The sequence below is a fragment of the Megalops cyprinoides genome, chromosome 15 (assembly GCF_013368585.1).
Source record: "Megalops cyprinoides isolate fMegCyp1 chromosome 15, fMegCyp1.pri, whole genome shotgun sequence".
NCBI lineage: Eukaryota > Metazoa > Chordata > Actinopteri > Elopiformes > Megalopidae > Megalops > Megalops cyprinoides.
The window spans coordinates 33,639,555-33,711,643 of record NC_050597.1 but is presented as its reverse complement, the minus strand read 5'-3'; the positions used below and the strand labels follow the sequence as shown (position 1 = coordinate 33,711,643).

Genomic DNA, 72,089 nt, shown 5'->3' with positions numbered 1-72,089 from the left:
CGCACTCGCTGCGACACGGAGGAGACGAGCTGCCGAACACACCAGCCCGATTGGGTTTAACCAATAAGCACAACAAAACACAAAACGACCCCACAGGCACATATACGAAAAGGGAAAAAAAATCATACGAACAACCACAAACAAAACAATACACCGATCAACCCACAAAGGCAGTTTGTTTAAAGGACACAGTCTAATAGCAACGAACACTAACAGCAAGGGCACTATTCAGGGCAGAAAAACTAACGCAAGGCAAAGCAGCAGTGGCAGTCTTCCTGTTAAGACAACAACATCGCTTACACAGGAGGTAAAACGGGAGGCGCCAAACAACTCATGGTACTACTGCACTAACGGCTACCTGTTGAACCACTCATAAAATTTAAGTTTTACCTGCCCGATGGGCTTAGCTGCTCCTATGGAGAGAGGAAATGAACCGGGGTAGGAAAAGGAGAACAGCCACCGCAAAACTCTTCAACCTCAGGATACCAGCAACGACCTGTTGAGTGCAGTATATTGTTACTGTGAAAGTAATGGAAGCCTGCCCACAACACCCGATCGACAAACACACGTCAAGTCAGGAACCTACCTCAGATCAGGAATATGATGGCGCAGACACCAAAGGGATGCAGAGGAGCAGTTCAGCTCCGTGCCTCTTACCTGGCCTATATATACCTGCCTTGTGTGGCAAGTTAATTGTTTGCCGGCTAACTTCCGCAGCAGCATAGCAGGGGGCGTGATCGCAAACAAGCACAACGGTGGCTGCGATGGTCATTCCATTCCACCGGTTACAACCTACCCCCCGGTTTTGTGTCGGCGACCCGCCGATAGATTACAAAAAAAAAAAAATTAATATATATATATATCTACCAAGGCCTAAAGATTGCGGTGGTCATGCTACTGGAACCAGGCATCTGGGGATCTGTAGGCCCCTCTGCTCTACTCCACACTGACCCTGGGAGGTGATAAATATTTGAATGCTTCCCCGCCGTCATACGGCTTGTTCTTCTAGGGGCTGCAGTGCAGGTGCCAGAGGGATCGTCCTGGGCGGTGAAAACAGTTGGTATTGTGGGCTGGACACCAGATGGGTGGGCAGGTAGAGGTAAATCTGTCACAGCACTTGAAGCAGGCGGTACGGTAGATGGTGGAATATCCGCAGGTGGTTGCATAGCTACCCAGAAGCCTTGATCAGCATCCTCCTCTGCTTCAGCTTGCACCGGACGGCCCCATTCTGCAGCAACAGAGGGGAGCTCTGGGCAGAGGGTCAATGGAACGGGCTTTAACATGGTCTGATGCACTTGTCGCACCTGATCCAGGTCATGCAGGGGGGCTATGGAGTACACCGCACCACCTGGTTTGGGGACCCGTCGTATCCGATAGATGGTGGAGCTCCAGGCATCCTGGATCTTATTCCGTCCCCGGACAGAGTGGTCTCGTACATAAACCAATTGGTCCACCTGCAGAGGATCACTCAACGACTTGTCGTGCCTCTCTTTCCTCTGGGCTGCAGCCACCCTCATCTTCTCCCTGGCCCCTTCAAAGGCCACTTGGAGCCGCCTCCGATGCTCTCGAATCCAGTCACACACTTCCCCAGGTACAGGCTCCTCCGTCCGGCCCAGGAGGAAATCGACTGGAAGTTGAGGCTCTCTGCCGAACATAAGAAAATAAGGCGATTCTCCCGTAGATTGGTGGCTTGTGGTGTTATAACTGAACACCAACTGGGGAAGGTGATCTGGCCAGTGATTCTTCTGATCTGGGGGAAGCGTACACAATAAATTATGCAGAGTTCTATTGAATCTCTCACATTGTCCATTACCTTGGGGATGGTACGGAGTGGTGCGCGTCTTCTGTACTCCATATAGGGTACAGAGCTGATGGACCAGAGCACTCTCAAAACTTCGCCCCTGGTCTGAATGGAGACGTCCAGGCACCCCATAGCGAAAAAACCATTCCTTCACCAGTATGCTGGCCACAGTGGAAGCTCGTTGGTCCCGAGCGGGAACGGCTTGCGTGAACTTAGAAAACACGTCTGTCATGATCAAGACCTGTTCCCTCCCGTCTCTAGAGGGTTCCAGAAAGGAAAAATCAATTGCCAAAATTTGATTTGGCTCTGATGCAAACAGGTGACCCATCGGAGCACGAATCTGGGGCTGCGTAGCTTTAGCTACTGTACACCGCTCACATTGTTGACACCACTCCTTAATATCATGACTCATGCCAGGCCAAAAACACCTCTGCCTTACAAGCTCTGCAGTACGTTCAATGCCTTGGTGTCCATGATTCTGATGAAGCTGCTGCAATACCTCAGTTTTCAAACACTCTGGCAGAATAAGCTGATGAACCTCCTCACCCCCATCAGACCGGAAACACTGGCGATACAGGAGGCCGTTCCGCTCACGGACTCGATCCCACTGCCGCAGCAACCCCCGTGTGGATGTGGATAAGGTCTCCCTCTCTGCGCGACTGGGCATCCTCTGCTGGCGCCAAAAAGGAAGGAAGGCCTGGAGTGTGGGGTCCGCATCCTGGAGAGCCTTCAAATCTGCTGGAGTGCGTGAAGGCAGAACAGAGATGGCAGCCTGTATTACCTGCTGAGGCGGGTCATCACGGGCAACTTGGCGCAATGGTCCAGGCAACGCTGTCCCTGGCAGGGCCCGTTCCATTGCATCAGGGGTCTCCGCCTGGCACTGTCGGGATAACGCATCTGCGTTCCTGTTTATACGCCCAGGACGATACCGCACAGTATAATTAAAAGCAGACAATTGGGCGACCCAACGCTGTTCCGTGGCACCCAAGCTGGCAGTGGCTAAATGGCTCAAAGGGTTGTTATCAGTCCAGACAATACACTGTTGCCCCCACAGATACTCACGAAACTTCTCTGTCATGGCCCACTTCATGGCCAGGAATTCAAGTTTCATTGAGCTGTAGTTTTTCTCTGCTGGGCTAAGACTTCGGCTGGCATATGCTATGGGTCTCACCTTACCATCTTGTTCCTGGGACAATACAGCTCCTAGGCCACTGTGGCTGGCATCTACTTCTAGGACAAAGGGCAGAGAAAAATTAGCAAAGGCCAGGGTAGGTGAGTTGACTAACCTCTCCTTCAGCCCTTGAAAACTGTCTTCACACTGCTCAGACCAAACGTCCTTCAACAGTGTACCTTTCCTTCTAGGCACCTTCGATCCCAGCAACTCAGCAACCAAACGATGTAGTGGAGCTGCCAACTTGGAAAATCCACCCACAAACCGCCGATAGTAACTGGCGAAACCTAGAAAGGATCTCAATTCCGATACGCTAGTAGGACGGGGCCAATTTGCAACTGCCGATACCTTACTAGGATCTGTGGAGACCCCTTCCCGGGAAACAACATGGCCCAAGTACGGTACTTCTGTCCGAAAGAAACAGCACTTCTCTAACTTTACCTTGAGACCTTCTTGTTGCAGCCGGCTCAGCACCAATTCTAGACGTTTAAGATGTTCGTCAACATCTGAAGAAAACACAATGATGTCATCAAGATACAACAGAAGCGACTGGCAGTGGTGAGCACCAAACATCCTTTCCATCAACCGCTGGAAGGTGCTAGGGGCATTGCACAACCCAAAGGGCATGCGATTAAATTCAAACAGCCCAAAGGGCGTGCAGAAAGCGGTTTTTGGCTTATCCTGCTCAGCCACTGGCACCTGATTGTACCCACTTGCCAAGTCCATGGTTGAGAACCACTGGGCACCGAACAATGCATCCAAGGACTCATCAATGCGTGGGAGGGGGAAGGCATCTTTCCGGGTCTTTCCGTTCAGCTGTCGATAGTCAACACACATACGCAGACTGCCATCCTTTTTCCTCACCAGGACAATGGGAGAGGCATAGGGGCTACTACTCTCCCGAATCACCTGACTGTCCAGCAGCTGACGTATATGGGCCCTCACTTCATCATAGTCAGAGGGCGGAATACGCCTGTACCTCTGCCTGATGGGCACGTCGTCCAATAAGGGGATAGTGTGCGATATTAGGTTAGTACAACCCAGGTCCCCTTCAAATGCTGAAAACACTGGTGCATACTTCAACAACATGGACCTCACTTTGGCTTGCTCTACATCAGGGAGAATGGATAGATCAAGGGCCTCAATTTGGTTGTGTACTGAACTGACCTGCCCAATCTGAGAGCTAGCAGTGGCTTCAATGGTGTCTAGCCCCTGAGCAACCTCCGTCACGCCCGCGGGCAAACTCACAATTTGGGCTGGGGTCAACAGCCCTAAAGCACAACGAGGATAGAGGGTAGCACTAGTGACCCCTGGATTAAAAACTGGGACATAGGCCGTGCTATGTGCCACACGAACTAAGGCAGAAGGGACAAACAACCCATCTGGTAACGTGTGGACACTATTCAAGGGCTCGACTACAGCTACTCCCAGGGGCCCAGCAAGGTGAGGGGAGCACGTAGTGGCTACCATCTTACATGTGCCCCCAGGTATATGAATAGGTCTCTTACCCCTCACTTTGGCAAAACCCACCCTGGGCCTTGGCTGGCGAAGCTGAGCTTGGTGGCAGTACTGTAAAGCTTGTTGCCATGACAAGGAGGCATTTTTAACTGGCGGAAGGTCAAAAAGGGCAGGGCCATGCAGACCGAATAGCTCGCCATAACACTCACGGATTATGTTCATTCCTAGCACCCCAGGGACATTCGATGAAGATAACTGGCCTGGGGGATCCTTGACTACCAGCCAGCCACGTTTAGGAATTACCCTGCCAAGCACCTCAACATCTAACTCCACATAGCCTACGTAGGGGATATCCAGTCCATTAGCAGCCCGCAGCTGCAACCAACGACATGACTGGAGCTTCTCCTGAAAATGAGTCTTGAAGAAACTCTCCACCATAGTAGACACCATAGACCCTGTATCCAACAGGCAGCTAACCACCACCCCCCCCAGCCTGACAGCTACCTTAGGGCATGGTCCCAATAAGCAAGACTGCAAAGCTGGACTCACCGGATTATGTTCCCTGGAACCAACGTTGTCCCCTCCCAATATGTGGCTCCTCACATCGGGGGGAACTAGTTTTCCGCCGGCTGGGGGTTAGGGGCAGCCTGACCCTGCAGGGACCTAACCACAGGGCTGCGGGTTTGAACAACACGTTCGTTATCGCACTCTCTTGCATAATGGCCTGGTTTCTGACATCGCCTGCAAATGGGACGGCTGGTCCTAGCAGGGCCTGGGGGTACCTGCATGGCTAAGAGACGTTGGGTTAGCTGATTAATTTGATCTTGTTGTGCTAGTAGCATGGCCTTCAGCTCGGCCAGCTCAGAAGGAGCAGGGTTTGTTGATGGCAAATCAGCCCTTTCCACCCTGGAACACTGCAAGGCACAAATTGAAGGAACCGAATTACTCCTACCCCTAGGGTCATGTGGCCTACCCTCTCGCTCCCATCGGATGGCCTCAGCACGTACATCAAGCAGGGAAAGCTGGGGATGCTGGCGAACTACTCGCTTCAATTCTCTACGAAGGGCAGGGTCATTTACATACTCCACAAACTGGTCACGTAAAAGAACCTCAGCATTAGCAACACTATTCGGGGCACTCTGTTTGACCTTATCCAGGAGGGAGCAAAGGGCATGAGAAAACTCCTGTAAGGATTCCCCTTCTAGCTGTTTTCTAGAAAAAAAATTCTCCTGTAATGCAACATAGGATTTTGAACACCCATACAGCTCCTGAAGGATCATTAAAACCCTTTCTGGGTCTTCCCTCTCAGCCCTCGATCGATATCTTATTTCATCTTTAGCTTCCCCTTCCAGATGATCAAATATGAAATAGGCCTGGTCAAGAGGCCCCAAGTGCCTAGCCCTAATGCTGGCTCTGACTTCCTCCACCCACTCATCAATACCAATCCCCACAGTACCTCTAAAAACTGGACATTTCCTCTCCCTAGGAATATAGAATAAACGTTCAGCAGGAACAGGGTTAGAGGTCAAAGGTTCTGTCGGATTAGAGGTAGAGCTAAAAACAGGGTTTGATGGACCAGCTTGATTTTCTGCACGTTCTTGCAACAAACGTTCCTTCTCCGCCTGGAGCTGTTGCACCAGTTCCCGCAGCTCCTGCAATTCACTGGCCATGACTGCTAAGAAAGGGAGACGAGGTCGTTAGTCTTCTTGAAGCGGGGGGGGGGGGGGGGGGGGGGCACGTCGTAACCACCAACCACTGAGTCCTCAGGTCCAGCGTTGTGCCAACTGCTGCTTTGCCTTTATTGCCCTACATACAGTACACTCTTGACACAAAATTGAATTTGGTAACACGTCTCTGTTTGCAGTGATCCTGCCGACTGCGCCAAAATAGATGTGGCGAGTACAAAAGGGGGGGGATTTAATAGTATGACCAGGGAGGTACCAACTACGCCACCCTGGGACTACTACCCAGGGAAATATACACCGGGGTCGACACCAGTTCAACCAATCCTAGAAGGACATGCCAGACACACAAGTTCGCTCACTGAGAGAGGACAGAGACGTGTTTCCAAAATACAACACTTTTATTTGTTCGTGCTATGGTACAAGGTTAAAATTTTAACTTTATTAAAAGAGTACATTAAAATGCCAATGCGGAGAGGGCCTCGGTCAGCCACGGGGAGGCAGACTACAGTAGTGTGTATCCAGAAGTGAAATACTCACGCCAGTGCTTCAAAGAGAAAAAAAAAACAGGTGTACCTTCTGTGAACTCCAGTGCAACCTATAAGCAAACCATGCAGTGCCAGGACCTCACCACCGAGTGCCTAGCCTCCCCACAGGAGAACCTCAGCACCTACTCAAAAGAAAGAAACAAAAAAAACCAAATCAAGAACAAACCCAACATAAGACAACTCAAACAGAAACTCCAAAAAAAAAGACCAATCAGCTCACAGCTCCGTGTTTGCGGGAGTTACCATTTCATAAGGTCAAGAATGTTGTTAGGAGGGGGGGGGTACACACAAAGTCCGACCCAGCTAACCAAGGTAATTATCGTTACCCCTTTTTTTCTTTAGGTGCCGACAGTTGCGATCACCAATACCGAAATACTAGCTGCGCCGATGAAGGAGTTCTCCCCCCCACGCACTCGCTGCGACACGGAGGAGACGAGCTGCCGAACACACCAGCCCGATTGGGTTTAACCAATAAGCACAACAAAACACAAAACGACCCCACAGGCACATATACGAAAAGGGAAAAAAAATCATACGAACAACCACAAACAAAACAATACACCGATCAACCCACAAAGGCAGTTTGTTTAAAGGACACAGTCTAATAGCAACGAACACTAACAGCAAGGGCACTATTCAGGGCAGAAAAACTAACGCAAGGCAAAGCAGCAGTGGCAGTCTTCCTGTTAAGACAACAACATCGCTTACACAGGAGGTAAAACGGGAGGCGCCAAACAACTCATGGTACTACTGCACTAACGGCTACCTGTTGAACCACTCATAAAATTTAAGTTTTACCTGCCCGATGGGCTTAGCTGCTCCTATGGAGAGAGGAAATGAACCGGGGTAGGAAAAGGAGAACAGCCACCGCAAAACTCTTCAACCTCAGGATACCAGCAACGACCTGTTGAGTGCAGTATATTGTTACTGTGAAAGTAATGGAAGCCTGCCCACAACACCCGATCGACAAACACACGTCAAGTCAGGAACCTACCTCAGATCAGGAATATGATGGCGCAGACACCAAAGGGATGCAGAGGAGCAGTTCAGCTCCGTGCCTCTTACCTGGCCTATATATACCTGCCTTGTGTGGCAAGTTAATTGTTTGCCGGCTAACTTCCGCAGCAGCATAGCAGGGGGCGTGATCGCAAACAAGCACTACGGTGGCTGCGATGGTCATTCCATTCCACCGGTTACACTTATAATGATTTTATTATGGAACTGAAACGGTGAAATAATTTTAAAAATCTATTCAGTTTAAACAATTTCCTGTTCATGTAATGCTATGGCTTTAGCGCAAAAAACTTTCTACAGAAATTGCTGCAAAAGTCGAATAGACTTCATCCCCCACACCACAACATAATATTCAAACGTAAACGACCGTATTAGCTACTTAATGTATCTGATGTTCATACGATTTGCAATAAAATATGAATTTATTTTGATTTTCGTTTATAAATTTTCCGATCTATGTCGAGTATGAAGGCTGGTGACCAGGGGCGGAGCCGATGGCTCATTGCAGAAGGAGCGAGGACCTGTAGTGGGCCCTTATACAGCCAATAGAGGTTATGCACGTGACGTCACAGTAGGCGGAGTCACTGCGGGTTACACTCACTGAGTGGCAGCGTTAGCGTTCAGCTTGAATGCCGCGAAAACACACACACACACAAAAACCCATCTAAAATGGGAAAGAGCTGTTGTGCGATTGACTGTACAAATAGATTCAACAAGAAATCGGATCTTTTTACAGATTGTCGAAAGCTAAAGAAAAGAAACAAATTGATCGCTGCAATTCGCAGAAACAACTGGAATCCAGGCACCGAAACGTGTCTTACAGCCTTCCAAATAAAAGTTGTAATGAAATAAAAATATTTGTGCAAACCTGTTCATATACAAGAATAATATCCATTGGTGTCCTCGTCAACAAATCCCGTCTTGAAGTACGACCAAGCATCAAGGCTTTTGCGGACATTCTAAAACGCTTAACGTGAATGGCTTAACGTGGCTTAATGTTCCAAAACAGCGATCAATGATCACCAAATTTCTCTCCGGCATCTCTTGTTATAAACACTCCCACCTGTCAAAAAAAAATCAAACCGAAATCCTATGAGGATGGACGTCATCGTACATTAAGCGTTTTCCTCTCCATTGACACCCATTGTAAGGAAAAGGCTTGAGGTGGCTTAATGTTCCAAAATAGTGTCCAATGATCACCAAATTTGTATGACATCTCACATGTCATAAACACCATCTCCTATCAAAAAGCAAAACTAAAATCCACGGAATATGGTAGTTAGGCCGACGTTACGTTAAGCGCTGTCCTATGGGGCGCCGTTTGTAAAAATGTATACACTGATTTATCCTGCACAGTATTTGCACATTTAACGTTGTCAAATGTAAAAAAAAAAATGCAGTACAATTTTAAACTGTCACTTTTTCATACATTTACAGACAAATTGATGCAAATCTGTCAGTCTTTTTCAATGGTAATATTTTTCATTCATGAAAAATATGAAATAACTTGTAAATGTTAGTGTTAAATGTAAATGTTCAATGTAAATGTTAAACATCGCTAGCAAACAAGCGTTACATTCCAGCTGATGTTCGTAGCCTAAGTATGGTGACCTTGCTAACTTTTCAGCAATACTTTGTTAACCATAACGTAGCTAAATGTCTAATTTAAAAATCAGAACTTACCGATGGCATTGTACGTCCACTCGACGTTGGCGTGGTCTGACCTCGCATAGCTGCTTTAACACCAGCAGCTACTGCTTTTTCAGTTATTTCCGCCAAATCACCACCACCTGTTGCTAGACTCGCCATGTTTCTACATTGCTACAGTGCTTGATGTGAATGCCCAAGCTTTTCCATGGGAAAGAACATGCGGCACACAATGGATGTGTGGGTAATTACCATATTCAATAGGTTCATTCTACATTTGCATATTATATTTAACATTTACATTTAACACTTAAATTTGACATATTTGCATCAATTTGTAAATGTATGAAAAAGTGACAGTTTAAAATTGTACTGTTTTTTTTTTTTACATTTGACAATGTTAAATGTGCAAAAACTGTGCAGGATAAATCAGTATATACACTTTTACAAACGGCGCCCCATACTGTCCTCTCAGTTTTGCTTTTTTGTTAGTTGATCGCTGTTTGGAAAATTAAGCTACGAAGCGTTTTCCTTATAATGGGCGTCAATGGAGAGTTTAGCTTTTTTGATAGGAGATAGTGTCTATGACATGTGAGATGTCAGACAAATTTGGTGATCATTGATCGCTGTTTTGGGACATTAAGCCACGTTAAGCCTTTTCCTTATAATGGGCGTCAATGGAGAGGAAAGTGCTTAACGTGAGATAACGACCATACTCCTAGGGTTTCGGTTTTGATTTTTTGACAGGAGGAAGTGTTTCTGACGAGATATCCGAGAAAAATTTGGTGATCATTGATCGCAGTTTCGGAACATTACGTTACGTTACGTTAAGCGTTTTAGACTGTCCCGGCTTTTGTATGCCTTCAAGCTTTGCTTTGTGTATTTCCCCAGCGTCGAAATCAGGTACATATAAATGTCAGGAAACCTGTCAGTGCATAACCTCCATTACAGGCTGTATGGAGATGCAAGACAGATCCAAGGGGAAATTTACGGAGACGGAAGGGCGGAACGAAGAGAAATGCGGATTACCATGAGGTGTGCTCTTTCTCATGGACCATTTTTAATTAGCCTACCGCGGCTCCGTCAGCAGTGACGGCTATGGGAATAAAACAAGACAGCCGGCGATCGCCTAGTTCCTACTTTGGGACTCGAATAGAGGGCGCATTTTTTCTGTTTGTACACTCACATAAGGATACTGGACAGCGAATAAAGTTTTCTGTAATTTTATTGTGTCTCTGCTCATTCAAAATAAATATCGCGGCGAGAAGTGGGTTTAGTGAAAACTCAGAGTTAGTTGACTTAGAGATGAAGGAAACTCCGGTTTTTCGGTTTCACAAAGCCAGTTCAGCCAAACTCGGAGTCAGTTACTCTGGCAACATACTCCGAGAAGCTAACCTGTTCGCTAGCAGGTTTTCTTCAACTAACCCTGAGTTTCCCCTCCTCCCCAGCTGAAGCCGGCAGACTGAAGGCGGTGTGAGACATGGCGTGTCCCTTCCTCTTAGAGCCAATTGATATTGAAGCAAAAATAGGCTACTTCGTAGATATCTCCGTCGGGAGAGGGTGATCAGACCCCGCCTGGATGTTACATCGTTCCCTGATGATTATCTGTGTGAGCGTTACCGTTTTTCAGCACAGTCGATCATTTATCTTAATCTTCTCAGCCCCCACATCGCCCATATGGCACACCGTGGACATGCTCTGAGTTCTAAGCAAAATTCTTTGTGTTGCACTACTTTTTTTTTTTTTTTTTTTTTTTGCCAACGGGAGTTTTCTATACAACATCGGTGACGCTGAGCATATTTCTAAAGCAAGTCACAGACCCACAAGACTCAAAGAATTCCACAGAATTGCAGGTACCAGTCTAAGCAATTAGTAATTCATTCAGTATGAAGCTTTGAGACTTGAAGCACTAATCAGTTAATATGATATATTGTAGGGTTTCCAGGTGTGCTTGGCTGCATAGATGGCACTCATATTACTATCACAGCTCCTTCAGTGAATGAAGGAGATTATGTGAATAGGAAGTCTTTCCACAGCATCAATGAGCAGGTAGGCCTAAATAGTAGCATTTTGCATTCAAAATGAAAAATAAATCACAATACAGCCACTGTAGCTAATTACTGTTTTGCTCTGTGAAGATCATATGTGATGCAGCCCACATCATCAGCAACGTGGAAGCAAAGTGGCATGGGTCTGTGCATGATGCACAAATTTTCCATGAGTGTACATTGAGCGCTAGATTTGTCCGTGGTGAGTATATACATATAGCCATATTCCATTATAATCAATATTTTGTTCCCACCTATTGCAAGTGATAATACAGGGATACAGTTTAAATTATCATAGGAGAGTTTGATGGTCACCTGCTCGGTGACAGAGGGTACCCCTACCAGCCCTGTTTGCTGACCCCTTACCCTGATCCTGAGCCCGGCTCGCAGCAACGTTAACTTGGCTCACTGCAGGACATGAGCCAGGGTGGAGATGACCATTGGGATTCTCAAGGCCCGGTTTCAGTGCCTTCATCGGCTCAGGGTCACCCCAGAAAGGACATGTGACATTATTGTGGCAAGTGTGATTCTCCACAACATTGCCACAATCAGAGGAGAATAATGTCCCACTCAAACAGTGAACGATCCTGATATCAATCCTGACCACCCTGCTGATGCACAAGATGGAAGAGCAGTGAGAGACACAATCTGCTACCATCATTTCTGATTGACCCATCACCTCCCCAGTGTCAAATAAATACAATATGCCTCTCTTTATGAAGTCTTCTTTATTTCCTGCAAGTACAAATGCAGTACAGTAGTTATCTTTTATGTTGTTCAAACCAGTAAAACCATCCACCTGTGGGCACCTCACTCACCTTCAACTGATGTTCCAGCAGTTGCATTTCCATTTTTGTCTTCTGCATCTGCAGCCTTATGTGGTCCATTTCCAAGTCAGATTTTTTTATTTGTTTCTCCAAGTAAACCTTGTATAGCTGTTTCACAAGGAGCTATAGGAGCACAAAAAAATGACATTGAATATCACAGTGCCAGGTCTACGTCATGGGCCAATTCTGAACATCTTACAGTGGTACATTGTGCTGAGGAGGTGGTTGGACCCTCTTCCTCATTGTAATATCCAACATTTCCCTGTTAGAGGGAAAGAGGGTCATGCAATATTATAGCACAATGCTATCATCAACTGTTAGATGTTATTCTTAAGGTGTAACCCTCAATAGGGCTCTCTGTATCTTCCCTGACCGGACAGTTAAATTATAACTTTACCCAGAAAAGTACCCCACCTAATTTGACTTTTGTTTCTACAACAGTGTGCAGGCCACATCATGGCTTTCCAAATATAGATCTCTTGAGTCACCATGTAATAGATTATGATGACTGAAGGACAACTGAGAATCTGGAAGAATTAAAGCAGTCAATTACAAAGAATTGTACCCCTACAAGATAATCTGTGTGCCAAGTTGTGTCTAGTATGAATGGGTGGGCATCACTGAGCCTGCACTGGCAAACGGATGACTGTACATATATCCTTAATTTGAATGACTAACCCCTTATGTAGGCCCTTGTGTCCAGGGGGGGTGGCTGGGTCGGATAAGCTTCCTCCAGGGATGCCTTCAGCTATAGGTCGCCCAGTGTTTTGACTGAAGGCCATCTCTTCTGCCTCTGAGTGGTGGTGGTGGTGGTGGACCCCCACCTGTTTTTCGTCCTCAGCTTTTTTTCTGTTGGCTATAATGGAGGTCAAACTTGAACATATCCAGTTACCACAAATTTGGAGACTTGTATGTATAAAGGCATTTAGGTGTTGCTTTCAAATAGACAATATGACATACTGGCAGTGTTGGCATGGCTGAACAATTTACTTTTTTTTGCTTAAGACATTTCACTAGCTACTCACACATATGACATAACCACTGGATGCTGTTTAATTAGGTAGGGTAGGCTAAATGACATCACTATTGCTTGTAATGATATTATACCTTACCTGTTTGAACTATATTTTTGTGTTTCATCTTCAGTTGCTGCCAAGTCCGTTTTGTGCCTGTTGGGTTGCACCTGCATATATATTTAACATGCGCGCACACGCACACACACACACATGAAATAAAATTGTCGAATACGTGAAACACTCGGAATAAAACTTTTTTTTTTTACTCACGCATTGACTCGGTCAGCAATTTTCGGCCACGCCAGCTCACGTTCTTTTGCTGCTGCTACTGTATTGCTTTTTCCCGAAATATATGCTCATATTCAGCATACGCATTCATTAGTATTTCTAACTCTTCACTGGGATGAAGTAGGAGGATCGAGCCTTTTTTTTCTCCCGTTGCCATGCTGATTCATGTGATCTGCGTTCCATTGATGAGGGCTTTTCATCTCCTCGTGCACGTGCTTTACTCCAGGTCAACTTAACTCAGAGGTGATTGAACTAAGTGTTATCACCTGTTCTGAAACCGAAAACTCTTGAGTTTGACAGCTCAGGATTAGTCAACCCAGAGTTCAGGTTTGAACTCAGAGTTTATTAAACCCGCTTTCTGAAATACCCCCCTGTGACTATTCAAACACAACACTAATAGACATGAAAATGCAGGCTCGTCAACTTTACAAGTGATTCTGCACCATTCTGTTCTAAAAATGCGGTGTTAATTAGTGTCTTGGGAACTGCGTCAGGGAAGATTATTGGTAATTGGCTTCACTAGACTGAGCCCGTAGACTCGTCTGCAGTAAACACTATACAGGTGTTTCTCTAATAAGAGTATGGACTACTTTTCCATTACGTTAATCACAGGTTTTGCTTTTCTTCAAACAATCACCGTTACCAGCTCTCTTCATTGTTTACCCGGGTGCAGTTGTACAAATGACTGATATGAGAGGTACGTGTGGTTTTATAAAATTAGTTTTGATGTGTGGATGTGATTACAATCCAAAGCTGTCTACATAGTATTTGAGTGCTGTCGCATTTTATTATTAGGACTAAACTATTCAAACTCAAAAGTAATCGATTTTAAAGAAATGGTAAGTCAAACAACACTACACAATGTTAACATAGGAAGCATTCAAAAGTGTTATATAGACATTTTTGTGCGTATAAACAAACGCGTGTTATTCATGAAATGTACAAAGTATTACAGTACTACATTTGCCTATTGTCATGACGCAAACGGGGAGTAGACTAAAACTGCTATTCTCATCGTATTTCTAGGTCATTACTTTGCATGGAAACAGCCTTAAGAGGAATCCCTGAAAACATCCCTCAAGATTTGATCAAAATCTGAAATGAGAATTCACACCTTACAGAAATATCTCGTGGAACATTTTCTAAAGTGCGTGCCTTGGAGTACTTCTGGTTGAATTTCATTTTAGCGTATACAGCCTGGAAGGGTTGAATAATTTGAACTTCGACTGCAGGGGAACAAACTGCACTGGGTACCATGGACAACGTTTCAGCACACGCCTGGTTTAAAGATTCTGGATGTGAAACACAACCACCTGGACGTTATCCCAGAGTACGCCGTAAAATATTTGCCAAGTCTGACCTTCTTAAACTTGTCCTTCAATCAGCTTACGGTAATATCTACAGAGGTCTTCCTAAGCTGGCCTCTTTACTTCAAGGCAGAAGAATACGGAAAGAGAGAAGAAGTCACGTCTAATGTGCTGGTGCTACATGACAACCCATGGGTCTGTGTCTGTCGGCTGAAAGGCTTTGTCCAATTAATCGACTCACTCAGCCCCTCCATAATTATAACAAACTCGTATTTTATATGCTCGAGTCCCGAGCATAGGGCGGGTAGGTTTTTTCACGAGGTTGAATTGAAGACGTGCATGAAGCCCGTGGCCACCGCACCCATTGAAAACACCACCGTGCTGCTAGGAGCGAACATCACTCTGGCGTGTGTAGCAAAGGCCAGGCCCAGTCCAGCCGTCTGGTGGACATATGGCCTGAAGAAAATAAGAGGATTAAATGGTAATGATTCATCTTATTTTGATTTTCACTCTAATATATTTCCCTGCTTACTAGATTCTTTGCTCATGTTTTTTCTGTTTGTGACCAGATAACTCCCTTTTATTTTCTTTTACACCGAGTTCCATTAAAGGATTCTGGAAATAAATTCAAACATAGTTGTTATACCTCATGTTTTACTTGAACATATGAAATGATTGACTATTTTAGTGATATTCAAGGAGGTCAGTGTGATCCTAGGGACACTCTTCCTGTTACTATATTCTGTGTCCTGCCTTTTGATGTTATTTTTACTTTTGGAAATGAGTTTTTATGAAACACATCTCCATAATTCACATTATGTTGGTCTTACAATGTGAATATGGTTTCCTCATTTGAAAAAAAAGAAAAAAAAAGTGTTGCTTACCGCAATGACCAGTTGATAATAACCTGATTGACTGATGGTGGAGCTGTTGATAATGGCTAATTTTTTTCTATGTGTTGCTGCCAGAGTCACAGACACAGGTGGATGTGGACACGGTCAGGTGTGATCTGGTCATTCCCTCCCTGCACCCAGCTGACGGCCTTCAACTTTATTGGGAACGCCTCGGTCAGCATGCAGGTGAATGCAGAATCCTCTGGTTCGTCCTTCCCACTGTCCTCTGCCTTCCACCTGCCCCCGGCTGAGGAGAGTGCCTGTGTCTATGTGCGCGTTGTGGTGGCAGATGGTGCGCGGTATCACCCTTGAGTGGCAGGCTGACACTGCCCGTCCCACTGAGGCCTGGTGCGCTCTGCACTTTGGCAGGGTTGGCACTGCCAAGAAAGTTGCCGTCTACATTGCCTCAGGAGTCGACAGGTAATCCCTCACTGACCTCTTGCCCACCACCAAGTATGAGGTGTGCATGGCGCTTAGGAGCCAGGGCCCCAGGGCCGACCAGTGCATCATGTTCCTGACAGGCAGCGAGGCCAGTGAGCTGGAGGAGAGGGGGAGGCCTGTTCATATCCTGGTTATCTTCTGCTCCCTGGTGCTGGTGGTGCCCATGGGCATGCATCTCTGCACCTTGAAGACCAGCTCCAATTGCTTGGACTGCCACACGCGGTTGCCCAGGCAGCAGAGGTACAGAGAGAAGAGCCCAGGGCTGGGAGGGAGGCAGGGAGCTTTTGACAGCCTGTAGGTCACCACAGACCAGGACCCGTGCCATGACACAGAAGAGGACACAGCAATGAGCCTAAAGCCAGAGGGCATTCTGTGATAGCCGACAATATTTTTCAATATTATGGTCAAAAAAGGATAGTTAAGGATGAAATAAGAGGTATAAAAAATAAGGATGGGGTTAGGGTTTACGATAACAAAGCTATTGCTGATACACTAAACAGTTACTTTGTGGAGAGTTTCACTAGTGAAGTGTTTTTGCATATGCCTTCAGGTGCAGACAGTTCTCAGAGACTTATAGAGGAAATTGATTTAAATGATGCAGAAGTACTAGATAAACTTCAAAAACTTAAAACAAATGCGGCAGCAGGCCCTGGAATTGGAATTGGAATATTTTGGATATATTGGAATATATCCAAAAGTTCTCAGAGAACTAGCAGAGGTGGTTTACAAGGCTCTGACAGTTATTTTTAAGCAATCCCTTAAAAAAAAACTGGAGAAATACCAGATGACTGGAAACATGGCAGTGTAGTACCTATCTACAAGAAAGGAGACCGGACTGAACCAGGAAATTATAGGCCTGTCAGCTTAACTTGTATCGCATGCAAAATACTGGAATCCATCATTAGGGTTAATTTGGAATTATTCCTGGAACGAAATGGTGTTCTAAATGATAGCCAACACGGTTTTCGCAGAGGGAGGTCGTGCTTAACAAACCTCCTGGACTTCTTTGAGGAAGCTACAGCATGTCTGGACTCAAACCAGGCTTATGATATTATCTATTTGGACTTTCAAAAGGCATTCGACAGTTCCGCACGAGAGACTCATATTGAAAATGACATCTGCGGGAATTACAGGAGCCATCACCAAGTGGGTTCGAAGTTGGCTGTCTAATAGAAAGCAGACTGTAACTGTGGGAGGAATTGTATCAGAGCATCCTGTACGAAGTGGAGTCCCGCAGGGATCGGTGTTGGGGCCTTTGCTATTTCTTATATACATAAATTATCTTGATGCAGAGGTTAGAAGTAAAATAGTAAAATTTGCAGATGACACAAAACTAGGGGGTCTAGCCAACAGTATAGAATCAACTAAGGTAATACAGGAAGACCTAAACAGCATCCAAAAGTGGGCAGATACCTGGCAGATGACTTTCAATTTAGATAAATGTAAAATCTTGCATGTAGGAAATAAGAACCTTAGACAAGACTACTTCATGGGTGGAAAAAAACTAGAATGTGCTCAGTTTGAAAAGGACTTGGGAGTAATGGTTGATCCAAGCTTAACAGGATCTAGGCAGTGTGCTGTAGCAGTAAAAAGGCCAACAGGATGCTGGGATATATAGCCAAAAGTATTGAGTATAAATCTAAAGAGGTTATATTGAAATTATACAATGCCTTAGTCAGACTGCACCTGGAATACTGTGTGCAGTTCTGGGCACCGCACTATAAAAAAGATACCGAAGCTTTAGAAAAGGTTCAAAGAAGGGCAACTAAATTAGTTCCTGGCATGAAATATAAATGCTATGAGGAAAGACTCAAGTTACTTAACCTATTTAGATTAAGCGAGAGGAGGCTTAGGGGTGATTTAATTGAGGTATTTAAATTTATAAAAGGAATCAATAAGGTTAACTATAATAGATTCTTTAGGGTGAGTTCAGTCTGTAAAACAAGAGGACATAAATGGAAACAAGTTAAGAGTAAGTTCCGCACTGATGTAAGGAAATATTATTTTACACAAAGAGTTATCAATACATGGAATAGGTTGCCAGGTCATGTAGTTGAGGCAGAGACCCTTGCTGTGTTCAAGTCTAGACTTGATGCAGTTTTGGATACTCTTTAATTAAGAAATGTCGAGCTTAGTTGGGCCGAATGGCCTGTTCTCGTCATCATATGTTCTTATGTTCTTATGTTCTTATCTGACCACAGGAGCACTGCTGGCCTTTACTGACTGGTCACAGATACCTGCTTCTCTTTAAAGGATTCTAACTCGTGTGTTCCACAAGTAGACTCAATCAATGTGTGAAAGAGACAAGTTAAAATTAGTAGCCAACTGCAGACATTTCAAAACACATTTTGTCATTTAGCAGACACTCTTATCCAGAGGAACTTCCAGTGTGCAAATAAAGTGCATTAAACAAAACAGTATGAAGTGTTGTACAAAACAAGGACATGTGCATCACTCAGTGATGTTAAATGCAATGTTATTAAAATGACAATGAAAAACTCCAAAACTACAGAAACTACAAACAAAAGGGAAACAAAATCAATTAATTAAAATTATTAAGATGCTTTCAAACAATAGGCATATGTTCTGCTCCACATTCTAATCAATCAGACCACTTCTCAAAATCACAGGTATGTATCTCTGGAAGAATGGGAATCCTCATGTTTTGATTTATTTTAGTTTAATTTTATTTAATGTCAAGACAGTGACTTGAGCTTAATTGAAGCTGTCATGTCATCTAATGAAAAGGTGGAATTCAGTCAAAACGTTTTTAGAAGTTGGCCATATTCAGTCAACTCAGCCTTATGGTCATAAAGGCTCACCATCCAGGAAACAGGAGGAGAAGACAGAAACTGGGCATGGCCGAGTATTGGCGTGAAGCTATAAAAGGGCAAGCAATTATTTAACATATTTAATTCCTTTATATAATGTGTCATATACTGAATGAAAGTCAAAACTTAACAAGTGGATGAAGGAATTCACTTAGGATGTAATGTGATGTTGTACCTGGTTTATAACATATTACAGAAATAAAACATTTTACTCATGTAACTGTTTCCCTTATCTGTCCACTAAATTTTGGAAATATAATACATCTAATTGTTTTGTTGTAATAATGAACAGGTATCTATTAATAAGTCAAAAGCAGCCATTCACAGAGTAAAAGCTAATAGAATGTCATGGCTGAGTATTCCAGACATAATTTTTATTCACTTTTTAGGGATATGCTGGTGGTGCTGTATTCTGGTATGTTAGTTGTCTTTAAGACATGGCTATAAGACAGTACATTTTCACAAAATTCACCAATGGATATTAGCCATGTGTACTCTGGTTTATTGTGTGTTTGTCACATTTTGACTAGTGTGTATACTCAGCCAGGCTGCAGCCCCTGTTTCAGCATTTACATTCAGCTTTAAAGGCTTAGCAAACTCCTCTGCTTACTTTGATTTAATAGTCTGGGGCTTGAGTGGCCATGAGTATATTTATTCTCACGCAGGTGTTGCAAAACTGGGTTGGCCAGCTAATGTGATCCGGGGCTAGTTCCAGCCAGATAACTAATCCTGACTACTTACATTTAGGTTTAGTGATTTAGCATATGCTCTTATCGAAGGGGACTTAGAGAAGTACATACAAAAATGTTGGGCTAAGACATAAACAACCTTTGTGAAGTAGCCCCCTTCTTGTTTTGGTATTTCTGTTTCCATAGCTTTGGTTGCTGATATTATGCTGCTTTAGTTTCTCTAGCAAGTCAGCCACCATTTCCTCATTCTCATGACATTCACAGTCTCTGCCTGGCAGAACTATGAAACACACTACAATGAAGCACTTAAGAAATATACATGAGTTGAACAGAACAAATGTTTACATGTCTTGTGTATTCATTCATTGGTTGTTAACCATTTTATATGTTACATGTACCCTATAAGCTATACCCTCAGTGATTAGTTTATTAGATACACCTCTCTAATACTGGGTAGGACCCCCCCCCCCCCCCTTTACCCCCAGAACAGCTTGAATTCTTCATGGCATGGATTCAACAAGGTGCTGGAAACATTCCTTAGAGATTCTGCTCCATGCTGACATGATAGCATCATGCAGTTGCTGCAGATTTGTCAGCTGCACATTCATGCTGTGAATCTCCTGTTTCACCATATCTCAAAGGTGCTCTATTGGATTGAGATCTGGTGACTGTGGAGGCCATTGGAGTACACCGAACTAATTGTCACGTTCCTGGAACCAGTTTGAGAGATGACGTATGCTTTGTGGCGTGGCATGTTATCCTGCTGGAAGTAGTCATTAGAAGATGGGTAGACTGTGGTCATAAAGGGATGCACATGGTCAGTAACAATACTCAGGTAAGATGTGGCATTTAAACAATGCTCAATTGGTATTAAGGTGCCTAATGTGTGCCAAGAAAATGTCCCCCACACCATTACACCACCACCTCCAGCCTGAACCATTGCCACAAGGCAGGATGGATCCATGGATTTATATTGTTTATGTCAAATTCTGACCCTACCATCTGCATGTTGCAGCAGAAATTATGATTTGTTAGGCTAGGTGATGTTTTTCCAATCATCTACCATCCAGTTTTGGTGAGCCTGTGCCCACTGTAGCCTCAGTTTCCTGTTCTTAGCTGACAGGAGTGGTACTTGGATAGTACTGCATAGTACTGTTTTAACGTGTTTTTTTGGGTTACTATCGCCTTCCTGTCAGCTTGGACCAGTCTGGTCATTTTCCTCTGACCTCGTTCATTAACAAGGTGTTTTCGCCCACAGAACTGCTGCTCACTGGATGTTTGTTTTTTTTTTCCACCCCATTCTCTATATACTCTAGAGACTGTTGTGCGTGAAAATCCCAGGAGATCAGCAGTTTCTTAGACACTCAAACCACCCTGTCTGGCACCAACAGTCATCCCATGGTCAAAGTCACTTAAATCAGATTTCCTACCCATGCTGATGTTTGGTCTAAACAGCAACTGAACCTCTTTACTATGTCTTTGTGATTTTATGCATTGAGTTGCTGCCAAATGATTGGCTGATTAGATATTTGCATCAATGAGCAGGTGTACAGTGGTGATATCTGCATCAATGAGCAGGTGTAAAGTGGTCACTGAGTGTATTTACGGCAGTTTACAGGCACAAAATTCAACAGGTGCACATGGTAGCAGCAAATGGTTCTGTCATGTATCTGTTAATGTTATATATGAGTTCCAGGGGGTTTACATATTTGCAGGCAACACAATGCATAAACATAACACTGCAAGATAAAAATTTGCAACATAACCCCAAATTATCCACTTCAGGTGAGTGGACTTTGATACATACTGTATATATTCTATCTATATATATTCCTATATTTAAGTAGATCATGTACAATATGATGCACCAACTTTGTATCATTAGAATACTTGGGGGGGTGATGATGTCACTTGGCTGAGAGGGTTGACTGGCACTGAGCTCCCGCTCCCATCGACCTTAATTCACATTTTTCCTGACCACAGACTGGTTTTGTTCTCTATTTGTTGTTGGGCCTGTTCTGGCTTTTTTCAGTGTTTGGTGTGTCCATTGTTTGTAGATGGAGTTTTTCCTAACACTATTCTTAGGCAGGGGCAGAGCCGATGGCTCATTGCAGAAGGAACGAGGACCTGTAGTGGGCCCTTATACAGCCAATAGAGGTTATTCACATGACGTCAAGGTAGGCGAAGTCACTGCGGGTTACACCCGCTGGGTGGCAGAAAGACTTAGGGTTACACCCACTGAGTGGCAGAGAGACTTACTGAGTGGCAGCGTTAGTGTTCAGCTTGAATGCCGCGAAAACGCAAAAAACACATCTAAAAGCTGTGTGCTGTTGTGCAATTGACTGTACAAATAGATTCAACAAGAAATCGGATCTTTTTACAGACTGTCGAAAGCTAAAGAAAAGAGAAGCAAATGGATTGCTGCAATTCGCAGAAACAACTGGAATCCAGGCACCGAAACGTGTAGCTTACAGCTTTCCAAATAAAAGTTGTAATAAAATAAAAATATTACAAAATAGTACAAACCTGTCCACAATCCATTAGTTTCCTCGTCACATTAATTTCGCCAACAAATCCCGCCTTGAAGTTCGGAAGCTTTTGCGGACATTCTAAAACGCTAAACGTTAAACGGCTTAACGTGGCTTAATGTTCCAAAACAACAATCCAATGATCACCAAATTTCTCTCGGGCATCTCTTGTTATAAACATTTCCAACTGTCAAAAAATCAAACCGAAATCCTATGAGTACGAGTACGTTATCTTACATTAAGTGTTTCCTCTCCATTGACACCCATTGTTAGGAAAAGGCTTAACGTGGCTTAATGTTCCAAAATAGTGTCCAATGATCACCAAATTTGTCTGACATGTCACATGTCATAAACACCATCTCCTATCAAAAAGCAAAACTAAAATCCAAGGAATATGGTAGTTAGGTCGACGTTACGTTAAGCGCTGTCCTCTCAGTTTTGCTTTTTTGTTAGTTGATCGCTGTTTGGAAAATTAAGCTACGAAGCGTTTTCCTTATAATGGGCGTCAATGGAGAGTTTAGCTTTTTTGATAGGAGATAGTGTCTATGACGTGAGATGTCAGACAAATTTGGTGATCATTGATCGCTGTTTTGGGACATTAAGCCACGTTAAGCTTTTTCCTTATAATGGGCGTCAATGGAGAGGCAAGCGCTTAACGTGAAATAACGACCATACTCCGAGGGTTTCGGTTTTGATTTTTTGACAGGAGGAAGTGTTTCTGACAAGAGATATCCAAGAGAAATTTGGTGATCATTGATCGCAGTTTTGGGACATTATGCTACATTAAGCGTTTTAGAATGTCCCGGCTTTTGTATGCCTTTAGGCTTTGATTTGTGTATTTCCCCGGCGTCGAAATCAGATACATGTAAATGTCAGGAAACCCGTCAGTGCATAACCTCTATTATAGGTTGTATGGAGATGCAAGACAGATCCAAGGGGAAACTTACGGAGATGGAAGGGCGAAACGGAGAGAAATGTGGATTACAATGAGGTGTGCTATTTCTAGTGGACCATTTTTAAATACTGCAGCTCCGTCAGCAGTGACGGCAATGGGAAATAAGACAGCCGGCGATCGCCTAGTTCCTACTTTGGGACTTGAACAGAGGGCGTAATGTTTCTGTTTTTACATTTACACAAGGATACTTGACAGCGAATAAAGTTTTCTGTAACTATTGTGTCTCTGCTCATTCAAAATAGCTAGTCTAAATATCCGATATGCCTGTGATCACGCCCCCTGTGAACTGTTGCCTCTTGCCTCACACTAATGCTCAACTCACACACCCGCAGCCTGTGCACATGCAAACACACTCATACTCTCTTCGCCCTAGAGACGCAGGTGTTTCTCACATCACACATACACAACCCGCTCACATAGAAGCACACTCATACTTCCTCCGCCTTAGGAACACACCAAGGGTTACCTGTAACTGGGTGGACGAATCCTTATTTTGCTTCTCGATTTGAGTATTGAAGTGATGTTTTTTTCATTCTCAGGCATTATACCATTTTGTTTTTGAAAGATTATGTCTGGAGGCCTTATGGTTTTGTTTTAGCAGTCTGTTGACTTACAAGGGTTGAAATTTCTGAATGGGTTAATATAACATTATGTACTACTTTGTTCTTGAAATACTGTTTATGCCTGTGTGCCTCATGGTTTTATTATTGCAGTCTTCTTTCATACAAGAGTGAAGGGTTCTGAAGTTGTTAATTCAGTGCTAGTTAAAAAAAATGTTGTTCTGGTTGCATAAGGTTGGCCAGTAGTTGCATGGAACAGGCAAATGTGTCATTAGTTGTGCAGCTGTCTTTATTTTGCTTTATGTAGCTCTGCTTATCACTGCTGTTCCACAGAAACCTGGATACTGTGATGTTTCCTTTCTGTTATGGTCTGAGGATGAGCAGCTTATGATGACGTCATATTGGGGGGGTGAGGGGGGGCTGTCGCGCCTTTTTTTCGCTCAATAATCAAAAATGCTTGTTGTGACATGGCGCGAAATTCGCTTGTTCATTTTTCAGGCAAGCGATCAAACCCGTGCGAGGAAAGTGAAGTGAAATTTCGCGTCGCATTTGGTTAAAATGCACTTTTAGGCTTTGCTCACAAACTAATTCTCGTTTGATCGTTCAACAAATATCAGACGTTTTCAGCAAACTAGCCAGCATTAAATACTTGATACCTAAAGTTGTTAATGGGGAGTGCGTGGGAGAATTAGCTAGCTAACGTTAGCTATACATGGCTAGGGGCTAGGTATATTGGGGAGCTGTAAAAGATCGTATATAGAGACTGGAGAGGTAGAGCGAATTTGCAGACACCAGAATGGTGCAACATGTTCACTTCCCATTGATTATAATGGGGAAACTCCTGTCTTTTCCCACCAAACTAAGGGGATTACAGTCATAATTACATATCAACCAAGTTACACCCATAATGCATATAAGAATAAGAATCAAGGATTTTATCAAGGATTCTTCAAAAATCAAGGATTTTACTTGACACGATTCGGCAATGAAGTTAATGGAACGAGTATAACTGATGAATAGCCTACAAGAATTTACAGTTGTAAAGTAGCTTGAACTTTAATGGTTACTTAACTGCCTACGAACATCGAGATATATAGGCTACGGATCGACCCAGCACTTGCCAGTCAGTGATAATGAGCGCAGACGGTCTTGTAGCGAAGGCTATCATAAACAGTTCCCTTGACAAGGGAGTTCCTGGCCGGAATGTTTTAACGTTCTGAATGAGTGGACAGCTACACCAAGGTTACTATGTATTCCGATACGTAGATACGTAGATACGTAGATATGCAGCTAGTTTCCTCATTGTAATGGGTTCTCAGATACAAAATCTCAGGACTATTTACAGGGCTATTTACTTTTTCGTGTGGACACTCTGACTGACAGTGTGTTTCAATTACCGGCATACACAGACACAGAGGTTGACCGTTTTGTTTACAATAATTTGGAGGAAGTGGCTGAACATATCCGTATACCACACAAATAATGCTGGGATAGTTGGGCGCCCTCCTCATGTGCTGCCTGCAGAAGCCCTGGAAAGTTTTTTGCTTGCAGCTTTGTCTCTCGGTGACATTGCAAGGCTGGCTTTATTTATTTATTTTTCCATTCATTTATTTATACACCCCAATAAATATTGATGATATCTATAACAACTTGTAGTCTATCTGTCTCAATTTGTTAAGACATGTTTATGAGTGAATAAACTGGTTATCAGCAATAATTTTCTTTTGTTCTGGCATAGCCCTATTATGTTGGTACGGACTTTACAGCTCACGAATAGGCATGTCTTGAAAAATTAGCCATTGCACATGATAACATGACATGACCTGTTCATTATTGATTTGCGTAGTCTACAATATTGTCTATTCATCGAATGGAAAACAAAAAAAACAAAAGATGTCAGCAACTGGTTATAAGACAACATTTTTCTAACCAGAAATAGGCTGGATGGTTCGACGTAATGCATATTAGTCGATGTCCAACGTAGAAACAACGTTACCCCGATTGCCAAAATGATGTTGACCCAAAGTCAGTAATCAACGTTATGCCAACGTTTGTCAAGCTGTTGTTCCAACATCGGGCCAACGTATGCTTGTGTAACGGGTGAACGTGGGTCAAAGAGCAAGCGAATTTCAAACCTGAGTTCCCAATGCCAACCCCTTATGGCCAGCATCGCTGACAGTTGAGCAAAATGCAACAACACTAGTTTTCCAGGTTTCAGGCAATGATGTAGCCGCTGCAACCGCTCGGTTACCTGCTACCCACTACCCTACAGGCTTTACGCAGGGATCACACGAGCTACTCACTTCAGCTCTGCCACACTTGCTATCTTGTCTAGCTGACGCCGCTGTTACAGCCCTCTACCTGCTCCTTTTCAAACACGTCCTCTCCTTCCTACAGCTACTTCCTACCTGCCTTTTCTGAGTTTGATTGCTAAGACTGAACACGAAAGCAACGCCTCCTCATTTGCATAATGAAGATGAAATGCATGAAGAAATGTAAAAAGACGAGGAAATGCATAAAAATGTAAAAAGAAGAAATGTATCTTTTTCCGAGTCATTTATTTATTTTGGATTTTGGCAGCTTTCGTCCTCCATACACCAAAGCCTGCTTTTATCTCAAGAAAGACAGCAAGAACTGAAGGAACTGTGTGTAGATCTGAGTCTCTTTGACATTTGGAGAATTATAAATCCATTCACACCCCCATCAGTCCCTATCAAGAATTGATTACTTCGTAGCATCTAGAGAAGTATTAGACAGAGTCAGAGTTTGTTCAGTTGGCATATGTACGCTGTCTGACCATAGCCCAGTACACATAGTTATCCCCCTCCCCCGCCTTATCTTGATCCCTCCACCAGGCATTGGCAGCTCAGTCCCTCACTTTTGAGTAGTCCTCCATTTATGGATTTTCTAGAAAAGCAATGGGACTTTTTGTCAACAAATAAAAACACTCGGTAGATCCTTCTTTATTATGGGACACAGCCAAGGCATAGATCAGGGGATCCAATATATCCTATACAACAGCTCAAAAAGGGACTCAATTAAAAAGCAACTGGAATTAGAACATTCAATTCAAGAATTAGAAAATGAGTTTAAAGGGGTCTTCATCTAAATATGTTTTAAAGAAACTTGTAGCAGCAAGATCTGCACTGAATCAGCTTTTAACCAGCAAAGCAGATACTTCTATCCTTTTTGCAAGACAGAGGCTATATGTGTAATGAAAACAGACTGGGATCCATGTGCGGTCAAACATTTAATCACAGAAACCAAAACACTGGCAACGGGAAGCAGCAGTACAAAAACCAGATCCAGAAAACACAAGCAAGGTCCAAAGAACAGGTATGGGTAAAACAAGGTAGTCACAAATCAGAATGGCAGAGAGCAGGCTTGGTAGAATTGCAGGAAACAATACCTCACAATGAGGCAACAGAAACTGGGTCCTTATAGCCAGGACTTGATTGAGGAATGAGTCACAGGTGCGCATGATGAGTGGGTGTGGTTGAGCCGGGCTGAACTGGGTGTGGCTGAGCTGGCTGACCCCCCTCCATGGGCGGCTCCTGATGACCTGAACCTCCGACCAGGTGGACGGCCACGGGGGCGCGGCGCAGGACGGCCTGGGTGGGTCTGGTGGAACTAAGTGATGAGAGAGGGATCCAGGATGTCACGGGCCGAGACCCAGGACTGCTCCTCAGGACTATACCCCTCACAGTCGACTAGGTACTCTTGGTGTCTCTGGGAGTCCAGGAGAGCATGCACTGCATATGCCAGCTCGCCACCCACATCCAGGGGAGGAGGAGGAGCCACTGCAGTCATGGGGGGTTGGTGCATGGGACTCTAGCGCACTGGCTTCAGCAGGGACACATGGAAAGTGGGAGAGATCCTGTACCTGGAAGGCAGCTACAGGCAATATGAGACAGGGTAATACGTTTCACAATCTGGAAGGGACAGATGAACCTGGGACTGGGCTTATGACAGGGGAGGCGGAGCTTGATGTCCCGGGTGGATAACCATACCCTCTGCCTGGGGTAAAAGACCCAATTAGGCCGGCGCCTGCGATCGGCAAACTTCTGGGCCTGCATAGCTCTCCGTAGATGAACATGTGCCCTCTCCCATACCTGACTGCTCCTCTGGAACCAGTCATCCATGGCTGGGACGTCACTGGGGTTCACGTACCATGGACCCACGGGGGGTTGATATCCTAGGACACACTGGAAAGGGGTTAAGTTGAGGGAAGAATGCACGACAGAATTCACAGCCCAGCTCATGAAGCAGCTCCAGTCTGGTTGGTGTGGCAGTATTGCCTCAGGTAACGGCTGATCTCTTGGTTCAGTCTTTTGGTTTGTCCATTGGATTGTGGATGGTAATCAGATGTCAGCCTGATGTTGACATCCAGGCGCTTACAGAAGGCTTTCCAGACTTGTGAGGTGAATTGAGGTCCATGGTCGGAGACAATGTCTTCTGGAATACCATAGAACCTGAATACTTGGTTAAACAGACACTCTGCTAGTTCTAACACTGTGGGTAAGCCAGGTAAGGGAATCAGGTGACACATCTTTGAGAACCAGCTCACAGTGACTAAAATGGTGTTGTAACCACTGGACTGGGGTAGGTCGGTGATAAAATCCAAACTGATGTGAGACCAGGGTCTGTGTGGTATTGGTAAGGGTTCTAGCGTACCTGCAGGCAGTTTCTGGGGGGTATTGGACTGGGCGCAGACAGGACAGGAAAGGACATAATCCCTGATATCATCTGCAAGAGAGGTGCAGAGAGATTAGTCTAGTGGTATGAGTAGCACCGGGGTGTCCGGAGCTCAGTGACGTGTGAACCCATTGCATGAGTTGAGGTCGGATGTGGGTTGATGCGTATGTGTGGTGTGGCGGTGTCTCGGGTGGAGCTGGGTCTGACTGGACGGCCTCTTGGATGGTGGTGTCAATTTCCCATCGCACTGGAGCAATGACACAGGAAGGGTTGACAATGGGTTCTGGAACAGTCACCATGTCGAGTAGGTTGAATTGCCGTGAGAGGGCGTCGGCTTTAACATTCTTAGATCCTGGGCGATAAGTGACAGAAAAGTTGAATCTGGTAAAGAATAATGCCCACCTGGCCTGTCTGGGGTTGAGCCTCTTAGCCTCTCAGATGTATTCCAGATTTCAATGATCTGTTAGGACCACAAAAGGATGCGTAGCTCCTTCCAGCCAGTGTTGCAATTCCGCCAGAGCCAGCTTAATGGCGAGAAGCTCACGGTTCCCTACGTCATAGTTTCTCTCTGCAGGTGTTACGGGTATGCCACATGACGTCAGGAAAAGGGTGCACGGAAGTAGGGGTTAGGGGTCACGTAACGTCAGGGTCACGGGTGCACGAACTTGTGCACTTCAGGTAATTTAAACGTCTATGGTGGCAAGCACAGTCGTCGGGGAATTTGAGTGAGTACCAGCGTACTATATTGTGCAAATTTAGTTGTTGTCTCACTTCGTGTTTAAGAGCAGCTTTAGGTATAAAGTTCGTGAGACGGTGGCGCATTTTTTGTTGAGTTTATTTTCTAGTTTTGTTTTGTTGTTTTGGGTAGGACGGTGGAGCCGGTCCGACGGTCTGTTCTCTGATCCGTATAAATACTGTTCAGCCAGTTCAACTGCAAAGCACTCGCCGCTGCGTCTTCTGCCCGGCTGGATCAAACACGGAAGAGTGAGTAGCCGGGTTGTTGTATTATTATGTGCGGAGTATTTGTCCTGCCAACTGCCCTGTGACTGCCTGTAGTCACCTTTGGCAGGAGTCTGGCTGTAACAGCAGGAAACAATTTGTGAGAGAAAAATGCACATGGAAAGAGTTTAGGGGGGTCACCGTGTCGCTGGGAGAGGATGGCTCCTGCTGCTGCCTCTGAGGCGTCGACTTCAACAAAGAGCCGGAAGAGCCGGGTCTGGTTGCTTGAGAATGGGAGCCAAACTGAACTCCTTCAGGTGCTGAAAGGCTTCCAGGGTGGTCTAGTTCCACTGCAGGACTTTTGGGGTCTTGCGCACCAGCGCTGTGAGAGGAGTGGCCACTGTACTGAAGATTCTAATTAAGTGCCTGTAGAAGTTGGCAAAGCCAAGGAAATGCTGCAGTTCTTTCACGGTCTTTGGAATCGGCTAATTGCGAGCGGCGGTTACCTTAGCTTCGTCCATACACACCCCCTCAGAGTTGATGATGTAACCCAGGAAGGAGATTGTGGACTGGTGGAACTTGCATTTCTCGGTCTTCATGTATAGGTGACTTGGCGCACATGCTGGATATGATGGGACAGACTGGAGGAGTAAATCAAAAGGTCATCAATATACACAATTAAGAAGCGGTCAAGCATGTCACGGAAGATTTTGTTCATAAAGGGCTGGAACACTGAAGGAGAATTAGCGAGACCATATGGCATTACAAGGTACTCTTAGTGCTCCCTGGCAGTGATGGCCGACGGGTTTATTGATAACGTCAGGCAAGATGCAAATCAAAAGCAGGCAGGATTGAAAACCGGAAGGGAGTCCATGGACAAAAACAGGGTCGGGAACAGGAGCAGGCAGGGTCAGGAACCGGGCAGGCAGGCGATCAGGCAACGGGACAAGACGGCAGGCAGAAAAGGAAGACGAAGGCAGCAGAGCAGGCAGAGTCAAACACGGTAATAACGAAATTGAGAAAAACGGCGGGGACGAAACAGGTACAAAAACGCTGAGACGAACTGGCAAACAAGACAGGAACAAGCAGGGTAGAAATGGGGCTGGGCTGATGAGGAGATGGGATGCAGGTGGGCAGGCAGGCAGGTGAAGGTGATGGGGCAATCAGGCGGGTGGAGACCAGGCGGGGAGTGGGGCGGGGCTGGAACACAAGGAAAACAAAAGGCACATGGACAGGGAAAAACAAAACACCTCAGCTAAGGGGGCGGAGCTCTCACAGTACTCGCTGACCCTGGCGATAACGAGGGGCTTTGGAGCGGCGGCGGTCGGCGAAGTGCTTAGCCTGAGCTGAGGCTCGCAGCAGGGTGAGCCGTGCGCACCTCCAGGTGCGGTGACATTGTTGGATGAATGCAGCTGCCGAGGGGACGCCGACCTCCTCCTCCTGGTCAGGAAAAAGGAGGGGTTGATAGCCCAGGCAACACTGGAAAGGGGACAGCCCTGGTGAAGAAGATGGCAGGGAGTTGACGGTGTACTCCACCCAGGGCAGGTGCTGGCTCCACGCTGACGGCTCCTGGGAAGTCAGACATTGCAGCACCGTCTCCAGTTGCTGGTTCCCCCACTCGGTCCGGCTGTTGGACTGGGGGTGGAACCCGGACGACAAGCTGACTGTAGCGCCCAGCAATCTGCAAAACGCCCCCCAGAAGTGGGAGGTGAACTGGGGGCCCCGGTCAGACACCCACGTCGGAGGGCCGTGCAGCCGGAAAATGTGATGTATCAGCAGCTATGCTGTTTCTTTGGTGGAGGGAAGTTCAGGCAATGGAATGAAGTGGACAGACTTGGAAAAACGGTCAACGACGGTGAGAATGGTGGTGTTACCGTCTGACAGGGGCAAGCCAGTGACGAAGTCCAACGTGATGTGGGACCAGGGTCGTCGGGGAACCGGCAGGGGTTGCAGCAGACCGGTGGGCGGCTGGTTGGATGCCTTATTCCGGGCGCAGACTGAGCAGGCAAAACTGAGGAACAAAGAGGCGGTTAAGGGGACAGGAGCTAGGGACCTGGCTCAGTCCGGAGGGTGGCCTGGATGTTGGTCTTGATGTCCCACTGAGCTGCCGCAACCACGCACCGGGTAGGCAGGATGGTGCTGGGTTTCGGGGTCTCATCTGCTGGCACGAACTTGTGAGAGAGAGCGTCAGGTTTCCTGTTCTTGGTTCCCGGTCGGTAGGACAGGGCGAAGTCGAACCGGGAAAAGAACAGGGACTAGCGGGCCTGTCGGGGGTTCAGACGCTTAGCCGACCTGATGTATTCCAAGTTTTTATGGTCGGTCCACACCAGGAACAGCGTCTTTGCCCCCCCCCCCCAGCCAATGCCTCCACTCCTCCAGTGCAAGCTTCACCGCTAGCAGCTCCTGGTCGCCGATGTCGTAATTGCGCTCGGTGGGCGTGAGGCGGTGAGAGAAGAACGCACAGGGATGGAGTTTGTTATCGGCAGCCGACCGTTGCGACAGGACGGCCCCCAGTCCTATGTCCGAAGCGTCCACTTCCACGAAGAACTGACGGGCAGGATCAGGCTGTGTCAGAATGGGCGCAGAAGTGAAGCGGCCTTTCAGGTTGCAAAATGCCACCTCGGCTGCCGGGGACCAGGAGAATGCCCTGTTGGTAGATGTCAGAGCCGTGAGGGGAGCTGCTACTGTGCTGTTGGTAAAAATTGGCAAAACCGAGGAAGCGCTGCAGCTCCCGACAGGAGGTGGGGCCAGGCCACTCCTCCACCACACGGACCTTCCGCCAGTCCATTTGTATGCTTCCTGCTGTGATAACGAAACCCAGGAAGGAGATGGTGTCTCTTCTCAGCCATACATAGAGGACATAGAGGTGATTCTCCAGCAGGCGCTGGAGAACGCGACAGACATGCTGGACGTGTTCGGGCAGGGAGCGAGAAAAAATGAGTATGTCGTCCAGGTAGACGAAAACAAACTGGTTCAGCATATCCCGTAGGACATCGTTCACCAGCGACTGAAACACGGCAGGGGCATTAGTTAACTTGAATGGCACAACCAGATATTCGTAGTGACTGGTGGAGAGGCTGTCTTCCACTCATCTCCCTCCCGGATACGGACCAGGTGGTAGGTGTTGCGGAGGTCAAGTTTGGTGAAGATGGTGGCCCCCTGCAGTGACTCAAAAGCAGAGGACAGGAGCGGGAGGGGGTAGCGGTTCTTCATAGTAATGGCATTGAGACCCCGGTAATCAATACAAGGACAAAGAGAATCGTTCTTCTTCCCAACGAAGAAGAAGCCAACCCTGGCAGGCGAGGAGGACAGGCGAATTATCCCAGCTGCTAGGGACTCCCGGATGTAGCGATTCATGGCTTCAGTCTCCGGCGGGGATAGGTAGTACAGACGCCCCCTAGGTGGTGAGGAGCCAGGCAGGAGGTTGAGCAGGAAGCGAGGCGGCTCGGGACTTACTGAACACGGGCTTCAGGTCCAGGTACTCCGGCGGCACTGCCAAAAAGGTCCGGAAACTCCTCTGGTGCGTGAGTGACAGGTGACACAGGAGCTAGGGCCTCATGCAGGCAGTGGGAGTGGCAGAACGGACTCCAGCCCAGGATCTTGTTGCCCTGCCAGTCGATGTGGGGGTTATGCCGTGCCAGCCAGGGATGACCCAGGACTAAGGAAGCTTGTGGGGTGTCAATGACATGCAACACTATCTCCTTGCGATGGTTGCCAGAGATGAGGAAGCTCATGGGGGGAGCGGCGTGGGTTATACGGACCAGCGGGGCCCCGGTGATGGCATGGGCCTCCAGAGGCGAGTGCAGCGGGACATGGGGAAGATGCAGACAGGCCGCCAGGTCAGCATTGATGAAGCTCCCATCGGCCCCCAAGTCAATCAGGACGGACACCGCATGAGGCTGATCCCCGACGAGCAAGGTGGCAGAAAACAGAGGATGGACTTCAGGGGACTGGCGTAAGGGGTGACGCTCACCTGTAATCCCCTTGCTACGGGTGAGCGCTGGCTTTTGCTGGGCAGGTTGCCACAAAATTCCCAGGCTGACTACAGTACAGGCACGCCCCGGCGCTGACCCTCCTCTGACGCTCAGCCGGGGACAGGCGAGTCAGGCGAGTGCGGTCGACTTGCATCAGCTCCGGGGAAACAGGCGGCGGTGTAGCAGGGCTATGCATTGCTGGCGTGGGTAGGGGCTCACGGGAGGGGCTCCGCGGTCCACTGGCTCCTCTCTCCTGGCGCCGCTGTGACAGGCGCTGGTCAACACGGATGGCCAGATCCACCAGGGTGTCAAAGATGGCTGGCAACTCCCGAGTGGCCAGCTCGTCCTTGATGGTCTCTGAAAGGCTGTGGAGAAAGGTGTCGTACTGCGTCTCCGTGTTCCATCCGCTGGAGGCAGCGAGGGTGCGGAAGTCAATCACGTAATCAGACACCGACCGGCGCCCCTGGCGGATCAGGAGCATCTCCCTCACGGCTTCACGACCATGTTTGGAGCGGTCGAAGACCTTCCTCATCTCCTCGGCGAAGGAGTGGCAGAAAGGGACGTCAGCATCCCAGACCGCAGTGCCCCACTCCCTGGCAAATCCCATCAACAGGTTAATCACGTAGGCGATCTTCGCCCGGTCCATGGGAAACATGGAGGGTTGGAGTTCGAAAACCAGGGAGCACTGGGAACAAGACAGGAACAAGCAGGGTAGAAATGGGGCTGGGCTGATGAGGAGATGGGATGCAGGTGGGCAGGCAGGCAGGTGAAGGTGATGGGGCAATCAGGTGGGCAGAGAACAGGTGGGGAGTGGGGCGGGGCTGGAACACAAGGAAAACAAAAGGCACATGGACAGGGAAAAACAAAACACCTAAGGGGGCGGAGCCCTGACAGGAAGTTTTAAACAGACTAATAACTAAAGAGATCTTGGATGCTATTTGCACACTTCACACTGGGAAGGCACCAGGAACTGATGGTTACGGCATAAGCGTAAATTACGGGGGGGGGGGGGCGGGGATGGGGGTGGTGTAACCCCCCAAATAATCAAAACTGGCCAATACAACCCCCCAAAATAATCATATTCATGGAGACCTCAACCCCCCAAGGGTTACGGTCCAGAGTTTCACAAATAAAATTAGACAGGTTATAGTGGATCCTCTTACTGATATATATTTAGACTCTTTCAAGAAAGGTTGTCTTCCTCCTGCTCTAAACCTAGCAAATATCTCCTTAATCTTGAAAAAAATAAACCACCAGATGAGTGCAGTTCCTACAGACCTATAAGCCTTATAAATGTAGATAGCAAGTCCAAAGTACTGGCTAGGAGACTGGAGGATTACTTACCCTTACTCAAAAACACTGACCAGACAGGCTTTATTAAGAATAGGTTTTCATATTCCAATGTGAGGAGGCTTCTCAATGTAATACAGTGCTCCTCACAGATGAACCATCAAACACTAACTATATCGTTAGACACAGAAAAAGCGTTCAATAGGGTGGAATGGGGATTCATGTGGGATGTGCTGGACAGGTTTGGGCTGGGGTGGGAAAATCATTTATCATTCACCTGAGGCTTGTGTCCTGACCAATGGCATACATTCTTCTCCTTTTCCACTTCCACAGTGTAGCATAGTGGTTAAGGAGCAGGATTTATGACCGAAAGGTTACCGTTCAATTCCCCACTGGGGCACTGCTGCTGTACCCTTGGCCAAGGTACCTAACCCTGAATTGCCTCAGTAAAATATCCAGCTGTATAAATGGATAACATTGTAAGTCGCTCTGGATAAGAGCATCTGCTAAATGCCAATAATGTAATGTAATAATGTAAAGACAGGGTTGCCCCCTTTCTCCCCTCATTTTTGTTCTTACACTAGAGCCACTGGCAGAACACATTAGGAATCATAAGGATATATATGGTGTACACTTTAGGTAGAACTACACATAATATTGCATTATATGCAGACGTCATTTTACTTTTTCTCACAAACCCTGAGATCTCGATCCCAGCTACCCTGTCTATTATAAATTCATTTGGTCTAATATCAGGCTACAAAGTAAATTATACTAAATATGAAGCTGGGTGCAGTGTTACAAGTTCGTTTGTTAATTTTCCTTTCAGATGGGCCACCTCAGGCTCTGTTTACCTTGGAATAAAAGTGTCACCCAATGTTGAGGACCTGTGGAAACTTAATTTCGCACCCACAATTGGAACTGTTAAAAATGACCTGGAGAGATGGCGTGACCTTCCCCTTTCTTGGATAAGTAGAATTAGTCTGATAAAGATGAACATACTCCCCAGATTACTTTATCCCTTACAGATGTTACCTTTATGGATATCAAAGAAAGTATTTTCAGACCTGGAAAAGGCATTTTCTCGATTTATTTGGCATAATAAAAGCCCAGGATTAGGATGAAGACTACAACTGCCATCAGAACAGGGAGGTTTAGCTCTACCTAATTTGAGATTTTATAATTGGGCCTGCCATACCCGTATAGTTTGGGAATGGCTACAGTCTCATTTAAAATCAGAAATGGGTATACTGTAGATGAATGATTCTCTCCATCCTTCTCCTTGTTAAGTAAACTCACAAACTATTCTGGAAAAAGATACCCCCTGAAATTAAGGATAATCCTATCACTTACAATACTATCAAAGTCTGGCAAGATATGACTAAATATCTAGGAAAAAACATTCCATCATATGCATTAATACCACTGACTAAGAATGAAGAGTTTGCCCCAGGAGTTAGAAATACAGTAGTGTTTTTCACATATGGCATGCAAAAGGGATCAGGCTTGTTGGGGACTTATATCAGGACAATACACTGATGTCCTTTCAGCAACTTCAACAAAAATTTGACATTTCATCAGAACAATTTTTTGGGTACCTTCAAGCCCGTCATTTTATTCAATCAAAGGTGAAAAAACTCCCCACAGACATTCCCTTTTTTAGTGACATTTAGATTTATTTATTTTTAAGATTTATTTTTATTGAAGCGAAGAGATACAAATATTTTCTTTCACATTCCTACTCACTGCTCTATTCCGTAGATCCCTCAGATATACACAAGGTCATACAGAAATGGGAGCGTGATCTTGGTGATGAAAACTGTGGTAACTCTACCATGAAAAAGATCAACTTTTATCTATGACGTCAAAAAAACAATCTTTGCATACAGAGGCTAACACTGCACCATGCTGTATAGCAGAGTAGCTCACACACATGCATGCCACCGGAAACATCCTGGAAATATAACCCCACGACCAGGGAATGGAAACAGCCTCTCCTTACAACCAGCTTCCTCTAACGGGAGTATGCCTATTTTACCCTTACCCCAATTAGTAATTCCCTGAGTAGATTTGACTTTAAACTATGTGACAAACTCCTACTCCTGGCTAGGATATGTATTTTAAAGCAGTGGATAAGTGATAAGCCTCCTTCAGTCACACAGTGATATCACGAAATTTATAAAGTTTTTCCTTTAGAAAGACTAACTGCGAGAGCAAGGGGAGATGATGGTCTGTTTGAGAGAACATGGTCACCTTTTTTAATGTATCTACCCCCATCCCTTCGGTACATTGTGGGAAAGGGGAAATATGCTTTAGATTGGAATAATCCTTCTGGTCCCTAGACAAACTATTGGCACATAGAATGTAAACCTATTGTTACCCCCTTCTTTAGGAATTTCTTTTTTTATTATCTATTTATTTCGTTTATTTAGTTTAGTTATTTAGCTTATTTAGTTATTCAGTGCTCTGGTTCCCGATCCTCATTCTGTCCACGGACTGCCTTCCCGTTTTCGACCCTGCCCGTTTCTGATTTGCGATCTGCCTGACGATTTCATTAAAGACGCTTGGAACCCAAAGCCCCCGTGGTCCGTGCCTGAGTCCTTGCCTGAGCCTTGACACTTAAAAAAAAAAAGGTGAGGAGACAGTCATGCGCTATATGAGGTAATCTTAGCATAGATGGTGGTGTTTTATTTTATTCATTTTATTTATTCTTATTTCTCTTTTTTGTGTATCCCTTTTCCTTATATTTGCACGTTGCTGTCATTATTTTATTTTTATTTATTATTTATTTTCTGAGATTGTAAAGGGCACTGTGTTTAATTTCAAATGTAATGGTAAAAATCAATAAAATTTACATTAAGAAAAGAGTACTTTAATAGGATGTCCAAAGTCATTCAGCAAAAAAAGCATTTTTAACTTACATGTAGTGATTTCAAAGAATAAACATAAAATGTGATCTGGACAGCATTAAAGGCACCCTTCCCTAATATTTGGTTGCACAACCCTTGGCAGCAATGACAGCCTCCAAACATTTCTTGTAGCAATTTCTTGTAGTCTGCTGGTTAGTTTCTCCCACTCCTCAGTTGCAATTTGTTCAAGCTCTTGAATGTCTTCAGGATTCCTTTTCCCAATAGCAGATTTCAGCTCTTGCCAAAGATTTTCAATCAGATTAAGATCAGGACTCATTTCTGGCCAGTTTAAAAGAGTCAATTTTTCCCTTTTCAGCCATTCTTTTGTGCTTTTGGATATGTGCTTTGGGTCATTGTCCTGCTGGAGGTCACATGATCTTCGACCCATACCTAGTTTTCTGACACTGGGTAGCACATTTCACTCTAAAATGTCTTTTGAATTTGTTAAATGTCTCCTTTGATTTCATGGTTCGTTTAACACGTTCAAGGCCTCCTGTACCAGAGGCTGCAAAACAGCCCCACGACATTACGGATCCTCCACCATATTTAACTGTAGGTAGGGTGTTCTTTTCCTTGTAAGCTTCATTTTGTTGCCTATAAACAAATTTCTGGTCTGCATTGCCAAAGAGCTCTACTTTGGTCTGTCCATAGAACATTTTCCCAGAAGGATTGTGGTTTTTCTAGGTATGTCTTGGCAAAGATCAGTCTTGCCTTATGTTTTTCTTTCAGCAGTGCAGTCCTCCTTGGCCTTTGCCCATAAAGCTCCACTCAGTTTAGTGTGTGGTGTATGGTATGGGTTAAAACCATCACTCCAGATTGCTGCAGGACAGCCATAATGTGAATGTTTTATGTGCTGTTTCCTCCACAGTCTGCACCAACTTCCAAAGACTTGTCTGATCAATTTTCCTCTTTCCACCTCATCCTGGGAGGTCCTTGACAGTTCTATGAGCAGCAAAAGTCTTAATAACATTGTGGACTGTTGAAACAGAGATGACAAGGTCTTTGGAGATAGCCTTGTACCCTTTAGAATTCTTGTGTCTGGCGATAATAGCATTTCTGATGTTCTGACAGCTCTCTTATCTTCACCATTGTGAATAAGGAATGGGGAATGAAGGTGGGCTTGCCAGGCATTAACCCCATTGTGCAGATCCAAGTTCAAGTTCATTTTAAAACAATTTGTACCACTACACTATAACACTAGTTATCTGAAAACTTTACATTTTGTGGTCACTAAGAGTTCGAGAATATTACATTCCAGTTACAATGGAAATGAATACATATTTGTTATGATGTCGTGAGCAAGCAAATAAACAAAAGGGAAACTGTTCAACAGTGTTGTGTAGTTGCTTTGATGGTAAATGAATTTTCTATGACAAAATCCGAAATCATTCTGCATCGTAAACATGTGTAAAGGGCTAACCATTCGGAGGTGGAGTGCTCCACTTGTAAACACTAGAGAAAGACATGGCATAGTATGAGATTTCTGGTGAACGGTTGCATGTGGACAGCTGAAACTTGGTATGCACAGTTGTACTAGTTCTAAGAAATTTGAGTTGCTGTTTTGTATTGTGTGTTAAGAATATTCAACGCTTAAAATAAGAAGATTTTGTATATGCAGAACGAGCCCGTCGACGTGCTCCCTAGGGGGCACTTCTGCACGAACAGGTTTTAAAGCTGTCATTCATTGGTTAATTCAAGTCATGTGAGCACTGACAATTTACCACAGGTGAGTCTAATTTCACTGCAATTACAGTTCTACTTCTTTTCAATCTGATTTGAATTCTTCATAAGGGTGCCAATAATTGTGTCCATGGCATATTTCTGTTTTTAAACTTTTTTCAACCATTTCTTTTTATTATTTTATCCTGTGCTGTTCTGTATCAAACTTGTGAGTGTATATCAACCACAGCTGTTTCACTGCACACTTTTTTTTGGAGATATGTACTTAAAATACAGGGGTGCTGATAATGTTGACCAGAATATATATGTATATGTATAGGGATACCTTTGTCCTCTTACCCGTGTTCCAACTCCCTTCTTTCCATTCTTTCTTATGTTTCTCTTTTTTGAAAAGCAGTCCTAAAATGATTTTATATATCTTGTGGATTGATTAAAACTATTATTGTTATTACCTAATCTTAGATTACGAATTTTATCTAATAACAATCTTTGTATTGGATGTGTCCTATCTGTTTTTAGCTGCTGCAATAACACCACTTCCTAAAAAGGAGCCTTTCCCATGCAAAGATTTTAGAACGTGCTGTCTCTTCCCAGCTCTAAAAGCTCAGAGACACTAATGAAATGCTGATTAATGCTGACTCCTGAGCGCTTAATGTTCTAGTATAACTCAATCTAAGCTCTGCTTTTTGCATCTTCCATGCCATACCACATGGACAAGCTCTTGCATCACTGTCCATACCCGTTTTACAACAGAAGAGCCTTCACTGCAGATTGGAAACCCACCTCTTCAGAATGCAGACTGGCATCCCGAGCCCAGATTCAGCTCTCTCCTAACACTGTTATCCTTAGCAGTAACATCTGTACTGTCACAGGGTGCTGTGATATAGTCCTTTTACTTGGCACACGTTGTATTATACCCTTCTCTATGTGGCCTATGTGTGTCAGTATGTTGACTGTAGCATTGTTACACAATGACAGCATTTGTATTGTTATTTTTGGACGCACATTGATGTTCTTTTGGCCTTCTTATTGGCAGGAATCTGACTCACTTGGAGAAAACCAATGAGAGCTTACTTTATTTACAGAACATCTATGATTAAATCATTAAATGGAAAAAGTAAATAAACTTATGTCTCTCTCTCCAGTAAGCTATACATTTTCAGAGATCTAACACTGTTCTAGGCAGCCAGGGTGTCCCTCAGGTCTCAGTGTAGGGTCCACTGCTCTTTTGCTTTGACATGCTTCATCTTGGTCGGAAATCAGGGGTGTGAAGCTCTGCCCTTGCACTCCTGCTCCAGAAGGTCCAAAGTGGTGAGCTTGGCTGAAACCTCCACGGTGTGTTTCATGAACAATGAGTATGTGGTACTGAAGGCAAAACATCATTTAAATTCAGTTATAACCACTATAATGCGCCAGAATTAGGTAAATAACTATTTAGTTACAACAAAAATATAAATAGTTGTCTAAAATATCCACTGACTGCTGTTGAATCACAAAACTCTGCCTACAGGAATTATGACTATGGCTGTGTCTAACAAACCCATCACAGAACCATTGGTGAGTGGTTGTGTCAGAACTCAGGCAGGGACTTAGGCACAGACAGGGAAGACTGGTACATGAAAGGCTTATTAAATCCAAAGCGTAATCCAAAAACATGGTCAAAACAGGTAAAGTCCAAAACCAGAAAAGCTCAGCTATCAAAACCAAAAGCAGATCCAAGACACAAAGTCGAGGTAAACAGGCAAGGCAACAGTACCGGCAGGTAGAAATGAAACAAACAATGAGTACCGTAATGGAAGACTGAGACGAACTGACAAGACAAGAAACAAGCAAGGAAGATATAGGGCTAGGCTGATGAGGAGATGGGCTGCAGGTGCGCAGGCAGGCAGGTGGAGACGATCAGATAATCAGGTGGGCGGACAGCAAGGCAGGGCTGGAACATGGAAACAGTAAACAAGAGCACATGGATGGGCAAAACAAAAACAAACCGGCTTAAGATGCCGCAGTCCTGACAGGTTGATGCAAACCACAAGTGATGGTTGATGACTTTTTAGTGATGACAGTAGGTATGCATAAGAAGCAGTCCTGAAACAGCTTCTTGTCTTTAAGGAGCAGGTTGCTGTCATACATAGGTAAGTTTGTTTTGCATGTTTATTGTATGCAAAGCAGCACAGCATTAGTTTCTACTGACATACCCATACACAGAGCCAATTTTATCCAGTTCAAGTTAACTCTGAACTCCGCGTGGTGTTTGTGATTGTGTTTTACCTCACTAAACACTAATATCCTTGCAGTATGAAATGAAAGCATGCTTCTGAATGAGTATGGCTCAATGCTGATGTTTGGTTCCAGTAAGCTCAAGCTAAATCCTGCAGTGTCTCTCCTCGCAGTATGTGAAGTGTCTAGGCTGCGCTGAAGAGCGCTGTAGAAATAAAATGGTTGTTGTACTTCCCGTGTATGAAAATGAATGCAGGCTTCAGACTTCATTTCGCTGTTTAACAAATAGGTTCTTTAATACAGTAGAGGAACTAATGGATCTTCTCCCCAAGTACAGAGATAAAAGAACCCTGATGGTATGGTAACACTGATCTTTAAAGGAATTCTTTCCCACCCCCTCCAACATTCTGGGTACCCATCCTGGCTGGTGACCAGTGGGGGCTGGACATTCCCGCAGCCCCCCAGGAAGGAATCATTTGCATTCTGTAAGGTGGGCTGAAGCAACACCTTCTCTTGACTTCCTAGGGTTAGACTGGCCTGGCAAATGGTCAAGCAAACAATTGTCCCCACAGGGTTAACATTCAATGTTGATGTTAACCACCACCCTGAATATCCATCTGAGCTATTGTCCCGTGGAGATCAAGCAGCACCTTTCCTCAGCTTCCTGGGATGAAGCCAAATGCTCAACCACAAGATCTGTTACATATCCCAACAAGCGCCAGGGAGAGAGAGTACTGTGTGGAGCAGACGTGCGTCAGAGATTTCTTTAATAACCAGCTCTAGCAGATGGCTCAGAGATGCAGACTGATTTTATTGTTCACTTGATTTAATGACTAAAGAACAACGCTGTGTAATTCTTCTCCTGCTGAGCTACGTCATCTCCTCACCCGCTGGCCTCAATACAGCATGACGCACAAATGTTCTGGTCACTTCCATGGAGAAAGACAAGGCTTTGGGTCCCTTTTTAAACACATCTGATATACTGTGAATCCTTCATTTGCTTAGCTTCTATCACAACCCCCCCCTCTCTTACTAAAAACACTGGACAGATGGGAGCGGGGTCTATATTTCTCCTTCTGATGTGAGTGGGATCACTAGCACTTCCATTTGGATGAGAAAAGCCTGTTTCCTCTTCCACTGCAGGGACCTGCTCTTTATGGTTGCAAAAGTAACGTGTTAATGCCCTGTATAAAAACAAAACCATATTGTTTCAAAGGTGAAGGGCCCAGATTCAACTACACTTTGCTCAATTTTTTTTTTTACTTTTCTCATGAAACTACATGACCACATAATGCAATGGTGTGTAAATCTTTTTTTTCACAATAAAATATATGTATTGCTATTGCTTATTTGTTGCAACTGCTCTTGTTGTAGTTGATTTTGATGTAGCTGCTGTTGTTTTAATTGTTGTTGTTGTAGCTTCTGTTGTAGTTGTTTTTGTTGTTGCTGCTGTAATTAGAGCTTATTTTTGTTGCAGCTGTTGTTGTTATAGCTTATTTTGTTGTAGCTGGTTTTGTTTTTGTTGCTTTTGTTATGGCTGCTGTTTTTAGCTACATTTGTTGTATCTGCTGTTGTAGTTACTTTGTTACATGTAGATGTATTTCAGCTGATCATAGTCCAGCTGGGCTTAATTTGTTGCTGTGGGCCTGTATTCTTGAGTTGATCTTTATCTGTAGTCTGGATCTGCCAAACAGAGAACATGAGGAACACTCCTAACTTCCACCAGATGTCACTCAGCGGTGCAGCAACATAACCAGTCATGTTGGGAAACGTTACTTGGAATTTGATGTGGATTGCATTGTAAAGGCTTATTAATCATGATTACAGAAAAAAAATATGCAGTGTCATGAGTGATTGTACAGTTGGAATTCAAATTCAAAGGTCATATATTATTACCTGTTAACACTGTAAGACCTCAGACCGTTATCACTGAGGGAACTGAAAAAGCTACTGCCCATCAAACACGCATCTTTGTCTGTTACCCCTGTGCATCAACACACTGCAACTTCCTTTCCCATAAACCCACTAATCCCCACTGAGTCATTCTTCAGCATTCATTCTTTGTTTCAGTGCTGCTTTTACAATTTGAAATTAGAGCTGTTACTTTAATTCGAGCTGGCTTACTTCAGAACAATATCAGGAAATGATCAGCATGCTGCTGTTAGAATGCCATTGACTAAGCTCAGACAGACAGATCTTCATGTTTCCAGGCAGATGATGTGAGGAAATGTTTCAACAGTTAGTTTATAGATAGTTTCAAGTGTGTAAAAGGATGCTTTCGCAAATGTATGAGATTAGAACATGATTTTATCTGTGGGATTCTGTAGCAGCTTAACACCTCCTAACCCCATCCTAGTCTGCTGTGGCAAGGTGGCTTCTGGGGAGCTGGAGAATTCATTCATTTATTTTATCATGCAAAGGTTAGATAATGCATAATGCCTTGTGTTACACCAACATTATCTTTTCTATTATTACTTTTCAGGAGTATCTCGACTGTCTTTTCCTGGGGTCTGGGAATAATTTTCCATTTTTTCCAAGTTAGCCTGGGTTTTCTGCTTTTTTTATTTATTTTTTTTAATTCCCTCTGGAAAATTCACTATGTATAGTATGTTGTGACAATCTTGATGCACTATGCACTATAACAAATAAATCTTGTTTGATTGATTGATAAATCTTGAATGTGCTGGACTTAAGGGAGGGGCCAGATGACAATATTACATTAATGCAAGGCAGTTGTTTTGTTATGACAAATACACATTGGCTATGGTAACCTGTAATTGGTGTGTCATATTTTTGTGTCACATCTCTGCAAATGATAGCAGTACTGAATGTAGCACATTAGCTCCTCTCTCAGCTTATATACAGGCTATAGCAATTGGATACATCTTAAAATTTGCCTTTTTAACTATGGAAAAATATGTTAATGTAAGAAGTATTAGAAACCAATTCCTCACTAATAGATATCATTAGGTTTTATTATTAGTAAGGATACACATTTTGTATGATGATTATAAAATAATCAATAAAGCAATAAAAACAGCTATTACATTTACAAAAACATGTACACACCATTACTGTACAGCCCTGTAGACTAAACACAACACAATAGATATCATGACAGTATCGTACCTTCTCATTGGAAGATGAAAAAGAGTCTGATGGATGCTCTACTGCTGCCAGAGTGTGACAAATCCTCATTAGCCTGAAACGTCTTGCTGTTTAACTTAGTTTTACACTAATATTCACCAGGAAAAAAAGCTGGTGAATAAGTTATCAACAGGTGGCAGGAACAGTTTTGACAGTACTAACGAGTGTGGTCAGAGATTGCAGATCCTCATCACTTTAATTTAACACTGACCTCTAGTGGTAAGAACTCAGTACTGTGCTTCTCTGATATGGACAGGCAGACCAGTGCAAATACTATACCCTTGAGACCAGGGTATTCAATAACAAGCTCCAGTACAGTTGTGATGGTACAGATATTAATATACATGCAAATTCATATTCATATTATATTCATGTGTCTATACAAGTTTTACAACAGTAAAAACATAAACTAACCTTACCCCAGCATACTGACACCCCAGAAACAACTCAAGCATATTTTTCTTATCATTCTACCTTTATACGACAGCAGACAGTTTGTAGCCCATGGAAAACAAAAACTCCCTTTATTAAACCATCAAAGATGATGGCATATATACTCCATGCTTACTTATCATCTGCATATGCAAAGGAGATATGTATTGGTATTGCTGTGCATCACCCCATTATTCCAAAATGGCAAATGGCAAATAAACAATACACAGAATTGCTAAGTATATTTCACAAAGTATATTAATTTTCATATTTGGTGGGCAGTAAATATGTGTTTATCGTCAGTAAACACCTGTGTCAGGAATGACTTTTACATATGCTGTAATGCATATACACCGATGAGCCAAAACATTATGACCACACACAGGTGAACAAACAAGAGCACATGTCAAGGTCTGGGTAGATTAGATGGTAAGCGAACAATCAGTTCTCATAGTCAACGTGTTGGATGCAGGAGAAATGGGTGGGAGTAAAGGCCTGAGCGACTTTGACAAGGGCCAAATTGTTATGGTCTTGTGGGGTGCTCCCGGTCAGCAGTGGTTAGTACCTACCAACAGTGGTCCAAGGAGGGACAAACCACAAACCGGCGACAGGGTGTTGGGCGCCCAAGGCTCATCGATGCGCGAGCGCAATGAAGGCTATCTCGTCTGGTCCCAACCGACAGAAGGTCTATGTGGCACAAGTCACAGAAAATTTTAATGATGGTTATGGGAGGAATGTGTCACAACACACAGTGCATCGCACCCTGCTGCATATGGGGCTGAGTAGCTGCAGACCAGTCAGAGTGCCCATGATGACCCCTGGCCACCGTTGAAAGCGCCTACAATTGGCACGCGAGCGTAGGAGCTGGACCTTGAAGCCATGGAAGAAGGTCGGCCGGTCCGATAGTCCCGTTTTCTTTTAGATCACATGGATGGCCATGTATGTGTGCACTGTTTACCTGGGGAACTGATGGCACCAAGATGCACTGTGGGAAGACGAAAAGCTGGTGGAGGGAGTGTGATGCTCTGGGCAATGTTCTGCTGGGAATCCCTGGGTCTGGCCATTCATGTGGACATCAATTTGACACGTGCCACCTACCTAAACATTGTTGCAGATGAGGTACACCCCTTCATGGCAATGGTATTCCTTGATGGTAGTGGCCTCTTTCAGCAGGATAATGCACCCTGCCACACTGCACACATTGTTCGGGAATGGTTTGAAGAACATGATGAAGGGTTAATGTGTTGCCCTGGACTCCAAATTCTCCAGATCTCAATCCGAATGAGCATCTGTGGGATGTGCTGGACAGACAAGTCCAATCCACGGCGGCTCCACCTCGCAATTTACAGGACTTGAAGGATCTGCTGCTAATGTTTTGGTGCCAGATACCACAGGACACCTTCGGGGGTCTTGTAGAGTCCATGCCTTGGCAGGTTGGCATTGAGGACCAACAGCATATTAAGCAGGTGGTCATAATGTTTTGGCTCATTAGTGTATGCTGCAGGGTATTCACTGGAGCAAACAAGATACTTTATTGGTAAACTGATCATAGGCTGCCCTCAGAGAGACCACCATGCTGTACATGGTGTATAAGGAATATGCTTGAATGTATGTTTTTAAGGTGACGTGACTGGTTGCGTGAAATACAACATACACTACATAGCTTTGAAAAGTTGCCATTAGAGTGAGGTTGGCGCACTCAGTAAAGTTAAAGTTTATCTGACCTGCTTTACTGCAGCGTTTCTATGGGCTGCGGACCGATGCCGGTCCGCGACGAGGGAACCGCAGGGCTGCACAGCCCTGCCGCCGCGCCAGTCAAATTATGCTTGGTGCTTCTGTCACTCGCCAGGTCCCCGCCCCCTTGACTGAACTCCTTGCTTCGAAAATAGTAACATTTTATTCACGATTCTAAAATGTTAAGCGTTCCCGCCAGCGAGAACTTGCACCCTTTGTTCTCTTACTTTGTTCTGTCAATCGCACACTACTTGAGCTGTCGTTTAGTCATGGCATGTTCCAAGCAAGCAAGTTTAGATTCCTGTTTTAGGAAACAACCAGCATCTAACAATGCTAATTTAAGCTAAGAACCAGAGGCAAAACATCACCCTTTTAATTGTAATTACGACTCATAAATTTGGTTTCATTTCTAGCGATAGCTTACCCCCAAAGCTAGTCTGTGTCATTTGCCAAACCATGCTAAGCAACAAGGCTAAGACAAAACGTACACATCTCAAAGACAAATCAGAGTATTTCTTTAAAAGGAAAAGGGATGAATTGGCTAACCAAACTAAAGTACTTAAAAACAATTTGACGGAAAACGAGAAACTTGCAAAAGCGTCATACATAATTTCACACCACATTTCAAAATGCCAGGCTCCATTCACAATGGAGGAGAAACTTGTTATGCCCTTGCTAGTAAGTGCTTGCTCTGAGGTGTTGGGTCTGGCTGCTGCAGCAAAGGTGAGGGAAATCCCTCTGTCAAATAAGTCTGCCGTAGAATTGCGGACATGGCAGCTGACATTGAAATGTGAATCTTAGAGAGAGCAAAAACATCAAACTGGTTTGCTATTCAATTAGATGAGAGCACTGATATTTCCAATGCAGCATGTCTCTGGGGTGCATCAGATATGCTTACGAAGAGCTGCGTCTATGCACAGCTGCACAACTGAAAACACGCTCTGAGTGGCCTTGTCATCATGTCTTCCTCGTTTCAGTTAGTTGCGAGAAAGCAGGCACACCCATCGTATTAGAATGGCATCATTAATCACAAGTTTGTGTTGGGACTGTAAAATTAGTCAATATTTTGCAGGTCCATATTAAGCCAGCACGTTTTATGCCCATCATGGGTCCAGGTTTCTTGACTCAGTTTTCTTCATGTAGTCCCCCCTCTCTGATATATGTTGGGAACATTTATTTTAAAAAAAGTTTATAAGTTATTGGGGCATTGTTAATTTTGGCAGTGGTTTATGTTCAGCCAAAGCACTTCTGTTGTAGGTTTCTTGATAAAATTGTTGTTAAATATGTTCTATGGGCACATAGGCCTCTAATAATTATAATAATAGGCATAATAACATCTATATATCTATCTATCCTTGCTGCACAGGGGCGTGGGGGGGGGGGGGGGGGGGGGCGTATGGGGCCTTGTAACCCTAAAGTCTGACATGACTGGGCCCCAGGACAAAGAAGTTTGACAAAGACTGCTTTACTGTGTATTCATTCTAAATGCTTCCCAATGCTGCACGAGAATACCACACAGTACACCCTGAACTTAAAGTCCTTTTGCAGATGTGACTGCCATTTTTTGTATTACAGTCAATAGTTCATTAGCCTTAATCATCAAGACAGACCATCAGAATTATCTGATGTCTTATGACAATGATCAGAAGATTGAACAGAATTATCTGATGTCTTATGACAATGATCTCTATCGTCACTGACCACAACAGGAATAGAATCCTTAAAAGGCAGTGAGGGTGGTTCCACACAAAACTGAAACCCAGGGAAAGTGCTTTATCAGACATCCCATGCACCTCTACATTGGAACTTTAAGGACCACTGTACAGCAAACTACTGACCTGAGATAATTTCTGGATAATTTAAGGGATCCTCTGGTTTACAAACACCCTGGCAGTGCTGTTGTAATAGAGAGAACAATGTTTCCTGTGACATATGCCCTCAGAACAAAAATCCACCGTTATTACAATCCCCAAAATATCTGCTTTCAGGCTGTGTGGTGTGGGGTGGTGCTTGTGTGAGTCTTACTTAGATCCCCCTTTAATTGAGGAGGTGGCGGTGCGGTGTGAGATAACAAGCTGATTGAGGAGGTGTCTGCTTCAGGACTTTACCTGAGTGCACTGAGTCGCTGTGCTGCTCTAGGAGACAGAATGCACACTGCACAACAAAACAGCCCTGCTTAGCCTTGGAACACACAATCACAGATATAAATCCCTAGTTAAACTGAACAGCAGGGATCAGTGCACTTTTAAACTCTTTTTCAATTTAATTTAGTTGAAATATGTCATGTGGATGCATGAAATTTGTTCTTGCATATTTAACCAGGGTTTATTTTCATTGGTTAATGGAAACCGAGGATGGACATGTCTTCTCTAAAAAATCCTTTTCTGCACGCATTGCCCAAGTAGCTCATTCACTGTGTAATACTTAGGGTTCATGTCATCCTTGAGTTTCTGAACTTGGGTGCCTTTTGAATTACACAGAGAGCTCCTGAGAGAATGTTCTCACGTGAGACACTCCCCTTCAGAAACCCATGCAGCCATTGGCTGATGGGACAGAGTGATGACAAACAGACAAGTAAGCCAGCTTGTGGATATATGAGTCCATCCTTATGCAGTTACCGTGGAGATGGAATCAGTACTGACTGGTTTCCAGCATCTTCTGTTCCAGCCTCATCTTGAGCTCCGTGACCAGTGCAGAGTTCAGGCTACTCTCCTTGCTTCTGAGTGACTTCCTGGTTGCCCTGGATGCCATCATCCCAGAAACAGTGGGCAGTGGTCGCTGCCTCTCAGCAGGCTGGGTGTAGAACTGGGCGGGTGGGGGCGGAGAGGGGATACAGGGGGGTGAAGGTGGGGGGCGGTGGATGTTGTTGTTGTGATTAATGTTCTCGGTGTTGCCCTCCAGGTCCTTGACAAGGAATTTGTCAGCCGGGTTGTTGGGGTGATGGAAGGGTACCTGCAGCGTCCAGGGCTTGCGGACCTTGGGCCTCTTTCGGATGATGCGGCGGGCTGGCGTGATCCGGTTGGACTTTTTGTTGCGCATGAACATGGCCGTAGAGATCATGACCGTCACGACTACCACCATGCTAATGATGCCTGCCACCATGCCTAGGACTTTCATCGGATTGTCCCTACTTTGCATTAAGAAGGCCGCCATGGGGCCCTTGAGTTGAGTCTGTAAAAGAGCACAAAGAGAATACTTTAAATCAAGTCCATGGGACTGAAATAAGACTCCCTTCATCATCTGTCCAAAGACATGTATGAATAGAAACCATGCCAGATGAGCCCAGACAGCAAGCCAGTTTCAGGAATAAGCTCCATCCACACACCCACACACCCTCAGACTGGCCAAACTCACACACTAATGTCCTCAGACAGGCCACAGGCACACTCCATTGCTCTCAGACTGGTCACACCCAACAACCACACACCCTCAGACTGGCCACACCAACACACGAAAGAACAGAAACATTCACATTCGCTTGCTGTTCGAAGTCATCTGGCGTTGTTGTATGTTTCACCAGGTGTGTCCACTGTGATTGGTCGACTGCAGTGTGTCAGCTTTAAGTATATGAAGCTAGGGCATTTCACACTGTTATGATGCTGTGCATGTCTGGACAAGATCAGAAGGGTTGACTGGGGCACCTATGCGTGGTATAGGCATGCTATATGCATGTCTTATCACAGCATCAAAGTCCACTTCAGGTGCTAAGTGACTATGCTGTGCATCATGTATTCCTGATCCATTCATAAGGCTCCATTAAGAATAAGGAACCAATTCAAATGAAATCTCCTTGGAACTATTTCTATATGAATATCTGTGATTACCATGAGAAACATACTTGTTTTGAAGCATGGCACATCCAAGTGGTGGAACTGTATTGGTTTTACTGCATGTATGTGAGAATGGATTCAAAAACAGCGAATTGAAAATCTCCATAATCATTTTGTGGTCCTACGAACTGTGCTCCTGTACTCTTTTACAGACCAAATCTACTAAACTGTACTAACACAAGGCTCTAAGCCTACACATCTCTTCCACAATCAATGTGAGTCTTAGTGACTTACTAAGGAGAAACATGAGGTGGGATGACCAGAAGGAGAGATTTAAGGATAGGGCCTCCGAATAATCTTTCTGATCTTGCCCTGTGGTTTAACCCTGGACCTATTCACAGAATTCCAGTATATGACAGAGGAAATAAGGACTGTTATAGAGACAGTGATGACAACAATGCTCAAACAAATCCCAAAAACAGTCCCTGGACGCTTCCTTAGGCCCAGGAAGTATGAAATTGCTCTGGATTTTATCTGAAAACACAATACAAGAATAGTAAAGCTTCAATCACATTCTGACACTGTGCTGAGTCCTCATTTAAAGTCCTTTTAAAGAGGAAGGCAAACTAACAACTGTAGAAGAAGAGTAAAAGCATCAGAAACAGGTCATTTGAATTCAAATTCATTCATTTGATAAAATAAGAAAATCTGGAAGCGTGACTGTAAAATAAAAAGTTCCAAAAGTTATGGTTATTTCATAAAGTATCAATGGTTCAAAATAAGTAAAGCCAAAATTTGTAGAAATTCTGAGTTGGCATCAGACACAAAGAATTTCCTTGGGCCTGTCCTAAAGGCAGGATATAGTGATGTCTACCTTAGGACAGGCACTGAAACAAATGTTATTGATTACAATTCAATTAATAAGACTAATAGGACCTGTGTATATGAAATGTAATAAACATTAATAACACATTAATGATGTGTTACTTAGTGGCTTAGTAATAGGACAGTACTGTAAAGTGCTGTGTCTGTATGAAAACCATGTGAGGGCATGCGCACGTACTGCTTCAGTGATGTCAATCTTGACCACGGTGGTGGTGCTGAAAGAGGGCGAGCCGTGGTCGCGGGCCTGGACTACCACCGACCAGGTACAGTCCCTCTGCTTGGTGATGTTCTCCACGATGTCCAGGGACTTGATGTAGGGCTTCAGCTTGATCTCGCCCGTGTCAGCGTTGATGTCGAAAATGTTGTCAGGGTCCGCCTTCATGATGGAGTACTCAATGATGTTGTTGGGCTCCTCTGCGTCATCGTCCACTGCCTGGAAACAGAGCCAATACAAGATCAGATTCACAGCTCTGTGTTCACTCTACTGACTGGCCTAGAACAACTGTTCCCTCTAAGGAAGTCATCATTGCTGTATATATGTAAAATAAAATAGATGAAATTGAAAATGGACAATTATGAAATTTACACAATCTGCATTGCATAATTAGTATTGATATTTTTTATTACTCTTAAGTATCATTTACCTCTATTTTCACTGGTGCCCCGATGACCATGGTCTTCTCCAGGTAGTTCTCATTGAACTCAGGTGGGTGGTCATTGAGGTCCAGCACTGTGACGAACACCTCAGCCAGGCTGTACTTGCCCTCTGTGTCCTCGGCCTTCACGTAGAAGTTGTACTTGGACTTGACCTCGGCATCAAGGCTGGCCCAGGGCTGTGTGTAGATGATGCCAGACGTCCCATGAATGAGAAACCTGTAGAACACCAGGAACAGGTGCTGCCTGGTCACAGGTGTGCCTGGTGGAACAAGTGTGGCCTGTGTGGCCTGGTTCTATCATTGGTCAACCAACTTCATTGGCCAGCTGTATCAGAGAGAACTACTGAAGCATTGCGTTTTTGCCTGGAAGAAGAGAGAACACATCTGCGTTCACCCAATGAGAGGTAAGGAGAATTACTGAAAGAAGCACTGTTGTTTTTACGTGGAACAGGCCTGCGAGAGAACAGGCCTGCATAGACAGCTGGCTGGCTCTGGTCTATGCACCACAAAATAAACATGGATTAGACATCCTGAAAGAGTCTATTTAAGAGTGATTCACTGTTTTAATATTCCGGATTTAATGCATGTGGGTTTCTATTAGAGCTGAAGTAGGAGTGGCAGTTTAGGCTGTTAGTATTAGTTTTAACAGGCTGTTCCTGGTGTGTTCTCTTACTGTTGTAATTAGTAGCTCTGAGGTGAGATGGGTGCATGAATTTGCAGAGAATCTCAGAATCCTCAGAATCTCTGGAATCTGCCAGCCCTTGACTGAAGTGGTCCCAGGACAGAGGGCAAGCTGGGCAGACTGTATTTTCTTCTCCAATCACATTACGAGATTAGCCTTACTCAAAGTAGGCTGCTTGCATGTTACATGCAAGCAGAACAACAACAGATCACTACACATCTCGACTCAACACCACTCCATTTGATTCACCGCCTTTGAACCCATTTTAGGAAAACACTTTTTTTCCATTCCTCCTTAGTGATCTTGGCCCAGGTGGGGTTCTGGCTGATAGTCTGTGACTCATGATGAAAGAGGCTTATGAGACAGATTTAACATATTTATCCCTGCCAAATGGTGCACTCCTCTCCATTTAAGCTCCATTGTACTCCTGGAAAAAGAGAACTACTGTGTTTTCACATGGTTCATATTTATTGGTTTTGAACTGTTGGGTGACTGGTCACATAAACCTGAATCAGATTCACTTTATCCTCTGGGAGGTTTCAAAGGATTCAAGGGCTCTGGATTTATTGAGTTAAGGACTGAAACAGAGAGACGGAAGATAGAGCCCTTTTCCAAGAAGCTGGATATCTGAAATAATATTTTGGATATTTATATTTGCATTTTTTGTTAAAAGAGGATCTAATAAAAATAGCAGACAAAGAAAATAAAATTAAATCCTCTGGAGAACTGGTGCAGTTCAAAACAAATGTTAGCCAGAATGTTAGGTTCATAATGTTCCAAGACATTCCCATGTCCCACAATACTTTTCGAAGTCCCTACTGCTCTCTGTTAACAAAAATATGTGTCAAAATATATTGCATATATTTGGAAAAATGTCCACATTATTGCGTTCATACATGTAGTCAGAAATGGTAAAATTAAAAAATTATGTATATATATCAAAATAAAAGAAAACACTCTGTCAGAGGTGATAATAAGAGGTGATAAAAGCATTAGCTGAAGATATTGTGTTCATTAACAGCCATCCAGAGTTGCTCTGATTATTTCACTGTGTAACAATGACAGAAATGAGCATGTAATTTTAACTAAAAATCAAGTCAAATACTGAACAAGCAAACAAATGACATTTTTCAAGGCATATGAATATTAATGCACATTACTTTAGAAAGTAAAGCAAGCCTCACTATGCATCTGAATATCTATTAGGTTAATCCTACAAAAAGCATGTCAAAACACAGAGTAGGTCTGTGCTCTAGTATTTTTTTTAGGTCTGAGCTCATCTGAAGATGCTCATAAAGTAATTTATGCTTTATGCTGCTCATAAAATAAACCCCAGAAACTGAGCAACAGATGGCAATGGCTAATAAAATCAACTGCAAGAGTGTCATACCCTGTGGATGAAATCAGTAAAAACCAAATGCTGATTGGTCTTAAATTCAGCCTAAATATCAGTTCAATTTGATAAACTTAAAAATATTTTTTTCTTTGGTCAATATTGGAAAAAATCTAAAATACTGGGCCATGTGTGGAAAATACTGCCATGAATCAAACTGATATATGTTGCCTCTTTCCAGTCTCATTATTCTGTGCACAAGATCCCCCTCCTGGGCAGCAGGCCAGAAAGAGCCTGTGTAGGAGAGCCTGTGGAGGAGCCCCTTACTATGTGAGTAAGCGTCCTCTTCCTGAGAGAATAAGTGACCACTGCCTGAGGTCACAGGCATGGGTTATTTGGCATCCTGTCTCTGAATTATATAAAGAAATCATTGTCTCTGTCATCTCGCACTGCCCCTTTCCCCCTCTAAAAAATGTCAGTGCTTTGGAGCTAATGGCATTGCATAAGCCTTTGGGAGGGATTTGCAGGGCTCCTGTACCCATGCAGCAGCTGGGGGCTTGGCGAGCCTTTAGACCCTGGCTGACATAATCAGTCCAGTGCTACTGGCACAGAGGAGCCGAAAATCTACTCACAAATCAATGCCAGCACCATAAATGGAGTATTTGACTTCACCCCAAAGGCCAGAATCGGGATCTGTTGCCTGCAAAGCAAAAAACAAAACAAAACAAAAAACACAGAAAGCAAATTGAAATAAATTCATTTAAATAATTATATAAAGACATAAAGGAAAGGAGAAAGAGAAACATCAACACATGGGACTAAACAAGAATATACATATCTGTTTAATTTCTCTGCTTATGGTGGCTTACATAGCTGGGAAGGAGTGGGCCATAGTGGTCAGCAGCTTTTTAGAGTGACAGTCTGGTTAGAAGGAATGACCCCTAATGTTCAGCAACTTTATATAGTGACAGGCTGGTTGGAAGGGATGACCCCTACTCAGTGTGCGAAATACCCAGTGGCAATCGGGGGTCCCCTCTACCGATACTTGCCAACACTTAGGTTTCAAAATACAGGAGAGAGATAGTAAATAAATAAGTAAATAAATAATTGTATATAGTGTGTGGATTGTGTGTGTAGATTGTGTTTCATAGATAATCTGGCAACTTGGTTAACGTCAGACAAACATACAAAACTTATGGATCTGTGTATGACGATTATTCATAAAAAAGTTTCCCATGCAAATTACGAGAGTTTCCCAAGGAGGGTCCTGGGAGATGGCCTTGAAATACAGGCTGGGAAAATCGGGAGTGTTGGCAGGTATGCCCCTACCTAGTGCTCCAGTGTTATGCTGAAGTCTTACACAGACTCAATACACAATATACAAGATTTCACAGATGCAAGCCAAGGCAATCATCTAGGCTATACACACTTTGCACACACATCACCAAGACTTATATCGTTAACATGACTTAGCAATTTGAAAAAATATGTGCTTAGTGCCTAACGGAAATAAATGTCATTGTTTTATTCACTTAAGTCTTGTCACTGAATCATTGGATGAAGAATGTGCTTTATTTTCTGACAACCTGCGCATGTCTTTTGACCACAACTTTTGAATCATTGCAATGAAAAACAAATACATTATTTTTTGTTTATTTTTCATACAAAGTGGGATGTAATGTAAGCCCTATGTTGGAGACAATGCAGAAATTTGCTGTGATTTCAAAACCAGATTACTCGACAACGCTTTGTCGCACAGAGAAACAACTATCATCAGAATGGGTAAGTTCTGCTGTTTATTTTGATATGCGGTATGTTGTGAAGGAATAGGTAAGCCTACTTTGTGACTTACTCAACCGAGAAGCAGGAGTGTGAAAATGGGTGAAGAAATTAGTAAAGATATTACTTTGCAGAAGTTTGATCTGTCTTCATAATGTGATTACTTCGGTATGTACAAATATGTGACTACCATCATTACAAAGCTCCGGTTCCGCTCTTTCTTGTGATATGTGTTCCATATCTATGCAAACACTTTGTCACTTTATATTGGAAATTTTCCAGTTGGTTTAGGCGAGGAGCGGCGCTACGGTCCGTTATATCACTACTAATTATACATTTATTAAAACAGGAAGGTAAGTTTTTGTGGTTCACTATGTAATATTAGGTCACCAGTTCACCTATCTCACTATACCTATCACTATTAGCTACAGCTTGGATAGCTACAAAACAGATAATAAACTACTAACCAACATTATTAATCATCGTAAGAGACAAGTTTTGGCAGTATAGCTATAGCTAACTATCTCTAACGATCGTTGGAATCAAAATAATGCGTACTTGGAAGTATCCGCAATATCAACGAAAGAGTGGGAAGAAATATACAGGTAAGCAGAAAAGAGAACGAAGCAGATGTTTGTATTCTTCCGGTTTGTGCCATTCGCATGATAGAAACGTCATCAACACGCCCACTCACTCGCTGTGAACTCTCTGGCAAATTACCTGCTCTATTCACGTATGGACTCACTCCAACATGAGACGGCCTTTGTACTAGGGAGCTGGCAGAACTCCGTATCATGTCCAGTCCGACTGATTCGGACGTTTGCGGTCTCACATACAGCTCCTCCGGCTAATGGCTAGAAGTTCTGGCTTCCAGTGCCTGTCTGAAAGGGGCTTATGTAAGAACGCGTCTGTCACAGACAATCTCCTGTTGTATGCTACATGTGTGAAAGGGCAATTCCGGCCAATTTCCGGACCCGATTCTCCGGACATTTGTCCAGAGTTCATGTGCGAAAACGGCTATGGACAAGCAACTAGCATCGTTAGTGATGAATACTTTGTGAGCAATTTAACTGAGAAGAAGGGATGTGAATTTGGATGGCTGCATCTGTCGGGCTTTAAGGGTTAAAAGACATTTTTAGTGACAACTGCAAGGGACAAATAATTTTTTAAAGATTTTTCCAGAGACCCCCCAAAATTTTGCTGTTGAGGCTTTCAGGGGGTCTCAAGTGTCAATCAAAGGGTCTCGGAGACCCTCCGTATTTAGCATTTCATCAGGCCATATCTGAGATACACCATCCTACCAAAGCCATGGGACACCCCATCTGCAGGAAAATTGTTATGACCATGGGTACAACTACATGTGGTTTAAAGAGAATAGCACTGGAACAATAGCCAACACAGAGCTGTGACTTTAACCTGATACAACATCTTTGCAATGAACTGGAATGTGGAATTAATGGCCTCTTTTAGTAGTGGAGCTTACTTATAAAGAAGGAGCACAATGAAACATTGAAGGTGTTGTAAAGCCCAACGCCCTATTCATTTCTTAGAAAAAATACACGCTTTATTCATAGCTACCTCTGCCAATAAAGTTAGGTAGAATAGTTTATGCATACACTGGGGATGGATAGAGGTGTTGTACTTATTTTTCTTTTTATTACTTTTAAATTATTTTCTTCTTTTTGCATTGCATTACATGGTTTAGCAGACGCTCTTGTCCATAGCAACTTTGGCCACATTTTAAAATGTGTGGTGAAAGCACCTGGCCATAGGGCACAGTGACCTTTTGGTGATGAACGCTGGTTATGAGCCCTGAAATATGAGTCCCTGATTCTGAGGTCTGGTTATTTGAGCCCTGGATATTAGGCCTGATTCTGAGGCTTGGTTATGAATTCTGGTTATGAGCCCTAGATATTAGGCTTGGTTACGAACCCTGATGAGGCCTGGTTATGAGCCCTATTTCTAAGCCCTGGTCACAAGCCCTAGGTTCTACTCTCTTACCCCTTTACCCCTTAATGTCTATTAAATAAGTAAAGAAATTAAATACTAGTTTGGCTGTTTTTGAGTATAAGTTTTTAGTGTAAATGCACAATTTTTGTAAAACACTCTGCAGTCAGTGGTGAAAACAATTTTCCAAGGTTTATTTGGTACAAACTATTTGTATTTTAAGTCAAAGAAAAGGGTGGACAGTACTAAGCATTTTGATAACGTGTTATAACTCAGCAGAGAACTCAGTTAAGAACAAATCTGCCATTTCAGTATTACGCAACAGCATGAAAGCAATATCCATCTGCAAGCTTACCTCAGAGCTGACTCTCAGAAACATTAGTCTCATATTGTTGTTACTATGTTTTAAACTAAAATATCTGATCCTTTCCAAAAAAAATTGTCATTTGTGGTATGGGCTGGTACATGTTGTTTCAGTGCCTCTTTGAAATCGTCTTATCGTAGCAAGCACTCCACACCAATGGCTGTTATTTAAACATTTCTATTTTTGGAAAGGATGGAGCTGAGCCCTGGGATGCTCACCGTAACGGACACAACGTTGGAGCCCCCTGGGGAGTTTTCGGGGATTCTGGCGATGTAGTAGTCGGATGAGAATTTGGGGGTGTTGTCGTTGGTGTCAAGCAGGTGGATGATGATGTCAGCTGTTGCACTGAATCTTTCGGGTGTGTCAATCTCAACCGCGAGCAACTAAGACAAAAACAAGACAACGCACAAGTTGTCCGAGTCCACCAGCATTTGAACTCATGAGAGCTCCACACTCGGGGGCTTTCACTCAGGGGCCTTCATCAAATGATCTTTATCAGCTCTCAGTTTAGAGGAAAAATGCACTGAGAAGACATGATCAGGTCTTACCTTCAGGTTTAGGAACTGGTATTTCTCATAGTCGATGGCTGCAGAGTCTTCAACTATTAGGGTGACCTGGGCTTCATTGAGCACAGTCTGGGGTACCACCCTTAGCATGTTTCCTGGTCCCACCAGCCTCAGGTTAAATTTTGCATTGGCTCCCTGCAGAAAAACACCTTCACACAGGAACTCTTATATACATGTACAACCTCAGGTCATTCATGAGATTATTTACATTATGTAAAAGTGTTGTCAAGTTTGTAATGAGGGTTTCTCTACTGTTATATGATTTACTTTTTGTAGAATGAAGCAATGGATTCTAAATCACTGTTGCTGGAAACCAAACTTGACAAAGAGTCTTGAAAACAATAGGAAATATTAATGTTCATGTTTCAGTAATATTTCCTTTGAAATTGTGAGGAAACAGTTGTTTCTGGCACAACACTAAACATAAAAATAAGAGAAACATATTTCTCTGTGTCGTAAAAGCATCTCTGTTAGTTTAGAGGACTCAGAAAGTGTACTCCACACATATTTAAACAATCCACTCACAGTGTCAAATTTAAGTCACAAATTCGCTCCACCAGCTCATCCAGTGCATCCTATTTTTGTTTGTTGTCTAATTGTTGAATTGTTTTTAACAGCTGAAATGTCATGCACAGATGAAATGCTCGTCAAACTTAAATGGCAAAGTCAACAGCATACACAATTCATATGAAGCAAATGGACCAACAGAGAAAGAGCAAGACTACATTGCAATAGGTCTTTGGTAAAGCTAGAAACAAGGTGATGGGCATTCACAATTCATAATGTCATAAAATCTGGCCATGTGTAGACAGAATGGGAGGGGTGAATTTTTGTAAGACAACAGAATTAAAATGATTTCATTTCATCAGGCAATCTGGTCATCAAAATGACAAATATGTCAATCTAGAACTCTGTGAAGTAGAACATAGACCTGACATTAGACCAGTCTCCAGTAGGGATGGGTGATACCACTGATTTTTCTTTTCGATCCGATACCAAGTAATTCTAAGACTAGTATCCCAACACTGATACTGATACCAATAATTTAAAAAGTCTTCTTGTGTACACAAAAACAGGAAATCTTTGTGATTTCTATAGTGAAGATTGTAAGAGCAGACATCAAAGTTGTATTTGAAAGCTAGTATCTAGTATGAAAAACTATAAAGATCAGACTTCTCTATTTTGTTTTAATTGTTAATAACAGGCAATTATAAACACAGGTTCAATAAAATTCAAGAATGTTCAACAAATGTTGACTAACTGGCAGAATCTGTTTCTCTGCGTGCCTTACTACTGCCTTTCTATAAGCTAGGGGAGCGGAGCAAGAAGGTGGAAGGAAAAGCTAGCTCCTATCCTAAACAACATTTAAAAAATAAATAAATGAATAAAAATGAAGTTTATGTATTTAACTTCATTTATTTTATATTGTACAGAAACAACTATTTAATATATATACACCACATAATAAAATCACAAGACACTTGTTTATCGATCGAGTCTCAAACTGGGACTCAGGACTGTAAGTATCGATACTTTGGTATCGATCCACCATCCTTAGTCTCCAGCCTCTCTCTAGTCTCTTGTAGATGGCTGATTCTTTTTTCTGAAACTCTGGAGCTGCATCATATTTTTATCTTTGATGTAAGCAGTTATTAGTGGTTTACATTCCATAGAGGCCTCATTTTGTCATATTCAGTTTTCTAGTGTTTCTAATGGGAATAGTTTATGCAATCTCACAATATTGCATTGCTCTCCAATAGTGATTAAAAATATGAAATGAATTGCATAAACTGACAAAAGCAAAACTGGAACACATGCTTGTTTGGGTGGATTTATAAACATTTATGTAACATTCAGCAGGATATTTTCATTATGATAATACTTATCAAAGCATAGTAAGGCTTATGTAAAGCTAATGATTGCTCTTTACATTCTAAATCCATTCCTCTGTCAGTACTCTGGCCCCCTAACTGTTGTGTTTATGTTCTCCCCATCTGTCATTGTGGTCCATGTACTTTTGTTTGTTGTTTTTCCTTGTGTTCCAGCCCTGCCCCGCTCTCCGCCCTGTCTCCGCCCACATGATTACTGTGATCATCTCCACCTGCCTGCCTGTGCACCTGCTTCCCATCCCCTCATCAGCCTTGCCCTATATCTCCCCTGCGTGTCTCTATCCTGCTGCTAGTTTGTTGCAGTGTGTTCCTACCTGTTTCGTCCCCGCCGTTGGTCCTGCCTGCTGCCTTGCCCCGATCGCCTGATTGCCTGCCTGCCTGGTTCTTGACCCTGCCTGCTCCTGTTCCTGTTCCTGGTTTTGCCTATGGACTGTCTGCCTGGTTCTTGACCCTGCCTGTTTCGAGTTTGTGATTTTGCCTGACGACTTCGATAAACCCGCTTGGAACCAGAAGCTCCTGTGGTCCGCGTCTGAGTCCTTTCCTGAGCCTTAATATCCTCAGATCATGTAGCAATACTACATACCACATTGTTTATGTGCCACACAGAAAGCTGCCATCTTTAGCCTTCAAATTCAAGACTGAAGCTTTTAATTTAAATAACATTGCACACAGCCTCTCATGCTCTGTGTGGGTGATTTTACTTGGTTAAGCCAAACTTCCCTTTATCAATGCAATGAAAAATACTCAGTTCTGTCTTTAACAGTGAGTGCAAACAAGTTTTGTAGCATGTGATTATTGCAAGGCTGAACTACAGCATTAATGTGAAATCCATGGATCTTTGTGTCTTTTCATGTATTAATATTTTTTTGGTATGCTGAGAGCTCCACTTCACCTGATCGGAGTCGTTGACGGTGATCTTCAGTCCCCTCAAGATCTCTCCCTCAGGCGGGTGCTCATACATTGTCAGCTCAAACTTGTTCTGCAGACCGCTGTCACCGTAGAACGTGGGTGGGTGGTTATTCAGGTCGACCACACGGATGGTCACAGTCGTGATGGTGTTGTCCAACCGCTCGCCCCCAGCGCCCACCTCTGTGGCCTGTGCAGAGAGCAGTGGAAAGCATGTTCTTGAGGATGCTCTGACATGACATGGCACATAATACTGCACCCAAAGCAGGGACACGTACACTACTACAATACTACACTTGTAACTGCACCAGTAGCTATTAAAATGCTGATATTTGGCTTGGAAACCTATAAAAGGACTCCAAGGATTTTGACCCACCTTTTGGATATCATAAACAGAGAAAAAGGTGGAGATGGGTTGGAGAGGGGATGCTGTGAACAGCTGATGCGGAAAGGAAGTTGTGTGATATTCATATTCGTGGACTGGACTGGTATGACTAAGTTAGGTTAATTTTGCAGGAATTGTCTGCAATTCTCCTCCTAAATCTTGTTTTTGCCAGTTTAGTAACTGTATTCTTATTTTTATTGTGTAAAGTATAGCTTGTCCCATTTCAATCCAACTGACGGTACCTGTTCACCTGTTAATTTTAAGGTCCAAAAAAATCTGTGAGTGAAACCTGGTAGAAGTGTTTGGTTGGCTTATGTATTCTTGATTCATCCATCCAAGCGAGTTCCATGGGGATCCAACGGTATGTGCTTTTAAAAACTGCAGTAAGGTATACTTACCTTGACTTTCAGCTCAAACCTTTCCTTCTTCAGATGGGCTGGATATGCAAGGAGTCGAATGCACCCACTTGTTTCGTTAATGCTGAAGACCCCATCGGCACCTTAGAGTGCAAGCACACAATAACATAGGGAGCTCATGTTAGCCACACTAAGAAAACTCTATGTTTTTTTTGCTTGTGTTGTACTCTACCTCACTTGTAAGTTGCTTTGGATAAAAGCATCTGCCAAATGAATGAATGTAAATGTAAATAATGGCCAAAGGAATGTGTTAGGCAAAACCTAAATATATCGCATATATATATTTAGATTTAAATGTATTGCATTTTACTTACTTTACTTTAATATCTGGACTCCTAAAATTTCCCAAACAAATGTAACAAGTAATAAGTAGTAAATAAATAATAATTATTACTAATAAATAATAAAAATTTTAAATTAAGAGAGCATTGCACATTTTGCCTTTTGCCACATGGGGTTATATGTGATTTATTCAATCAAATCCTGGGAATCCTGGAAATCCTGGCTATGTTGACCTATCCCAGGATAAGGGAGTGATTTGCATGCTTACCGTTCACAATCGAATATCGCACAGGATTAGGGCTGCCTTGATCTCCGTCTTTGGCATAAACAGTAAAGATTTCAGAGCCCTGCAAATACAGCATAATGTATTTACATAATTCATATTTACATAACTTTGACAGCAAGGGGCAATTAACTGGAACTTCTGAACATAAGGCATTTTTTGACCGTGCACCTAGCAATGACTTGATTAAAAATTTAGAAGAGGTCTTTCAAGGGGTCCAATTTAATAAGTACTCTTCTCAGTGCTCTTGTTTTATCAGTGATCCCATTAATGGCATGGTTTGCATCAGCAGTGTATTCACAGTTAGGGCACAATATAAAGGGCATGATTATGGTTGCTTAATAATTAGTTGTGTGGAGGTGCGATAGAGTGTCACAGTGTGCTACTGGCTTGGATGAAACCCCAGTGTCATTCACTCACTTTGTTTTGGCTAAAAGACCAAGGGCCATTGGTAATGCTAATTTACATGAAGACATCACTGCATTAAATCCTTGCTTACCAGGTACCTTGACACTCACCGGCACAGAGACCTCATAAACGTATCCAAAATAAGGTGTGCCGACAAAGATGGGGGGTGTGTCCTGGGCGTCAATCACATTGATTGTCACGGTGGCTGAGGATGACATCACCTGGTCCTTTCCTTTGTATTTACCTCCACCATCCTGAGGCAGAGGGAGAGTGAATTTAGTGTCTGTTAGAAAAATATAAATTGGACATTTTCATTAATACACTCTTTTTATACACTCTGAGCTATAGAAATATCAACATTAAAAGAACAATATAATTCATACACCCTGAACTGTGGAAATATAAGCATAAAGAGGACTTTAGACTCAGAACTGTAGAAATATAAGCATTAAGAAGACGACATATTTCATGCACTTTGCTGTACAGAAATGAAACACAGAAGCTGCTGCCCTCAACTCGGGGATAAACGCACTGAAGATGCTCTGAAAGATGTGACCGTTGACCATTCCAGGCCATTCTGATTCAGGCCAGGAGTTCAGAGTAAAGATGCGGGGAGTAGCAGGCACTCTCTGTGCGCCCCCCCCCCCCCCCCCCCCATGTGTCATGTGACCTGGTCATGATGCCGAGACTGTCTCTTCCCAAGGGACATGGGAGATGAGGGCAGCACCCTCACCTTGGCAACCACCGTGATGAAGTGTGTCCTTGATTTTTCGTAATCCAGAGCTTCACCTGGTTTGATTCTCAGGACACCACTGTGGCGGTCAATGGCAAACTTAACCATGTAGCTATTCTGGGAATGAAAAACAAATGCAAAGGCATTTTAGAAGGCCTTCTAAATGGGGCCATATCCACACTCTAATCACCCTGAATGCTGATACAGATGACTTTTCTGGGTCATACACATGAGGTGCATTTTAGTAGGTTTACATAGCCCTTGCTTGTGGCAGTGCAGATTAAATGGGACATTGTGGGACATGTTGAAACAAGAGGTACAGTGTGTCTCCGCGGCAATCTGGAACGCCCATATGCCATATAGGAGCAGTTACAATCCCCTGTGTCAAGGCACACGTTGCCACAGTGTCACTCATCGGTGCCCAGATGTTTTGAGTGCATAAAAACTGCCAAACACAGTGAGACAAAGTGAGACTTGACATTTGCCACTGGCTCCCACCACCAGTAAACTGCATGCTAAGCCCCTGGTATGCCCCCAAAATGTAATTGTAATTTAATCCCGCTCAGCACAAATGCATCTTCAACTGTACTTTTGTCTGCAATCAAATGTGCTTAGTCTGCTTTATGGTCATTATGCACAGATTAACCTCTGAATCCTGCCTTTCTAACAATGGCTTTTACCACTGGTCTTCCGTTAAGGGCTTTCATAAATGTTTAGAAGCACAATGGCTCTCATTGTCAGAATGTCCTGTAGTAATAGGGGGTTGGCCCAGGTGAGCGGGGGTTACCTGGAGGTAGTAGGTGACGCTGCCACCAGAGCCCGTGTCCCGGTCCACTGCCTCCACAGTGTAAATGCTGCTCCCAGAGGGTGTGTCCTGGGAATGACACCATCACAGATGTCATTCACAGGAAAACAGCTGCTGTCATCAACACCATGCTAACACAGTCCACACCACACCACAAACACCTCTGAACCCCACCAAAGACCTCAGCAGCATGCATTCCCTCAGTTTTGGAAGTCATATTTTGCATTTTCTGTCAAATTATTTCTCAGTGTGAACTCTGCATCTTGATGATCCCATGGTATGATCCTCAAAAAAGTAGACCACTGCTCGGACCAAACAGAGAATAGATGGGGTTGGATGAGCTGAGAGTGACCGCACCACAGCGGGACTGTGTGTGGTGTAGTTATTCCAAGAGGCACACACCAGATAAGATATTTTTAAACAGCAGACGTGGTACTTTATTTAGAGGTGTGATAAGGTTTCATTCATTCAACATTCATTCTTGTGTTTATACTTTGAGATGCAAAATTAGAAGCTGGTGTGCATTTAGACTACATTCTCACAGAAATCACCTGCCCTGCCATACACCACCCTGTCAGTGTTGCTAATATGATGAGCAGCAATGGACACTGTGCCTTTATTGTCAGATATCAAACACTCTGTATACAAGAGTAAAATGGTTGGCAGGTATTTCTCTTGTTGTTCTGTGTTACACATTGATTGAGAGCAGTGATTTATGTTAGGCTAAAATGAAAATGGAGAAAAATGGAGATAACTCTTACATCCTTTCACAGGAGTTTGACTCACTGAAAGAACATGTCTTGAGGAATGAAGCCTTTACCACACACCAACCATGTACTGGCACCCTCATAAGAAGGTTTTCAAATGATCCCTCGTGTTTTTAAGTAAAACTAATTTCTGAAGAGTAGAGTTTTGGGTGGGTTTGGTATTGCTCCACCCACTCTAATAGGCGCTTCAGTCATTTACTGGAGCAGAGCTGGCTTTTAGACTCACAGGAAGCAGTCCAGAATGTTCCAGTTTTTTTTTTTTTTTTTTTACAAAATGCAGGTAACAGGTCTACAGTAAGGCTTAGAAGACAGCAGTATATACAGTTCAATGCCAATTTGACAGATTACTGGAATGATTTTGATTTTGGGTTTGTTGAATTGATGTTCTGATATAACTATCTCCTGATTTTGAGCACAAAATTACACATTGAAATTTCACAGATTACTGGAATGATTTTGATTTTGGATTGGTTGAATTGATGTTCTGATATAACTATCTCCTGATTTTAAGCACAAAATTACACATTGAAATTTCACAGTATAGCTTGTGTCATGACTACATATGCTATTCATTTACTTTGGTAGTAATTTGATCCTTACCTCTGGGACGTTCACAATGAATGGCAAGTTTCGAAAAATGGGCCGTTCATCATTAGCATCCGTCACAAACACTCTCACCTTCTCAACCACCTAAAATAATGAAAATCTCAACATGCTGTTTTCAGAGAATGACGCCACCTACATGGCACTGCCATCAATGAGCATCCAAACAATCTGCAAGCTTAAAAATGTTTAGAACGTATATGCAATACTCAAATACTTGCTTTATTAAGGCCATCCGAAATGCTGACAAGAACTTCAACTTCATCTTGTGTCTGGCAAAACAGTGTAAACCGTAATTGATATGATGGACCAGAGCACACACATCAATTGCTTAGTGTTTGAAAAACTGCAAAGACTCCATCCCGTCATTTTGCTTTTGCTTTTACCTCTCTGTCCAGCTCTTCAATGAGGGTTATATTCCCAGATTTGGGGTCCACTTTAAAATACTCCTTAGATCCTGCTTCAAAGGTCAGCCCAAATCTCACCGGCTGGCCTTCCGGGTCTGTTCCATTAAGAATATATACCTGCATTCCTAAAGGACAGGTGATAACAGGAATTTACACTACTTTAAAAAATGGTTTACAGATCAAAAAAGCCGCTATAATTTCATTTGCAAATTCCAAGAATGCAAAATGCTGAACATGATGCGCAGTTCTGTCATTTCAACTTGATGATCAATACAGGCCATATTGTAAACTCACAGGAAACTCATGAGCATTAGAGCTATGGCCTTAGATTTCTCTGAGAAAAACTAGATTGTATTTAATTAAGATGAAGCTATCAGACCATTAAAAACCCATTTATTGAGCTTCTGGGTGAGGAGTCACTACAGCCTTGTTGTTAGTGTTGTTTGGTTCTGACTGGTGATTGTGCTTACCTTACCTTAGTCCTGGCAGCAGATGTCACCCCTCAGTGGCCTTAATAAGTCTACAGCTTAACATTAGCTAGTCACGTGACCTCCACCTTAGCAGATTTCTGTCACACTGGCTGATGCATACATTTTTACACAGATAAGTGTGTGTACCTTTCTGTAACATTTGCAACATGGTCAAAGTTTGGTTTTCTCTGTTTTTTGATGTCTTACCAACTGGGGTGTCTTCTGAAAGGCTGAAAAGTGCCATGTTCCCATTTCTGCTCGTGGGACCATTATCGAAAAAATATGGGGCGTAGTCAGCTTGTGCTACAAAAAAAACAACCCTCTTTCAGAATTTTGACTCTCAAAATCTTCAAAAATCAGACAAATTTCTAAGACTTTCCTTACTAATAGCTACAGTACTAAATATACATATAGTGTACTAATAACTATACCTACAGAGATCCATTCTCCAATTTAGAACAACAAAGGTTTTTTTTTAAGTGACTTCTTCAGCTTCAACACATACTCAACAGGGATTACAACTGTAGTTACGCCATGCTGACAGAAATAACCACTAACTTGATTACTTAACTTAAGCATCCCCTCAGTGGTTTCAAGACTACTCCTAAAACATGTATACACTGTTGCATACCACATTACTACACTACACACCATACTATGTTACATTATAGAAGAGTGGCACTACAACCTTTCTACTGGTTTAATTAAATCTGTTTTGTAAATGCATTAACTCAGCTGCACAATACACAGCTCTACATTCTCTGGCAGCAGAGACAAACTCACTTGCTAAAAACACAGCAGGGGTGTGGACAAGGCAAGAGAAGGAAAAAAGCAATGAATTTGAATGAGGAATGAGCAACACTTTTACAACCACCACTATACAAACAGATGCAGCACCCACAGCCTTCCTGTGGAGCTCTGAGTTGGAGCCGTTACAGAGAAATTCCCAGGTAACGCTTGTAGAACAAACAGCGGGAGAGGCTTACCAAAGCAGACGTGCACCAGGGTGAGGAACAGGGACAGGTAGGCTTTGTGGATGTTCCTCATGCTGGAGAAGTGGGGCAGCAGATTTATCATGAAGGGGGCCCAGACAGGGGCAGAGGACACACGATGGCTCTGTCAAGTTTTGTGGGGCTCACAGGGAGCTGGGGAGGCAGAAGCTCTGTAGCTAATCCAATCACATGCCTCAAATCTCCAGGCTGTCTCAGATCATCTTGCTCAGAGCACCCTCTGGGGGGAGGTACATTCCACACTGAACATTGAAAGGTTCATGAGCAGTGATCCACTGTGAATCTGATCATCAATGCTTACCTTTCTTGTTTTCACAGTAAGAGTGACATACATCTATATGGTTACATGCCTTTCAATATTCAGGGTACATATTTATGAAGGATACACATAAATTATGTATTTTGTGTCCATTTACAAGCAATGCATTTTTAATGGAGTTGTTCCAAAACAATTATGCATGTCTTGATGATTTGGCAGAAATCAAAGTAGATAATGTTTTTCTGTTTGCTTTAACAATTTCCTGTATTTACTGCAAGTGAAAGAATTAATACTGATATTCATTGTTTGATTTATTGAATTGGTGATTTTAGCTGGAACGTATTTTTCAAATTTCAGTGTTCAGTGTTATCTGGAGGAAACAAACCCATGGCTTTTCTTAACACAATGTAGTCCAGCTTCTGTTTTTGTGTAGTATTAAATCTAATTCTGACTATCCTGCATGCATGTGTTGCATTCAATGGCAACCTTTCTCCCAGGACATTTTGCCAGGCTAATTTCCATTCTCTTTCTCAACTCCATTTTTTAGACTGAGTCAAAGCTGTTAGTGATTACAGATCAATGAGAGGAAAGGTGTCAGGTTATGGAAGATCAGTTAAAGGAGAATGGACATCTAATAAAATCTGGAAAAGGCTGAAGAACAGAAACTAAAACATAGCAATCTGCAAACATCCCAGAAACAAAAACAAAAAGAGGAAATAAGAATGAAAGTAAATTACTAGAAAAGTGCATTTCCTGAAGAAAATGCACAGAGTGATTGCGACTTGGCAGTGAACTCGGCAGCGAAAATGTGCTAACGTATATGAGACGATCGCTAGGATGTGGGTAAGTGGTTGCTAGGGTGTTGCTAACCTGTTGCTAGGTGGTTGCTAGGGCATTGCTAGGTGGTTACTAAGGTATATGAGGAGGTCGCCAGGACATTGTTGGGTTGTTTGCCAAAGTGTTGCTAGTGGTTGGTAGGTGACTGCTAGGGTGTTGCTAGGTGGTTGCTAGGGTTAACAATATGGTCGCTGGGCATTGCTAGGGTGTTGCTGGGTGGTTGCCAAAGTGTTGCTAAGTGGTTGCTAGGGTGTTGCTGGGTGGTTGCTAGGGAAAACAATATGGTTGCTAGGGACACACCCACCTTTGGTGAGTGCTGGGTCACATGACCCAAAGAACCATATCAGGACCCGTGGCTATTGGTCAAATGGTGACCGAGTGGTAAGACTTTGTAAAATGAACTGAGGTGAATGGGAGGATGGAGGGATGAGTGAACTACAAAAAGATGAGTGCAGGTCAAAACGGTCTTGGATGAGCGTTGGGTGATTTGTCCCAAGACAATATGTTAGGTATGGTGGCTATGGGGTGAAAAGTGACTGAGTAGGAAGGCCATGAAGTGTGAGGAGGGTGATTTTGAAAATGAATGGGAGTCTATGGGAAAAAAGGGAGGAAAAAACAACAAAAACCAGAGAATGAGCAACTTAACTGTATACAAGCAAACCGGTCGGGGTCAGACTGGACAGGTTACATTTGGTTTGGGGTCAATATCTTAAAAACTGTGAGAGGAGAAGCGGTACAAAATTTGGTAGAATGAGAAGAAGAAGAAGAAGAAGAAGAAGAAGAAGAAAAAGAACTAGAAAAGTGTGTTTCCTGAAGAAAATGCAGAGTGTGATTGCAACCCGGCAGCGAAAACATGGTAACATATATGAGATGATCGCTAGGTACTACTAGCTAGTGGCTAAGTGGTTGCTAGGCTGTTGCAAGGTGGTTGCCAGGGCATTACTAGGTGGTTGCTAGGGTGTTGCTAGGTGGTTACTAGGGCGTTGCTAGATGGTTACTACGGTATATGATTTGGTTGCTAGAGCATTGTTGGGTGGTTGCTAGGCAGTTGCTATGGTGTTACTAAGTGGTTGCTAGGGGGTTGCTAGGGTAAACAATGTGGTTGCTAGTGACACACCCACCTTTGCTGACTGTTGGGTCACATGACCCAAAGCACCATATCAGGTCCCGTGGCTATTGGTCAAATGGTGACCGAGTGGTAAAGCTTTGAGAAATGCACTGAAGTGAATGTGAGGATGGAAGGATGAATAAACGAGTAAAGGACGAGTGCGGGTCAGTATGGCTTTCAATGAGTGTTCGGTGGCGTGACCTGAGGCAGAATATGTGGCACGGTGGCTGTCGGGCCAAAGGTGACTGAACGGTAAGACTTGAATTGAAAAATGAATTGAAGACTTGAATTGAAAAATGAATTGAAGTCAATGGCAGGATGGAGAGATGAATAAATGAGTAAAAGAACTGATGAAAAAAATGACAAAAAGACAAGTGCGGGTCAAGACGGTCTTGGATGAGTGTTGGGTGATTTGACCCGAGGCAACATGTGAGGTATGGTGGCTATGGGGTGAAAAGTGACTGAGTGGGAAGGCCATGAAGCATGAGGGGGGTGATTTTGAAAATGAATGGGAGTCTATGGGAAAAAGGGATGAAAAATGACAAAAACCAGACAACGAGTGTGGGTACAGCTTAGCTGTATACAAGCAAACCGGTCGGGGTCAGACCGGAGGGGTTACAGTTGGTTTGGGATGGATATCTCAAAAACTGTGGGAGGAGAAGCAGTAAAAAATTTGGTGGAATAAGAAGATGAAGAAAAAGAAAAAGAAGAATAAAACTATCAGATAACAATAGTGTGCTTGCAATGCTTTGCCTTGCAATCACACTAACTAGAAAAGTGAATTTCCTGAAGAAAATGCAGAGCGTGATTGCAACCCGGCAGCGGAAACGTGGTAACGTATATGAGACAATTGCTAGGAAGTGGCTAAGTGGTTGCTAGGCTGTTGCTAGGTGGTGCTAGTGTCACCAAGGTTTAAAAACCATGGATCCCTAAAATACTATGAATAATAATAACCACAAAACATTGATTACTTTCTTGATTTATAATTTTATTGAAAAATACAAGTGAGAATTGATAAAACATAATATGCAACGCAAAGTATTCATTAGGAAATGATAGAGGAATTCAGCTTAACTGTAACGTTAGATGTTAATATTTAATGTTAGAGCTCCCTCTACTGGATGTAGTAGGCAGAAAAGTAAAAACAAAACTTAAGTAGGATTCCTTAGAACAGAGAACAGAGATTCCAGGGAAGGACGCATGGAGAAAACGCTTGAGCGAAACTTTGAAAAGAAACCCTCTGAGGTCCAGTTACCTGGTAAAAGTCAGTTTGAACTATAGATCTGAAGAACTGCACTTTCCGTGTGGAGAGACTTGAGTGAACAGAGTTTAATATTGAAAATTACGGACATTATTGTTTTCTTGATTGAGAGCGCTAACACCAGAGTTTAGCCTGTTTGATTACCGGCTAGCATCGAACCTGTATAAGTATTTCTGTTTGACTTTTCTGAAAGACTATTGAAGATACCACTTCCCATTTGGCATTTACTACAAGAACTGTGTTTGATTCTAACTGATTACTTTGTTGGATATAGATAATACGTGTAACGACGAGAACAAGATGGCGAGCCACCCAAAGATAAAGACAAGATGGATTCCACCACACAGAGGATTAGCCCGACTGGAAGCGTAACGTTAATTTTTCCTCCTTTTCCACTTTATACGATAAGACTTTAAAGTTTCCTTGGATAGTTGAGAAAGACTGTGTTTTGAAACACTGAGCTAGAAAACCGAACCTAGTGAACTGAAACTTTTGATTTTCATTTGAAAGACTGCATTGTAGATACACGCATTGGAATTTGCATTTCCTGTTTGATA

The 72,089-nt window shown here is 43.5% G+C and overlaps 2 protein-coding genes across 2 annotated transcripts; one reads left to right on the top strand and one right to left on the bottom strand.

The window, feature by feature from the left end:
• The first annotated feature begins 14,533 nt into the window (after positions 1–14,533).
• Positions 14,534–16,439, top strand: lrit2 (leucine-rich repeat, immunoglobulin-like and transmembrane domains 2). Its single transcript, XM_036546336.1, is given in 6 exon segments — positions 14,534–14,678; positions 14,681–14,713; positions 14,716–15,288; positions 15,776–15,845; positions 15,847–15,985; positions 15,987–16,439. Coding segments are annotated over 6 exon segments (1,407 nt in total). The 5' UTR covers positions 14,534–14,539.
• A 32,913-nt stretch (positions 16,440–49,352) lies between these two features.
• On the bottom strand, positions 49,353–68,110 carry cdhr1a (cadherin-related family member 1a). Its single transcript, XM_036547439.1, has 17 exons — positions 68,044–68,110; positions 67,265–67,360; positions 66,567–66,712; positions 66,402–66,452; positions 66,178–66,267; positions 64,793–64,879; positions 64,006–64,122; positions 63,383–63,526; positions 62,850–62,928; positions 62,282–62,382; positions 61,485–61,688; positions 58,686–58,838; positions 58,356–58,520; positions 54,680–54,747; positions 52,021–52,249; positions 51,555–51,809; positions 49,353–49,892 (listed from the first exon to the last, which is right to left on the bottom strand). Exons 1-17 carry the CDS (start codon positions 68,102–68,104, stop codon positions 49,353–49,355), a joined length of 2,586 nt encoding a protein of 861 aa, XP_036403332.1. The 5' UTR covers positions 68,105–68,110.
• Between the last annotated feature and the right edge of the window lie 3,979 nt (positions 68,111–72,089).

What these genes read in the sequence shown, in the direction of transcription:
- cdhr1a (XM_036547439.1), bottom strand. Translation starts at nt 68,104, where the DNA reads ATGAGGAACATCCACAAAGCCTACCTGTCCCTGTTCCTCACCCTGGTG. An exon ending in CCTGGTGCACGTCTGCTTTG is followed by an intron (nt 67,361 to 68,043) that starts GTAAGCCTCTCC and finishes TTTTTTTTGTAG; the next exon opens with CACAAGCTGACTACGCCCCA. An exon ending in GGGCACCAGTGAAAATAGAG is followed by an intron (nt 51,810 to 52,020) that starts GTAAATGATACT and finishes CTCTGTTTCCAG; the next exon opens with GCAGTGGACGATGACGCAGA.